At 45.5% G+C, this 72089-nt stretch overlaps 2 protein-coding genes across 3 annotated transcripts; one reads left to right on the top strand and one right to left on the bottom strand.

The window, feature by feature from the left end:
* Positions 1 to 40312: 40312 nt before the first annotated feature.
* Positions 40313 to 42445, bottom strand: LOC123162741 (serine/threonine-protein phosphatase 7 long form homolog). The gene is made up of 4 exons (XM_044580505.1): positions 42336 to 42445; positions 41659 to 41746; positions 40978 to 41580; positions 40313 to 40903 (listed from the first exon to the last, which is right to left on the bottom strand). The coding sequence occupies exons 2-4, from the start codon at positions 41743 to 41745 to the stop codon at positions 40700 to 40702; spliced, it is 894 nt and encodes a 297-aa protein (XP_044436440.1). The 5' UTR covers position 41746; positions 42336 to 42445; the 3' UTR covers positions 40313 to 40699.
* Positions 42446 to 44528: 2083 nt separating this feature from the next.
* Positions 44529 to 46606, top strand: LOC123159954 (heat stress transcription factor B-2b). 2 transcript variants are annotated; one of them, XM_044577766.1, is made up of 2 exons: positions 44529 to 44994; positions 45102 to 46606. In XM_044577766.1, exons 1-2 carry the CDS (start codon positions 44725 to 44727, stop codon positions 45954 to 45956), a joined length of 1125 nt encoding a protein of 374 aa, XP_044433701.1. In that variant the 5' UTR covers positions 44529 to 44724; the 3' UTR covers positions 45957 to 46606. The 2 variants fall into 2 exon arrangements, with proteins under 2 accessions (XP_044433701.1, XP_044433700.1); XM_044577765.1 differs by having other exon boundaries at positions 44755 to 44994; positions 45110 to 46606.
* Positions 46607 to 72089: the final 25483 nt, after the last annotated feature.

Genomic DNA, 72089 nt, shown 5'->3' with positions numbered 1-72089 from the left:
ATTCACCACATGATATGTGTTTTGCTTGGAGCGTCATGTCATTTTATTTTGTTTTTCTTGATGTTTGAATAATATACCAAGATCTAAAATTCTTAAATGTTAGAGAGTCTTCACATAGTTGCACAATTATTCGGCTACTCATTGATCTTCACTTATATCTTTTGGAGTAGTTTGTCGTTTGCTCTAGTGCTTCACTTATATTTTTTTAGAGCATGATGGTGGTTTTATTTTTAAGAAATAGATGAACTCTCATGCTTCACATATATTATTTTGAGAGTCTTTTAGAACAGTACGGTAAATTTCTTTGGTTATAAATTTCGTCATAATATGATGGGCATCCAAGAGGGATACAATAAAAACTTTCATATAAAGTGCATTGAATACTATGAGAAGTTTGATTCTTTATGATTGTTTTGAGATATGAAGATGGTGGTATGAGAGTCATGCTAGTGAGTAGTTGTGAATTTGAGAGATACTTGTGTTGAAGTTTGTTATTCCCGTTATATGCACGTATGGTGAACCGTTATGTGATGAAGTTGGAGCATGATCTATTTATTGATTGCCATCCTTTGTGTGGAGGTCGGGATCGTGCGATGGTTAACTCCTACCAACCCTTACCCTAGGAGCATGCGCGTAGTGCTTGGTTTCGATGACTAATAGATTTTTGCAATAAGTATGTGAGTTCTTTATGACTAATGTTCAGTCCATGGATTATACACACTCTCGCCCTTCCACCATTGGTAGCCTCTCTAGTACCGCGCAACTTTCGCCGATACCATACACCCACCATATACCTTCCTCAAAACAGCCACCATACCTACCTATTATGGCATTTCCATAGCCATTATGCGATATATTGCCATGCAACTTTCCACTGCTCCGTTTATTATGACACGCTTCATCATTGTCATATTGCTTTGCATGATCATGTAGTTGACATCGTATTTGTGGCAAAGCCACCGTTCATAATTCTTTCATACATGTCACTCTTGAATCATTGCACATCCTAGTACACCGCCAGAGGCATTCACATAGAGTCATATTTTGTTCTAAGTATCAAGTTGTAATTCTTGAGTTGTAAGTAAATAAAAGTGTGATGATCTTCATTATTAGAGCATTGTCCCAGTGAGGAAAGGATGATGGTGACTATGATTCTCCCACAAGTCGGGATGAGACTTCGGATGAAAAGAAGAGGCCAAAAAAAGAGAAGGCCCAAAAAATGAGAGACAAAGAGAGAAGGGGCAATGCTACTATCCTTTTACCACACTTGTGCTTCAAAGTAGCACCATGATCTTCATGATAGAGAGTCTCATATGTTGTCACTTTCATATACTAGTGGGAATTTTTCATTATAGAACTTGGCTTGTATATTCCAATGATGGGCTTCCTCAAAATGCCCTAGGTCTTCTTGAGCAAGCAAGGTGGATGCACACCCACTTAGTTTCTTTTTGAGCTTTCATACACTTATAGCTCTAGTGCATCTGTTGCATGGCAATCCCTACTCACTCACATTGTTATCTATTGATGGGCATCACCATAGCCCATTGATACGCCTAGTTGATATGTGTCGGTGTACTAGAGTAGGGGTACCCTAGTATCCCGAACTTGTGCACGGGCAGTTGCAGCACCCTGCGGCAAGGCTTGCCGGGTGACCGCCAAGGTCCTCCGTGGTTCCTTTGGAGCCATTCAAGAACAAAGTATTTAAGGCAAGGAGACAAGGCCCCGGCAAGAGGAGCTTGCCGGGAAGGCCAACCAAGACATTGCAAGGAACTCGCCGCGATGCGCCACGCGTCCCGGCAAGGCCCGGTGAGCGACAAGCTTCCGGACGTGACAAGACAACGGACGCGGCAAGGCGCTTGCCGCGGAAAGCTACCACTCTGTACCCACGCTCCAGCACATCCACCAACGTGTCGCCTTGGGGTCTTTCCAGGCGCGCATGGCAGGAGGTTGTGCAGCCAGCAGTGTGCGGTGGCATGCGACGCTGACAAGATTGCTATCATGGAGAGCGGTGGTGTCCCTGACGGTCCTTTTCTGCACTGTTTGGGCGACGCAGACGGGCATTTAATGCCTTTGTCCCCTGCCATCAGGGTTAGGTAGGATGCACTGTTCGGGTAGTTGTACCAACCACCCCTCTTTTTCCATTTTTACCCTTGTCTACATTGCCACCTGTGGGTAACCCCTTGTGCGTATAAAAGGAGGCCCATGCGCAACGTAGAGGGGGGTTCGGTTCGAAACCAGAAAACACTCACGCTCGGTCTCGTTAGCAGCTCGTGTGTACTGTAGCACTCAGCGCTCCCGAGCAAGAACTCAATACAATCAGACAAGCAGCAGTAGGAGTATTATCTCTCCGGAGAGCTCCGAAGCTGGGTAAACCGCTCGTGTGCTTCGCCTCGATCTACTCTTCGTGCGATCTCCGCCCCCCGCCGAACCGAAAGGGGCCCGGTCCGCCGGCCCCATAGGTGTTCGTGGATCAGCTTCCCCGACATCTTTGGCGCGCCAGGTAGGGGGCGTCGAGTTTGTGTGAACCTGATCCGGCGTGCACACGAGCCAGATCTTCATCTTCTTCATCGACATGCCACCGACGAAGAAGACTTCGGCGGCAGCTGTTCCGTCCACGTCGATCCCACCATCACCGGAGCAATCGGGCGGTGGGGTAGACGCCGGCGGAAGAACGGACATCGACGAGGGAGCTCACGACGCTGCCAGGTCCAAGGACAAGGCTGCGCAGACCTCGGTGTCCGTGCATGTTCCGCGCCCATCTCAGGAGGCGCAGGACCAACAGCGTCATGGTAATCGCAGTACCATACGTTTGTTGGACCAAGATCGAGCTGGTGGATCTCGGGGCGCTCAAGACCAGCATGCACGCCAACGTGCTGGCACGAGCGAGGCATGGTCGCCTGGACGGGATACTGCTCCTTCTAACATAGTTAGGAGTCCGAGCATATCCCGCTCCTCGCATCGTTCGCCACTGCCTCCCACCACTCCAGCAGAAGCTTTGGCGCGAGCTCAACTGCTCCTGGATTACCCTCCAGCGGAAGACAGGGATCTTTGTGCTCAAGCTGACTCAACCATCTGTAACGCCATCAACTGGACAGAGCAAGAAGAGGAAATTGATTTCTGGTGACTATTTTCCGGCAGAGCTCCTCGAAGCCGCCGCCGAAAAGGTCCTCAAAATCAACACCAAGGATGCTGAGGAGCAGCCTGCTCCGGCGAGCCCTAGGGCTTGTTCCGTTGAAGCAGACGCTCCCGACAAGGTTTGCTCCGGCAAGCTTTCCGGGGAACATCAAGCTCCGGCTGAGCCGCAGGTTCTTGCCGTAGGAGCGGATGTTCCCGCAGCAGCAGATGTGCCTTTAGTCCTTGTTGTCGAGCCGCAAGCTCCAGCATGGGCGCAGCAGATTGTCCGTTTCCTTCAGACAGGGGAGCTTCCCGAAGAGCAAGAAGAAGCGGAAAGAGTAGCCCAGCAGTCAAGTATGTACCAGTTTGTTGACAACACACTGTATAGAAGAAGTTTCAACGGTGTGAAATTGAAGTGTATTCACCGGGAAGACGGACAAAAGCTGTTGGCAGAGATAGATGGAGGCATATGTGGTCACCACATTGGCGCAAGAGAACTTGCCGGCAAAGCGTTCCGACAAAGTTTCTTTTGGCCGACAGCCCTCCAGGATGCGACTGCACAAGTAACCAAGTGTGAAGCGTGCCAGTTCCATTCCAAGCAGATACACCAGCCAGCTCAAGCTCTCTAGACAATCCCTTTATCCTGGCCATTTTCGGTCTGGGGGCTCGACATCCTCGGCCCCTTTCCCCGAGCTGTCGGGGGCTTTGAGTACTTGTACGTGCAATCGACAAGTTCACAAAGTGGCCGGAAGTGGAACCAGTGAGGAAGGTGACAGCACAGTCAGCAGTCAAGTTCTTCAGGTCGATTGTTTGCCATTTCGGGATCCCTAACAGGATCATCACCGACAACGGCACGCAATTCACGAGCTGCACCTTCATGCAGTACGTCCAAGATCTTGGCGCCAAGGTCTGCTTCACTATTGTTGCTCATCCGAGAAGCAACGGTCAAGCGGAGAGGGCAAATGCTGAAGTGCTGCGCGGGCTCAAGACCAGGACTTTCGACAGGCTGCGCAAGTGCGAAAAGAACTGGATTGAGGAGCTGCCGGTGGTTCTTAGGTCGATCAGGACGACGCCAAATCGAGCCACTAGCCAGACACCTTTCGCTCTAGTCTATGGAGCAGAGGCAGTTCTCCCCACGAAACTCGTATACGAATCACCTCGAGTGCTCGCTTATGATGAGCTCGAGCAAGAGCAGCTGCGACAATATGACGCGCTGCTCCTTGAGGAGGACCGTCTTCAGGCTGCTGTATGAGCTGCTCGATACCAGCAAGCTTTGCACCGCTACCATAGCCGCAAAGTTAGTGCTAGAAGTCTCGAGGAAGGCGACCTTGTTCTTCGGTGCGTTCAGTCCGCCAAGAATTCCAACAAGTTGACGCCGAAGTGGGAAGGCCCTTACCGGGTGAAACGAGTCACTAGGCCTGGCGCTGTCCGCCTTGAGACCGAAGATGGCATTCCGGTGAGCAACTCCTGGAACATTGAGCATCTTCGTAAGTTTTACCCGTAAGGCGCGGTTGCCGGAACCCGTTCCGGCAACCACCTTTCGTACAAGTCTTGCCGATGTTGCATGTAATCCTTTGTACAAAGCCGGGCGCAGAACCCGTGCATAAGTAAACTTCATGTGCTCCGCACATCTTGTCAATTTCATGCTTTCTACTTTTTTGCATGCGTTATCTGACACTTTGTGCAGCACCTACCCCCGGTAAGCAATAACGAGCCGTAAGGCTCCATATCTTTATTTTCTCTTTTTTCTTTTTCTCAAAAAGAAAAGGAAGGTTCCCTCGCACACAAGTTTGCCGGGGGGAAAGGAGAAGATAATGGTGTGGACCTGGCATCGTTCAAGGAAGTTTCGCCTTACCGGAAAGCAAGCGACAGAAAAGCTAAGTTGCCAAAGTTTGAGCAATCATTTTAAATTTTTAAGTTATCTTCCTCGAACGACCGTACTTTGTATGGAAAACCTGTGCGCGGAGGAACCAACTCGTAGCTAGTTGCACCCTTACTTTGTTTCGAGTCCGCTCAATAACTTAAGTGAGCTGCGACTAGTTGCGACGAGGTTTCTTGTCGGAAGCGGCACCGCCAGCAGGCTGCTGACGTCCCGCACTCAGCGCTCGCGGCTCAGGTGCCTGCGCCGACAAGTTCCCTAAAAGCGTAGGGCAAAAACATACAAAGGAAGGAATCAAGTAAAGGAAATAACATAGCAATCTCTACCCAAAATAGAGTTATATTACAAGATAACTTGTCGCAGCTCTAATAGATTGTTCTTATAACATGACCAGCAGCGACAAGAAAAAGAGAAAACGGGCGACCTAATCTACGCGATCGCCCTCAACCCTCTTGATCTCGCTCACCTGGTCCACAATGGGTGCGACAAGGGCCTTGAGCGCTTCCAGATCAGCATCCGGCGGCAAGGACTTGAGGACGTTGGTGAAGTTGAGGCCTGGGTTGCGGAAGGCCACCTTCATCAGCACCTTTTGAAGAGCCCCCGCGCAGATCTTGCGTGACTCGTCGGCCAGCTGCTTTGGGATCTTCTCCCGGAGTCACTGGAGGGCCGCCGCCACGCCTTTCAAGAACAAGCTAAGCTTGGCGCTGGGTTGGAGGTGCTCGTCGGAGGAGTACCCGAGCTCCTCCATCCCCAACTGCGCCAACTCCCCGTCGATGGCTGCGGCAAGATCCACAAGACCCTCCGTCCAGTGCTCCACGATCTCTCCCACGATGCCGCATTCGACGCGTGCCGTTGGGAGAGGGCGCGGTGGATACGGAGTAAGATACGGCGTAACCCAGGCCGCGCGTGCCCGTGCCCTGTTTTGGGCCTGGCCCAACAGCGCTCGGCACCGTGTGTGGCCCAGGCCCGGGGGCTCCTGTCGGTGTACTAGAGTAGGGGTACCCTAGTATCCCGAACTTGTGCACGGGCAGTTGCAGCACCCCGCGGCAAGGCTTGCCGGGTGACCGCCAAGGTCCTCCGTGGTTCCTTTGGAGCCATTCAAGAACAAAGTATTTAAGCCAAGGAGACAAGGCCCCGGCAAGAGGAGCTTGCCGGGAAGGCCAACCAAGACATTGCAAGGAACTCGCCGCGACGCGCCACGCGTCCCGGCAAGGCCCGGTGAGCGACAAGCTTCCGGACGCGACAAGACAACGGCCGCGGCAAGGCGCTTGCCGCGGCAGGCTACCACTCTGTACCCACGCTCCAGCACATCCACCAACGTGTCGCCTTGGGGTCTTTCCAGGCGCGTGTGGCAGGAGGCTGTGCAGCCAGCGGTGCGCGGTGGCATGCGACGCTGACAAGATTGCTATCGTGGCGAGCGGTGGCGTCCCTGACGGTCCTTTTCTGCACTGTTTGGGCGACGCAGATGGGCATTTAATGCCTTTGTCCCCTACCATCAGGGTTAGGTAGGATGCACTGTTCGGGTAGTTGTACCAACCACCCCTCTTTTTCCATTTTTACCCTTGTCTACGTTGCCACCTGTGGGTAACCCCTTGTGCGTATAAAAGGAGGACCATGCGCAACGTAGAGGGGGGTTCGGTTCGAAACCAGAAAACACTCACGCTCGGTCTCGTTAGCAGCTCGTGTGTACTGTAGCACTCAGCGCTCCCGAGCAAGAACTCAATACAATCAGACAAGCAGCAGTAGGAGTATTATCTCTCCGGAGAGCTCCGAAGCTGGGTAAACCGCTCGTGTGCTTCGCCTCGATCTGCTCTTCGTGCGATCTCCGCCCCCCGCCGAACCGAAAGGGGCCCGGTCCGCCGGCCCCATAGGTGTTCGTGGATCAGCTTCCCCGACAATGTGAGACTATCTTCCTCTTTTTGTCTTCTCCACAACCACCATTCTATTCCACTATAGTGCTATGTCCATGGCTCAAGCTCATGTATTGCGTGAAAGTTGAAAAAGTTTGAGAGTACTAAAGCATGAAACAATTGCTTGGCTGAAATCGGGGTTGTGCATGATTTAAATATTTTGTGTGATGAAGATAGAGGATAGCCACACTATATGATTTTGTAGGGATAGCTTTCTTTGGCCATGTTATTTTGAGAAGACATGATTGCTTTGATAGTATGCTTGAAATGTTATTGTTTTTATGTCAATATTAAAATTTTGTTTTGAATCTTATGGATCTGAATATTCTTGCCACAATAGATAAGATTGCATTGATAAATATGTTAGGTAGCATTCCACATCAAAAATTCTGTTTTTATCATTTACCTACTAAGGACGAGCGGGAATTAAGCTTGAGGATGCTTGATACATCTCCAATGTATCTATAATTTTTTATTGTTCCACGCTATTATATTATCCATCTTGGATGTTTTATATGCATTTATATGCTATTTTATATGAATTTTGGGACTAACCTATTACCTAGAGCCTGATACGTCTCCAATGTATCTATAATTTTTGATTGTTCCATGCTATTATATTACCTATTTTGGATGTTTAGTGGGCTTTACTATACAATTTTATATTAATTTTAGGACTAACCTATTAACCGGAGGCCCAGCCCAAATTGCTGTTTTTGCCTATTTCAGTGTTTCGCAGAAAAGGAATATCAAACGGAGTACAAATGGAATGAAACCTTCGGGAGAGTTATTTTGGAACAAACGCAATCCAGGAAACTTGGAGTGGACGTCAAGAAAGAAACGAGACGGCCACGAGGCATGGAGGCGCGCCCCAGGGGGGTGGGCGCGCCCCCACCCTCGTGGGCCCCTCGTGGCTCCCCTGACCGACTTCCTTCGCCTATATATATCCACATACCCTAAAAACAACTAGGAGCACTATGAAATCCTAGTTCCACCGCCGCAACCTTCTATACTCGTGAGATCCCAACTTGGGGCCTTTTCAGGCGCTCCGCCGGAGGGGGAATCGATCACGGAGGGCTTCTACATCAACCATAGCCTCTCCGATGAAGTGTGAGTAGTTTACTATAGACCTTCGCATCCATAGTTATTAGCTACATGGCTTCTTCTCTCTCTTTGATTCACAATACAAAGTTCTCCTTGATCTTGTTGTAGATCTATTTGATGTAACTCTTTTTGCGGTGTGTTTGTCGAGATCAGATGAATTGTGGGTTTATGATCAAGATGATCTATGAGAAATATTTGAATCTCCTCTGAATTCTTTTATGTATGATTTGTTATCTTTGCAAGTCTCTTCGAATTATCAGTTTGGTTTGGCCTACTAGATTGATCTTTCTTGCAATGGGAGAAGTGATTAGCGTTGGGTTCAATCTTGCGGTGTCCTTTCCAAGTGACAGTAGGGGGAGCAAGGCACGTATTGTATTGTTGCCATCGAGGATAAAAAGATGGGATTTATATCATATTGCTTGAGTTTATCCCTCTACATCATGTCATCTTGCCTAATGTGTTACTCTGTTCTTATGAACTTAATACTCTAGATGCATGCTGGATAGCGGTCTATGTGTGGAGTAATAGTAGTAGATGCAGAATCGTTTCGATCTAGTTGTCGCGGACGTGATGCCTATATACATGATCATGCCTAGATATTCTCATAACTATGCACTTTTCTATCAATTTCTCGACAGTAATTTGTTCACCCACCGTAATACTTATGCTATCTTGAGAGAAGCTACTAGTGAAATCTATGGCCCTTGGGTCTATTTTCCATCATATAAGTTTCTGATCTATTTTATTATGCAATCTTTACTTTCCAATCTATATCATAAAAATACCAAAAATATTTATCTTATTATTATCTCTATCAGATCTCACTTTTGCAAGTGGCCGTGAAGGGACTGACAACCCCTTTATCGCGTTAGTTGCAAGGTTCTTAATTGTTTATATAGGTACGAGGATTTGCGTGTAGCCTCCTACTGGATTGATACCTTGGTTCTCAAAAACTGAGGGAAATACTTACGCTACTTTGCTGCATCATCCCTTCCTCTTCAAGGGAAAACCAACGCAGTGCTTAAGAGGTAGCAAGAAGGATTTCTAGCGTCGTTGTCGGGGAGTCTACGCACAAGTCAAGACATACCAAGTACCCATCACAAACTCTTATCACTCACATTACATTATTTGCCATTTGCCTCTTGTTTTCCTCTCCCCCACTTCACCCTTGCTGTTTTATTCGCCCTCTCTTTCCCGTTCGCCTCTTTTTCGCTTGCTTATTTTGTGCTTGTGTGTTAGATCGTTTATTTCGTCGTCATGGCTAGCTCTGTCTTCATTCCTTCGCCTCCCAATTTTGAAGTCCCCCACTTCAAACAAAGACAAGGAGAAAACTTAAAATATGCTTGGTATAGGATGTTAGAATGCTATCGTAGTTGCAATATAGAAGGAGATTTCAAGATTTTACTTCGCAATTTTTATGTTGGGATAGCCATATCCCATAGACAACTCCTTGATTTTGCCGCCAAAGGGAATTTTATTGAAATTGATCCTACTTTTGCTTATGAAATTATAGAGGGGATAGTAGGAGTACTTCCCCTACAAAAGGGACCACCCCTTACTCAAGAAGGAACCCAAATCTTAGAGAAATTATGTAAATTGCAAAAATCTATTGAACCTCTTAAAAATGTTGGTGGGAATCTCAACCGCGTGAATACTTTGATTACACTTTGCAATAAGCGGTTGGATGCTCTAGATCTAAGGATCTCCGAGCATGAAGGAAAACACAAGGAACCTCCCGGATCCGAGCATAATTCCATTAAAAAGACAAATACCAAAGATGGCAATACTTAGATCTATTCTCGCTTTTATGCCTAGCTAGGGGCGTTCAACGATAGCGCTTGTTGGGAGGCAACCGAATTTTATTTTAGTTCCTTGATTTTTGTTACTTTTTAGTAATAAATAATTCATCTAGCTTCTGTTTAGATGTGGTTTTATGTTTTAATTAGTCTTTGTGCCAAGTAGAACCTATAGGATAACTTACGGTGTTAGTTAATTTGATCTTGCTGAAAAACAGAAACTTTTGCGTGCACGAGAATAATTTTAATAAATCACAAAAACGTTTTTTTCAGTTGATTATTTTTGCAGAATATTAATAGACAAATTTCCTAGGACTTCCTATTTTGGTAGGATTTTTAGGGTTCTATAAGTATTCGAAAGTTACAGATTACTACAGAATGTTCTTTTTTTGACAGATTCTGTTTTTCGTGTGTTGTTTGCTTATTTTGATGAATCTATGGCTAGTATTGGGGGTATGAACCATAGAGCAGTTGGAATACAGTAGGTTTGACACCAATATAAATAAATAATGAGTTCATTACAGCACCTTAAAGTGGTGGTTTGCTTTCTTGCACTAACGGAGCTTACGAGTTTTCTGTTGAGTTTTGTGTTGTGAAGTTTTCAAGTTTTGGGTAAAGATTTGATGGATTATGAAATAAGGAGTGAAAAGAGCCTAAGCTTGGGGATTCCCAAGGCACCCCAAGGTAAAATTCAAGGACAACTAAAAGCCTAAGCTTGGGGATTCCCCGGAAGGCATCCTCTCTTTCGTCTTCGTCTATCGGTAACTTTACTTGAGGCTATATTTTTATTCACCACATGATATGTGTTTTGCTTGGAGCGTATTGTATGATATGAGTCTTTGCTTTTTCCTTTACCACAATCATCCTTGTTGTACACACCTTTTTGGAGAAACACACATGAATCAGAATTTATTAGAATACTCTATGTGCTTCACTTATATCTTTTGAGCTAGATAACTTTGCTCTAGTGCTTCACTTATATCTTTTTAGAGCACGGCGGTGGTTTTATTTTGCAGAAATTATTGATCTCTCATGCTTCACATATATTATTTTGAGAGTCTTTTAGAACAGCATGGTATTTGCTTTGGTTATAAAATTGGTCCTAATATGACGGGCATCCAAGTTGGGTATAATAAAAACTATCATATAGAGTGCATTGATATACTATGAGAAATTTGATACTTGATAATTATTTTGAGATATAAAGGTGGTAATGTTAGAGTCATGCTAGTTGGGTAATTATGAAATTGATAAATACTTGTGTTAAAGTTGGCAAGTCTCGTAGCAATGCACGTATGGTAAAATTTGTGTGACAAATTTGTAGCATGAGGTGCTCTTTGATTGCCTTCCTTATGAGTGGAGGTCGAGATCGCGTGATGGTCAACTCCTACCTACCCTTCCCCTAGGAGCATGCGTAGTAGTACTTTGCTTTGAGGGCTAATAAACTTTTGCAATAAGTATATGAGTTCTTTAGGACTAATGTGAGTCCATGGATTATACGCACTCTTACCCTTCCATCATTGCTAGCCTCTACGGTACCGTGCATTACCCTTTCTCACCTTGAGAGTTGGTACAAACTTCGCCAGTGCATCCAAACCCCGTGATATGATACGCTCTATCACACATAAACCTCCTGATATCTTCCTCAAAACAGCCACCATACCTACCTATTATGGCATTTCCATAGCCATTCCGAGATATATTTCCATGCAACTTTCCACTGTTCCGTTTATTATGACACATTCCATCATTGTCATATTGCTTTTGCATGATCATGTAGTTGACATCGTATTTGTGGCAAAGCCGCCTTTATAATTCTTTCATACATGTCACTCTTGATTCATTGCATATCCCGGTACACCGCCAGAGGCATTCACATAGAGTCATATTTTGTTCTTAGTATCGAGTTGTAATGCTTGAGTTGTAAATAAATAAAAGTGTGATGATCTTTCATTATTAGAGCGTTGTACCAAGTGAGGAAAGGATGATGGAGACTATGATTCCCCCACAAGTCGGGATGAGACTCCGGACTTCTTGAAAAATAAAAGAGGCCAAAGAAGCCCAAACAAAAAGAAGAGGCCAAAGAAGCCCACCAAAAAAAGGAAAAAAATAAGAGAAAAAGAGAGAAGGGACAATGTTACTATCCTTTTTCCACACTTGTGCTTCAAAGTAGCACCATGATCTTCATGATAGAGAGTCTCCTATGTTGTCACTTTCATATACTAGTGGGAATTTTTCATTATAGAACTTGGCTTGTATATTCCAATGATGGGCTTCCTCAAAATGCCCTAGGTCTTCGTGAGCAAGCAAGTTGGATGCACACCCACTTAGTTTCTTTTGTTGAGCTTTCATACATTTATAGCTCTAGTGCATCCATTGCATGGCAATCCCTACTCCTCGCATTGACATCAATTGATGGGCATCTCCATAGCCCGTTGATTAGCCGCGTCAATGTGAGACTTTCTCTTTTTTTTGTCTTCTCCACACAACCTCCATCATCATACTCTACTCCACCCATAGTGCTATATCCATGGCTTACGGTCATGTATTGCGTGAGGGTTGAAAAAAGCTGAAGCGCGTTAAAAAGTATGAACCAATTGATTTGCTGAAACCGGGGTTGTGCATGATGGGAGTATTTTGTGTGACGAAAATGAAGCATGGCCTAACTATATGATTTTGTAGGGATAAGCTTTCTTTGGCTATGTTATTTTGATAACACATGATTACTTTGTTAGTATGCTTGAAGTATTACTATTTTTATGTCAATACTAAACTTTTATCTTGAATCATTTGGATCTGAACATTCATGCCACAATAAATAAAATTACATTGAGAAATATGCTAGGTAGCATTCCACATCAAAAATTATGTTTTTATCATTTACCTACTCGAGGACGAGCAGGAATTAAGCTTGGGGATGCTTGATACGTCTCCAACGTATCTATAATTTTTGATTGTTCCGTGCTATTATATTACCTGTTTTGGATGTTTAATGGGCTTTACTATACACTTTTATATTATTTTTGGGACTAACCTATTAACCGCAGGCCCAGCCCAAATTGTTGTTTTTTGCCTATTTCGGTGTTTCGCAGAAAAGGAATATCAAACGGAGTCCAAACGGAATGAAACCTTCGGGAGAGTTATTTTTGGAACAAACGCAATCCAGGAGACTTTGAGTGGACGTCAAGAAGGAAACGAGGCAGCAATGAGGCATGGAGGCGCGCCCTAGGGGGGTGGGCGCGCCCCCACCCTCGTGGGCCCCTCGCTCCCCTGACCGACTTCCTTCGCCTATATACAAAGTTCTCCTTGATCTTCTTGGAGATCTATTTGATGTAACTCTTTTTGTGGTGTGTTTGTCGAGATCCGATGAATTGTGGGTTTATGATCAAGATTATCTATGAGAAATATTTGAATCTCCTCTGAATTCTTTTATGTATGATTTGTTATCTTTGCAAGTCTCTTCGAATTATCAGTTTGGTTTGGCCTACTAGATTGATCTTTCTTGTAATAGGAGAAGTGCTTAGTTTTGGGTTCAATCTTGCGGTGTCCTTTCCCAGTGACAGCAGGGGCAGCAAGGCACGTGTTGTATTGTTGCCATCGAGGATAAAAAGATGGGGTTTATATCATATTGCTTGAGTTTATCCCTCTACATCATGTCATCTTGCCTAATGTGTTACTCTGTTCTTATGAACTTAATACTCTAGATGCATGCTGGATAGCGGTCGATGTGTGGAGTAATAGTAGTAGATGCAGAATCAATTCGATCTACTTGTCGCGGACGTGATGCCTATATACATGATCATGCCTAGATATTCTCATAACTATGCACTTTTCTATCAAGTTCTCGACAGTAATTTGTTCACCCACCGTAATACTTATGCTATCTTGAGAGAAGCCACTAGTGAAACCTATGGCCTCTGGGTCTATTTTCCATCATATAAGTTTTCGATCTATTTTATTCTGCAACCTTTACTTTCCAATCTATATGATAAAATACCAAAAATATTTATCTTATGATTATCTCTATCAAATCTCACTTTTGCAAGTGGCCGTGCAGGGACTGACAACCCCTTTATCGCGTTGGTTGCAAGGTTCTTAATTGTTTGTGTAGGTACGAGGGATTTGCGTGTAGCCTCTTGGTGGATTGATACCTTGGCTCTCAAAAACTGAGGGAAATACTTACGCTACTTTGCTGCATCACCCTTTCCTCTTGAAGGGAAAACCAACGCAGTGCTCAAGAGGTATCAGAGCCTAGTGCCAGTTTTTCCCCCTTGTTTTTGAGCTTTACAGAAAAGGAATACAAAATGGAGTCCAATTTACCTGCCAATTTTTGTGGATTTTTTATGGACCAAAAGAAGCCCCCGGAGTAAAAGAGTTGGGCTAGAAGAGTCCCGAGCCATCCACGAGGGTGGAGGGCGCGCCCTACCCCCCTGGGGGCGCCCCCTGCCTCGTGGATGACTCGGAGACCCCCCTGGCATGAGACGGACGCCAAAAATTCCTATAAATACATAAACCCCCGAAAAGAAACCTAGATCGGGAGTTCTGCCGCTGCAAGCCTCTATAGTTGTGACGCCCCCGCCTCAATCGTACACTAATCATGCACGCAAATGTGTACGATCAAGATCAGGGACTCACGGGAAGATATCACAACACAACTCTAAAACATAAATAAGTCATACAAGCATCATAATACAAGCCAGGGGCCTCGAGGGCTCGAATATAAGTGCTCGATCATAGACGAGTCAGCGGAAGCAACAATATCTGAGTACAGACATAAGTTAAACAAGTTTGCCTTAAGAAGGATAGCACAAACTGGGATACAGATCGAAAGAGGCGCAGGCCTCCTGCCTGGGATCCTCCTAACTACTCCTGGTCGTCGTCAGCGGGCTCCACGTAGTAGTAGGCACCTCCGGTGTAGTAGGACTCATCGTCGATGGTGGCGTCTGGCTCCTGGACTCCAGCATCTGGTTGCGACAACCAGAAAGAAAGGAAAGGGGGAAAGGGGGGAGAAAGCAACCGTGAGTACTCATCCAAAGTACTCGCAAGCAAGGAGCTACACTACATATGCATGGGTATATGTGTAAAGGGCCATATCGGTGGACTGAACTGCAGAATGCCAGAATAAGAGGGGGATAGCTAATCCTGTCGAAGACTACGCTTCTGGCAGCCTCCGTCTTGCAGCATGTAGAAGAGAGTAGATTGAAGTCCTCCAAGTAGCATCTCCAAGTAGCATCACATAGCATAATCCTACCCGGCGATCCTCTCCTCATCACCCTGTTAGAGAGCGATCACCGGGTTGTATCTGGCACTTGGAAGGGTGTGTTTTATTAAGTATCTGGTTCTAGTTGTCATAAGGTCAAGGTACAACTCCAAGTCGTCCTCTTACCGAAGATCACGGCTATTCGAATAGATTAACTTCCCTGCAGGGGTGCACCACATAACCCAACACGCTCGATCCCATTTGGCCGGACACACTTTCCTGGGTCATGCCCGGCCTCGGAAGATCAACACGTCGCAGCCCCACCTAGGCACAACAGAGAGGTCATCACGCCGGTCTAAATCCTATGCGCACAGGGGTCTGGGCCCATCGCCCATTGCACACCTGCACGTTGCGTACGCGGCCGGTGAGCAGACCTAGCAACCTCCATTACAAAGGAAATTGCGTTAACGCAGTCCAACCCGGCGCACGCCGCTCAGTCGCTGACGTCAAGAAGGCTTCGGCTGATACCACGACGCCGAGTGCCCATAACTCTTCCTGCATAGTTGGTTAGTGCGTATAGGCCAGTAGCCAGACTCAGATCAAATACCAAGATCTCGTTAAGCGTGTTAAGTATCCGCGAACGCCGAACACGGCCAGGCCCACCTGTCTCCTAGGTGGTCTCAACCTGCCATGTTGCTCTGCCACAAACTAACAGTCGGGGGCCATCGGGAACCCAGGCCCACCTCTACCGGGATGAAGCCACCTGTCCTTTCAGCTCCCACATCGGAATCACTTGCGGGTACTCAACGAGCTGACCCGACTTTAGTCACCATCTGTATAGTATGTATGTATGTATAGTATATACCCGTGATCACCTCCCCAGTGATCACGGCCCAATAGTATAGCAAGGCAGACTGACAAGAATGTAGGGCCAATGATGATAAACTAGCATCCTATACTAAGTATTTAGGATTGCAGGTAAGGTATCAACAGATGTAGCAACAATGTCAGGCTATGCATCAGAATAGGATTAACGGAGAGCAGTAACATGCTACACTACTCTAATGCAAGCAGTATAGAGGAGAATAGGCAATATCTGGTGATCAAGGGGGGGGGCTTGCCTGGTTGCTCTGGCAAGAAGGACGAGTCACCAACACCGTAGTCGAACTGGGGGTCGCCGGCAGTCTCGGGGTCTATCGGAAAGAAGTAACGGAGAGGGAACACAATAAATAACAGAGCAATCAAAGCATCACAAAGGGTAACAAGACAATATGCGGTGTTCGGTGTGCCCTAACGCGGTAGTAGGTGATACCGGTGAAGGGGGGAAACATCCGGGAAAGTATCCCCGGTGTTTCGCGTTTTCGGATAGATAAACCGGAGGGGGAAAAGTTGCAAGTTCGATAGGTTAGGGATGTGTGGCGGACGAATGGGATGTGTATCCGGATTCATCTCGTCGTTTTGAGCAACTTTCATGTTGAAAATAATTTAATCCGAGTTACGGATTAAAAGTTATGATTTTCTAAAGATTTTATGAATTTCTGGAATTTAATTAATTATTTAAATTAATTTGAAAAATGGATTAATGACATCAGCATGAGGTCATGCTGACGTCAGCAGTCAACAGAGTTGACTGGTCAACCTGACATGTGGGTCCTGCATGCCATAGGCTAAGTCTAACTAATCAGGTTTAGTTAGGCTAACTAAATGATTAGGTTAATCTAAACAAGATTAATTAAGTTAATTAATTAAGTAATTAATTAATTAATTAATTCAATTATTATTAATTTTATTTTATATATTATTTTTCTTATTATTATTTTTTTGTAAACGTTCTGGGGCAGGGCCCCACATGCCTGTGGCCCCAAGGGGCCTTGCGGGTTTCGGGTGCATGGGCGCACGATTGTCGCCCGAACGGGCGCGGGCGCAACGGGTGCCCAGCACCCGCTCGTTCGGGCGCACCACAGGGGCGGGTGAAGCCGGCAGGTCGCCGGAGCAGGGGGGTTGGTGACCACGGCGGGGCTCGCCGGGCGCCAACCGGGCGGAGGACGGGGATGGCGACGGCGCACGGGACAGGGGCGGACGGAGGGAGGAGCGGGCTGTCGTGGCATCCGCGAGCAGCACCACCAGGGACGCGCGGGGGTGGCGAACAGGGGGCGCGGCCATGGGCGAGCGCTTAGGGGGGCGAGGCATAGGCGCGCGCCCGGGCGCGTGTACAGGGGCACGCGGGCGGGGCGAGGCCACGGTGAGCGCGGGCCGGGGCGCGGTGCCGGTGAGCGCGGGCCGGGGCGCGGTGAGCCAGCGCGGGCCTCCCGCGTGCAGCGGCAGATGTGGCGCGCACGGTGAGCGCGCGCGGCGCGGGGTGCACGCCGAGGCGAGGGAGAGAGAGGAGGCTAGGACCTCACCGGGGGAAGTAGGGATCGTGGCAATGGGCGCGGGGGAGTTCGGAGAGGTTGACGGGGACGACGTGCATAGAAGGGGAAGTCCGGCGGCATCTGGGACGCTTCGGGCGATGGAGTCGGGGTCGAGGCGGCGATGGCGGAGCGGCGCCGGGAGGAAGCAGAGGCCGACCGGGGAGGAGGGGTGGACGGGGCGGCGTCGGGCGGCGTCGGCCTCCTCTGGATCCCGATCCAGATCGGGAGAGAGAAGGGGGGCGTCGTGGGGAGAGTGGGGTGTGGGTGCGGGGAGTGGGTTAGGGTTTGCGGGGTGAGGGGATAAGGAGAGGAAGTGGCCGGCTGGGCCTTTGCCCAGTTGGGCCGGTGGCCGAATGGGCCGGCCAGTTGGGTCGGCTGGCCCGGGGGGGTTCTTTTCCTTTCTTTCTTTCTTTCTTTTCTTTATTTTTCTTTTCTGTTTTATTTCATTTTAAAGTATTTAGGCATTTTCTAAAAATGTGTTCACTTCACCATAATTACCTATGCAATATTTGGCACCCACCGAACATTTTTGTTTTGACTTTTGAAAACTTTGGGTGTTTGTCGCTAATTCATTTTTGAATTTGCAATGTTTTTGAACTACCACTTAATTAGCAATAGTAACATAGATGACATGGCATCATCAGGAGAGTTTTACTATAGTCTAATTATCGGGGCGTCACAATTCTCCTCCACTACAAGAAATCTCGTCCCGAGATTTAAGAGGGGAGTAAGGGGGAAGTTCTGGTTATGGTATTCTAACGGATCTTGTCGAAGGAGTTAATCCCTTTCGTTAATGTCTTCAATTCTTTATTCCAATGCATCATGATAAAGTTGTCGTCCTTTCTTCGGGAACTCCATCGTACCTACAAAAGTATAAGGGGCAGCTCAGCTACGACATAATGCTTTTGAGGGAAACAATCTGGGTTAACCCATGAATGAGTATAAGATTATCTCTCGAGTTGAACATATAAAATACATCAAGAGTAAGGTACGAAGGTACAATAAGAGGTTCCAAGCGGATAGATAGCTGCTCGAAGTCTGAACCAGAGTGAGAAAGGGGTTCAGAGTAGCGAGAGTAAGTATTGCGTCGGATACCAGAATAGAGCACTAGGAAGGTGGCCCATGAATTAAATACAAAGCCAAGCATGGGGAATATCCATTAGAAACAGGGTTGCACATGAGAGTTAGGTTTCAACCTAGTGGAACTGTGGGTTATGGGCCCACCATGTGGGTTAAAAGTAGGAAGGGCGGAGACGTCTTGCGTGATCATGCAAGCAAGGCATGTCAGAGGGTAGCCTATCGATTATGTCGGCAACAACGTCGATGCCAAGGGCGAGGGACAAAGAGAACCATTTTCTTGCTCGTTGAACAAGGCGGACCAATAGGCAAAGTTCTCGTCCATCGGTGGTTACCGTAATGTCATCAACAATAGTAACAGGCTCTTACTGACAGAGTTGTACATCGAGATGTTTGCACAAGCAGGTAATTATTTCTTCTTATATCATATAGATCATAGAAATGTTTAAACAAACCAATGGAAAGGGGAAAATGTCTATCAGAATTAATCAGAACAATGGAAAGAAAAAAATGTATTTAGACACATTTTTCAGGGGTATATCCTTCCCAAGGACAAGCAGAGCATGATATCCATGACAGGATATAACATAGAAAAACCCTTTAGGAATGGGGAGAGAAATTTTATACCATTACCCATACAACGATGTTGGATAATCGATAAAGAAAATTTAGCATTGTGCTTCAAATGTTTTTATTGAAATTCAGAGTACCACAGACATGCTTCGAGATAGCATTGACAAGGTCTTCAAGCAAAGGTCAGACTCTGGATACACGAAGGATCCATCAGGAACAACTTGTAGAATAAGCCTTACAATTTCCTCATGAAGGAATGGATAACCTTGCTAATAAGGAAACTATAATAGCAGGTCATCCGGCCAGGTGTGCTGGACATGCCATCACCTTACCGGGTCATAAAAGACCAGTGTTATAACTCTTGGAAAAATGTTCCAACCATCATATCTGACCGAGATTCAGATCTGATTGGTGCGAGGATACCTCAAACTCACGATGCTTAAGGAGAAAAGGTGTGACACAAATTGACGAGATGACGTCGAAGATTCTCGGGAAATGAACTATGGAAGCGAGTTCCAAAACAAGAGTTCATCATTAAATTAAGAAGAGGATGAGGAGGTGGCCGATTGTCTCAGCGACAATTCATTGAGATTTCCAAAAAGACGGATTTCCACAATTATGTGAACATGGAGATAACATTTGTCAGATCAAATGGTATAATGATGTATGCTCGAGGAAAACATACACAATTAAACATTGGTTGAAAGGTGCACCCAAAATATGGGCTGGGTTGCACAACTAACGTCGGAATGGTGATTCAATAATCAAATGTCTAAGAATTAATGGCCGACCATTAACTTCAAAGCAATAGGGTTGCTAGAAGGGCAGAATCCAAATAGCACCGTTCATCTGTTGGTATCCTGGTTAGAACCAGCACGGGGACCAAGAAAGAATGGTGATGGCGAGAAGCATCGCTGCAACAAGAATTTCTTAAGAGGTGGTGAAATTCTCACAACATCCTCGACATTAGAGACGGTAATACTTCAAGGTAGAACATAAGACAACCTGGATTGCAAGTTGCATCCATAATAGGAATAAGTTTGTAACGGAAGGAAGGCAAGGATGTTGTCGATGGTAACTCAAATTACCAAGGGACGAGGGTGGTACTCATCATCATGAATTCGATTGGTATCCTGGAAGGAGTCAAAATGTTGACGATGACCACGACAAACTTTTCGAGAGATTTCAATAAGATGTAATCAATCAGCGACGACATCAAGTCAAAGGAATGAGGTAGCGGAAGGTTATTGGAACCATGGGTAGGACACAAACTTGAAATCAAGATTGTTGTTCAAGGCGAACTGATAGGACGAGGAAGATCGACGTAAGCTTAGCTCATCATCAAAAAATTTGTGCTTCGGGAAGAAGGACCAGGTAGCACAGTTAGAAGTTTGCACGATAATGATATAGCCGATAAGGCTAGGAATGACTTGAAGGATTATTAAACTCGTAAGCAACAAGAATTACTTAGAGTTATTGAATCAGAGTGCGGAATCGATTCACTTATCGGTGTTCTCGAGTGACTAATAACTCAGAACCTGGGGGGAATCCGAGATCGGTGAGAAGCAATACTAGATGAAGACTCGCAGGAAGCAACATAGTCCTCGAGATACCAGAGGTTAATACTCGAGGAAGATCAAAATAGAGGTTGGGCAAGCGTATTGATCTGCAAAAGGCAAGTACTTTAACTTGTCCGATAAATGGTATTTAAAAGGAGAACATGGCTGGAACAACGATTGCAAATGATCGAACCACGGATACAAGATGAACTTGTAACAAGGGGGTAATTATTTTTACGAGCAGCTTCCATGATAAGTTATACATCGTGTCCATGGGCATGAACGCAAGGTTCAAGGTCGACTCCCACTTCTTCAATGTATAACCTTCCATTCACTTCTCGCTTTGATAAAGGCATTAGTGTTGAAAGTTTTAGCTGGTGAAATACCAGATGAGTATGACTCGTGAAAACTTCCGAATTCACACATATTAAGGAAGGCATAGGTTCAACCCGTCAGGGTATCGTGGAAACATATACCACAAGCTTCAATAGTAAATACCACCAGCTCGAAAATAGAGCATGGTTGAGAAAACAGAGGATACAATTTACCCAAGGCTTTATATATCCGTGGAAAGACTCACAAGGTTATTTGAATATTAAGGACGGTGTCGGATGAAATCCAACAATGGATCGGGCGATCCACAATGGAGCTGGTGTGAGTATTGGTACTCAATCAGAGGAAGAAAGAATGCACGGGCATCATATTATAGAACATCTGAATAATTTGATGCTTAGTTAACAAAGGAATTATGATTTCCAAAACAAAGGATCAGAAGCAGACGCTCTGATCAAGGATGGATAAGTTGGATAGACTAGAGGCGCAATTGACGACAAATAGTTTGGTCGAGAACCAGCTCATGTTCAAAATGATGTCTGAGCCGAAAAGATATTTAGAAGGTTGATCGATGATTGCGTGCATTCGCACACATGTTGAAGCAATAGGATCAAAATGACGGTGTCAAAAGATACTAGTGACAATATTGCTAGTGATATGGAACATCATAATGTAAGCAGACAAGTATTTGTAAGCAATAAGCTGCTAAGGATTTTTTTGAGGATCGAATACATTTCGAAGACTTTGTGAAACACTAGAACAACTGGGGATGAGCTGATACTTGGTAAGTGCGAGAAATTACCCGTAGGGGTAGTTATGGGGCTAGTAACTGCAAGGCAGTAGGCATAAAGTATTTTGGAATATCCGAAGTATCCAGGGTATCTTGTAATAACAAGAACAATTGGAAGTGAAGCTATGGACAACAAGTGTAAGTAGTTATCCATATGGGTTATCGATGGTCGGGAATAACAAAAGCGGTGGGCACAAAGTCTCGAGAGAATATGGAAGAGTATCTCCAAAATACTCTAGTGCAGCTGGCGATCACCTGTAATAAGGGGTTCTCCGGGTGGAACTAGTTATGAGAACCTAGAGTCAGAGTTAGTAAAATCGTTTAACCCAAGTAGAAGAGAGTGCAGAGTCCCAGAGTAAGGTCGAGGAGTAAAAGATCCTAGTACCACCCAAATGGCAACGTGGGCCCGTAAGGCACACAGCCATGTTAGTAAAAAGTTTGCAAATGTCTAGACTCGACTTCGGCCAAGGAGTTGGAAAGGGGGATTCCTACAGGCAGTCGGCTCTGATACCAACTTGTGACGCCCCCGCCTCAATCATACACTAATCATGCACGCAAATGTGTACGATCAAGATCAGGGACTCACGGGAAGATATCACAACACAACTCTAAAAATAAATAAGTCATACAAGCATCATAATACAAGCCAGGGGCCTCGAGGGCTCGAATACAAGTGCTCGATCATAGACGAGTCAGCGGAAGCAACAATATCTGAGTACAGACATAAGTTAAACAAGTTTGCCTTAAGAAGGCTAGCACAAACTGGGATACAGATCGAAAGAGGCGCAGGCCTCCTGCCTGGGATCCTCCTAACTACTCCTGGTCGTCGTCAGCGGGCTGCACGTAGTAGTAGGCACCTCCAGTGTAGTAGGAGTCGTCGTCGACGGTGGCGTCTGGCTCCTGGGCTCCAGCATCTGGTTGCGACAACCAGAAGAAAGGAAAGGGGGAAAAGGGGGAGAAAGCAACCGTGAGTACTCATCCAAAGTACTCGCAAGCAAGGAGCTACACTACATATGCATGGGTATATGTGTAAAGGGCCATATCGGTGGACTGAACTGCAGAATGCCAGAATAAGAGGGGGATAGCTAATCCTGTCGAAGACTACGCTTCTGGCAGCCTCCGTCTTGCAGCATGTAGAAGAGAGTAGATTGAAGTCCTCCAAGTAGCATCGCATAGCATAATCCTACCCGGCGATCCTCCCTCGTCGCCCTGTGGAAAAGCGATCACCGGGTTGTCTGTGGCACTTGGAAGGGTGTGTTTTATTAAGTATCCAGTTCTAGTTGTCATAAGGTCAAGGTACAACTCCAAGTCGTCCTGTTACCGAAGATCACGGCTATTCGAATAGATTAACTTCCCTGCAGGGGTGCACCACATAACCCAACACGCTCGATCCCATTTGGCCGGACACACTTTCCTGGGTCATGCCCGGCCTCGGAAGATCAACACGTCGCAGCCCCACCTAGGCACAACAGAGAGGTCAGCACGCCGGTCTAAACCTATGCGCGCAGGGGTCTGGGCCCATCGCCCATTGCACACCTGCATGTTGCGTACGCGGCCGGTGAGCAGACCTAGCACTCCTTATACAAGGAAGTTGCGTTACGCATCCAACCCGGCGCGCGCCGCTCAGTCGCTGACGTCAAGAAGGCTTCGGCTGATACCACGACGCCGAGTGCCCATAACTGTTCCCGCGTAGTTGGTTAGTGCGTATAGGCCAGTAGCCAGACTCAGATCAAATACCAAGATCTCGTTAAGCGTGTTAAGTATCCGCGAACGCCGAACAGGGCCAGGCCCACCTGTCTCCCTAGGTGGTCTCAACCTGCCCTGTCGCTCCGCCACAAAGTAACAGTCGGGGGCCGTCGGGAACCCAGGCCCACCTCTACCGGGATGGAGCCACCTGTCCTTTCAGCCCCCACATCGGAATCACTTGCGGGTACTCAACGAGCTGACCCGACTTTAGTCACCACTGTATAGTATGTATGTATGTATAGTATATACCCGTGATCACCTCCCCAGTGATCACGGCCCAATAGTATAGCAAGGCAGACTGACAAGAATGTAGGGCCAATGATGATAAACTAGCATCCTATACTAAGTATTTAGGATTGCAGGTAAGGTATCAACAGATGTAGCAACAATGTCAGGCTATGCATCAGAATAGGATTAACGGAAAGCAGTAACATGCTACACTACTCTAATGCAAGCAGTATAGAGGAGAATAGGCGATATCTGGTGATCAAGGGGGGGGCTTGCCTGGTTGCTCTGGCAAGAAGGACGAGTCACCAACACGTAGTCGAACTGGGGGGTCGCCGGCAGTCTCGGGGTCTATCGGAAAGAAGTAACGGAGAGAGAACACAATAAATAACACAGCAATCAAAGCATCACAAAGCGTAACAAGACAATACGCGGTGTTCGTGTGCCCTAACGCGGTAGTAGGTGATACCGGTGAAGGGGGGAAACATCCGGGAAAGTATCCCCGGTGTTTCGCGTTTTCGGATAGATAAACCGGAGGGGGAAAGTTGCGAGTTCGATAGGTTAGGGATGTGTGGCGGACGAACGGGCCGTGTATCCGGATTCGTCTCGTCGTTTTGAGCAACTTTCATGTTGAAAATAATTTAATCCGAGTTACGGATTAAAAGTTATGATTTTCTAAAGATTTTATGAATTTCTGGAATCTAATTAATTATTTAAATTAATTCGAAAAATGGATTAATGACATCAGCATGAGGTCATGCTGAGTCAGCAGTCAACAGAGTTGACTGGTCAACCTAACATGTGGGTCCTGCATGCCATAGGCTAAGACTAACTAATCAGGTTTAGTTAGTCTAACTAAATGATTAGGTTAATCTAAACAAGATTATTTAAGTTAATTAATTAAGTAATTAATTAATTAATTAATTCAATTATTATTAATTTTATTTTATATATTATTTTTCTTATTTTTTTTGTAAACGTTCTGGGGCAGGGCCCCACATGCCTGTGGCCCCAAGGGGCCTTGCGGGTTTCGGGCGCATGGGCGCGCGGTTGTCGCCCGAACGGGCGTGGGCGCAACGGGTGCCCAGCACCCGCTCGTTCGGGCGCACCACAGGGGCGGGGGAGCGGCAGGTCGCCGGAGCAGGGGGTTGGTGACCACGGCGGGGCTCGCCGGGCGCCAACCGGGCGGAGGACGGATGGCGACGGCGCACGGGACAGGGGCGGACGGAGGGAGGAGCGGGCTGCCACGGCATCTGTGAGCAGCACCACCAGGGGCGCGCGGGGTGGCGAACAGGGGGCGCGGCCACGGGCGAGCGCGTAGGGGGGGAGGCATCGGCGCGCGCCCGGGCGCGTGTACAGGGGCACGCCGGGCGGGGCGAGGCCACGGTGAGCGCGGGCCGGGGCGCGTGACGGTGAGCGTGGGCCGGGGCGCGGTGAGCCAGCGCGGGCCTCCCGCGTGCGGCGGCAGATGTGGCGCGCACGGTGAGCGCGCGCGGCGCGGGGTGCACGCCGAGGTGAGGGAGAGAGAGGAGGCCGGGACCTCACCAGGGGAAGTAGGGATCGTGGCAATGGGCGCGGGGGAGTTCGGGGAGGTTGACGGGGACGACGTGCGTAGAAGGGGAAGTCTGGCGGCGTCCGGGACGCTTCGGGCGACGGAGTCGGGGTCGAGGCGGCGATGGCGGGGCGGCGCCGGGAGGAAGCAGAGGCCGGCCGGGGAGGAGGGGTGGACGGGGCAGCGTCGGCCTCCTCTGGATCCCGATCCAGATCAGGAGAGAGGAGGGGGGCGTCGTGGGGAGAGTGGGGTGTGGGTGCGGGGAGTGGGTTAGGGTTTGCGGGGTGAGGGGATAAGGAGAGGAAGTGGCCGGCTGGGCCTTTGCCCAGTTGGGCCGGTGGCCGAATGGGCCGGCCAGTTTGGTCGGCTGGCCCGGGGGGGGTTCTTTTCCTTTCTTTCTTTCTTTCTTTTCTTTATTTTTCTTTTCTGTTTTATTTCATTTTAAAGTATTTAGGCATTTTCTAAAAATGTGTTCACTTCACCATAATTACCTATGCAATATTTGGCACCCCCCGAACATTTTTGTTTTGACTTTTGAAAACTTTGGGTGTTTGTCGCTAATTCATTTTTGAATTTGCAATGTTTTTGAACTACCACTTAATTAGCAACAGTAACATAGATGACATGGCATCATCAGGAGAGTTTTACTATAGTCTAATTATCGAGGCGTCACAATAGCCACCAAATACCAATCGGGACCCTGTTCCAGCACCCTGCCAGAGGGGGGATCCATCACCGGTGGCCATCTTCATCATCCCGACGCTCTCCATGACGAGGAGGGAGTAATTCACCTTCGGGGCCGAGGGTATGAACCAGTAGCTATGTGTTTGATCTCTCTCTCTCTCTCTCTCTCTCTCTCTCTCTCTCTCTCTCTCGTGTTCTTGATTCGGCATGATCTTGACGTATCGCGAGCTATGCTATTATAGTTGGATCATATGATGTTTCTCCCCCTCTATCTTCTTGTAATGATTGAGTTTTCCCTTTGAAGTTATCTTATCGGGTTGAGTCTTTAAGGATTTGAGAACACTTGATGTATGTCTTGCATGTGCTTATCTGTGGTGACAATGGGATATTCACGTGATCTACTTGATGTATGTTTTGGTGACCAACTTGCGGGTTCAGTGACCTTGTGAACTTATGCATAGGGGTTGGCACATGTTTTCGTCTTGACTCTCCGGTAGAAACTTTGGGGCACTCTGTGAAGTTCTTTGTGTTGGTTTGAATAGATGAATCTGAGATTGTGTGATGCATATCGTATATTCATACCCGCAGATACTTGTGGTGACATTGGAGTATCTAGGTGACATTAGGGTTTTGGTTGATGTGTGTCTTAAGGTATTATTTTACTACGAACTCTAGGGCTGTTTGTGACACTTATAGGAATAGCCCAATGGATTGATCAGAAAGAATAGCTTTGAGGTGGTTTCGTACCCTACAATAATCTCTTCGTTTGTTCTCCGCTATTAGTGACTTTGGAGTGACTCTTTGTTGCATGTTGAGGGATTTTTATATGATCTAATTATGTTATCCTTGTTGAGAGAACTTGCACTAGTGAAAGTATGAACCCTAGGCCTTGTTTTGAAGCATTGCAATACCGTTTTCGCTCACTTTTATTACTTGTTACCTTGTTGTTTTTATAATTTCAGATTATAAGAACTTATATCTACCATCCATATTGCACTTGTATCACCATATCTTCGCCGAACTAGTGCACCTATACAATTTACAATTGTATTGGGTGTGTTGGGGACACAAGAGACTCTTTGTTATTTGGTTGCAGGGTTGTTTGAGAGAGACCATCTTCATCCTACGCCTCCCATGGAATTATAAACCTTAGGTCATCCACTTGAGGAAAATTTACTACTGTCCTACAAACTGCTGCACTTGGAGTCTCAACAATGTCTACAAGAAGAAGGTTGCATAGTAGACATCACTACTACATATATTTAGTCTACAGGTGTGGTTGAATTGACAACTCAACTGCTAGTACTTGCAAATATTCTTTGGCTCCCCTTCTGTCGAATCAATAAATTTGGGTCGAATACTCTACCCTCGAAAACTGTTGCGCCCCCTATACTTGTAGGTTATCAGACACCCTCACATGGGCCGATGTATATTTTGGCTTGGTATCAACCCATGAAATATTGGGCACAATTCAGACCCAATCTACTTTCATCCTGTTAAAAGCCCATTGTATTTTTTTGTGGCCAATTAAGACTCGCGGTTACACGGCCTATTATAGGCACGAACCTACTTGGGGCTACTTTTCGTTTAGGCCTGCTAATGGCCCGTGATGATTATGGGCCCCTGAAGCCCAATATGGGCCGATTAATTGTTTCAGCACATATATAGCGAGATGATGGACGCCCATTTCCTTCACTTAATTTTTTATATTGATGACGGGCTAATAATTTTTTGGCCCTTTGGCCCCCGTCGAAGATTATAGTTACTAAGAACAGACCTAGAATATAATATAAAGAAATTATAGCATATTACATCCACAAGGCATTAAACTTCGTCACCAGTGATAATATAGCGCAACTAGACAGCATATTACATACATCGGGCATCAAAGGTCGCCACCAGTGAAAATAAACACGTAAACAAAATAATATACAGAACCGACAACACTTCAACATAGTTCAAGAAATGCTAGCCTGCCTGGGAGATGCTGCGCAAGCATCTCAGCAAGCTGATGAGACTGCGCATGTCCTCCAGCGCTGCTTAGCAATAATGTACACACGTGTGTTCTCTGCAATCTTCCTTAGAGATTGGACTTCGAGCCGGAGCTGAGCTGAACCATGTCTTTCCACTTGAAGTTGAGACTGAAGAAGTCGTACTGATTTAGGCGGTGACTTCATCGAGCTTGTGTCACTGCTATTGGCGAGTATCTTGGCCACTACATCAAGACATGACTTTGGGGTTGTATCACTATCTCAGATGTTTTGCCTTCTTCCCTATAATATATTTTAGGGTTTTTCTCACTATCTCTGTGGCAGTTTTTCCTGGTGTCAAGGATATCACTCTGAAAGAGAAACAAGCAGCCAGATAATAGGTTTTGCAGTTATAAGCATCAATGGTCAGTGTGCTATCAGTTTATCCCATTTCTTATTAGCAAATAAAGAGTCACGTTTAAGAATATCATTAACATAATATGACATTGTTCATATTTAAGACATGACATGAATGACATTGTGGAGGAGTGTGCAGCTTCACCACACCACTGGATTACAAATCAAGAACACAAGCATACATAAAGTGCTAATGAATATCACTAGCTCTACTTAGTTTAGTGTACATGGTATGAACAAGAAACTTGGTTGTACAACTAAAACAGAAGTTGAGAAGGATAAAGTTATGTTTATGAACTTCTTCATAACAAACTTTAAACATGCAATTTGAGCAAACACCAAAAATAAACAGCAGTTGCAGTCCTGCCTATCCAAATATACACAATAAAGTTTGAAGGCTTGAGAAGGACAATTTATGTTAGTAGTTACGACCGGCTCTATAAAGCCCTTGTCCTTGTTGATGGGGCGCAACTCAAGAAGTTTACCACATACTTATCTTCATAAGCACTTCCTTTATTCTGCATTTTATTAAGACAAATATATATGTGATCATATTGGAACAAATGGAGGATATTTAATATAAGATGCAGAGTGATGCTACGTAATCAACTAATTATAAATGTAAGTACAACGATAAAGGAAAAAAGTACTAACAAAGAGCAATACATAGCTAAACTTTTTCAGTAGAATTGGTTTTATTCAACATTTTGGAAAGAATAAATATAGATCTAATAATGTGTAGAAAATGAAGGGTAAGGAAAAATAAGCTGCAAAATGATGGTACATGAACAAGTAGTTGTCAGTATCAGTACTATGATGAAGTACAATAAGTACTTACAAGAACAATGCAGAGCTAAACTTCTTCATAAGCATTGGGTTTATTCTACATTAATGTAAGCATTAGTATAGATATGATAATTTGGAGCGAATAGTGGATAATCAAGTGATGATGCACACTGATGTCACATAATCAACCAGGTATGAATGTAAGTAGAGTGATACAGGACAACAGGTACTAACAAGAGCAAAGCTACAGGCATCATAGTTGGGATATCATGTCGTCCATTTCAAACCGGTATTCTTATTCGCCACCAGGACCCCATCCTCTCTGCTGTCTCCTTTGCTCCTTTCCCCGTCTCATTGGACATTGATCTTGGCAAGCCGGACGCTGACGCCACTACTATCTCCTCGCCTGCCGCAGCAGGACCACCAGCGACCATCATTGTCACCTCTCCCTCCTCCTCGGCAATCCCCTCTCCCTGTCCCATGTCTGCACCGACACTGACAGCCGCAGGTACATCGCTGATGCAGTATGTTCCCGGTGCCTCTTCTGTCTCTTCCTATGCTGCAGCGGTCCAATCAACCACCTCCTTATATCGGTACCACCTCCCCCTCCTCACCATGTCATCCACCCCTTCCCCTTATCCACCAATGCTGACCGCTGCAAGTACGCCACCGGCTACGAGCTGCTCTCAGCGGCGGTGCCGCCACCTGCTGCTCCTTATCCTTCCTTCCGACTTACTATGCATGGCTACTGCCCCTCCTTCACAATCCTTGTCATTCCCACCCGTGCCGCCTTCCAGATATAAATTTTTAATCACCCAAAATGAAATATGTGTGCTCAGGACGAAGTCTCTAGAAACCACTCTTTACATATATCAATTTTTTTGTGACCTAGAGTTCAAATTCGGGCGCCAAGGTCGAGTTATCTAGAAACTACTCTTGTATACCAATATAAAGCAAATGAGCAGGCATATGTGCCCAAAGAAGCAATGAGTTGGTCACAACAATATTCAGATTGAATAGACTTCGCCTTCTGATATCCTTTGTCAAGGACCAAGGTATGGGTGATTCTTCTTACTTGAGCAACTGCATATATGTGATGGTGCTAATGAATGCAACTGTACCAGTTATCATTTTTCTGCAACATTAGCTATTTTAGAAATGAATCACAAGAGCAGCATGAAAATATGAACACACGTGCCATTGTTACCGCTAGGGAGGAATATACCTGAATATCATGAACGCCACACATTCTGTTGAAGTTCTTTAGTATACCAAAAAATTACTAATTATTCCAATATGTCGGATTCATCATGTACTACTATTGGACAATGATAACATTTTTATTTGGCGTAGTTGACATGAAAATTGGAAGTTATGAGTCATCGTATGGTTCTATTCTGGACTGTAATGCAATATTTAGTTTATTACAATCTGAGTTCTTCTATTGAGCTAGATTTTTTTGTTCTATTCTCTTTGACACAAATAATCGATCGATTAGAAGATTAAGCACTGGTACCCTTTCCCTATAATACTATAGGAATAGTTTATTGTGCTTATATTTGCTATGCTAGCCCACTACTATGCTAATATCATTGGTACACAATAAATGATATTAGTTTGATTTTTTATTAATCTATTTGCATAGATTGTTGGCAAACAGATAGCCACATTTTGAGGTACCATATTATACATGCATTCACTACTTGTTTGTTTTTTCATTCTGAATTAGGGATTATTTTCTATGTGCTGCATTACACCTACATGTAAACGTAGACTCGATTGGTTCATGTGCTTTGGATATCCCCTTTCTCCATGTGATTTTTTGAGGAACTAAAAAGTTTCATGTGAAGGAGGCATTGGGCATTGCAACCATTGAACAATAAAATGATTTTTTAGTTCCACCTCCTAGATATGTAGAAAAGATACCAGGTATTGCTTACAATTGAAATCTTGAAGTATTTAATTGCCATTGTTGACCAAATGCGCATTCTTAAACATTGATATTGAAGTAATTAGTTCCACCTTGTAGCTATGTAGAAAAGATACCATGTATTGCTTACAATTGCAATCTTGAAGTAGTTGCTTGAGTTGACCAAATATGCATTTGTACTTAATCTATGCACATAAATACTCAATACTAGCTCCAACTACAACTGGATTTCGGTTCTTACCAAATCACTGATTTTTCTAAATGACGATCAGCAGGTCCAAAAGATACTCCACAAGCTCAGAAATTAGAAGTCTCTGGGAGAAACCCTTGGATTTAGGTGTGAAAGAGAAGAACCGGAAGGTCAGGACAAAGTGGCTGAGTAGATTGAATATTAGTATGAACACTCATTTAGAGATTGGCAAGAGTTTGTACAAAAGATGGGGAAAGTGTTAGAGGCTATACTTGAAGAGGAAATTACTTCTCTCAGTTCGTAGTGTCTTTTTAATATCTTTTGGGTTTCGATTTTTAGTGACATTTTTTGTGCACAGACTTGCATATTAAGGAAACAAACCAAGGGAGAACTATAGCTAAGGCCATTGCAATCATTTTGGAGAGAAATCCACACTTAGGCAAAAGTTCTAGATATACGCCTTGGTCACAGGTATGCATATCTATACTTCCTCTCTAAATGGTATAAGCATGGTTCCCCACATACAACATATGTTTCAGAATCATCTTTATTACTCACCAAAAAAAAAGAATCTTGTACGTTTTGTTTCTTTGCTCTGTACAAAATCTACTCAAAGTGTTGGCCATTGTATTTTTTTTCTTTGTTCTTTGCTCTGTAGAGAATGTACTCGGAATGTTGTCCTTATTTTTTTCCCTTTGCCTAAATATACTACAGGCCCTCTACAGGTTCTTTGTTTTGTTTCCTTTCTCTAAATATACTGCAGGTGCTTGTCTAATGTCCTTTTAGGCGAGAAGGTAAAAGCGATAGCTCAAGTGTTAAGTCAAAACACTTCTGATCTATTCTTGTTTTTTTCTTCTGGACCATTTATAATTGTGTGCTCAGGCTATAGTATATCTATCTATAGTGTGTGTCTACATATATATATATATCCAAATAACATACATACATACATACATGTGTGTATGTTATTTGGATACATTAGCTGCCATTTATCTTCACATTTAAGTCTGATTTGCCTAATGTACTAGAATGAAATGAGCATTAATGGATCCTTGGATAAAAGGTAACAACATATATTGTTTTGTTTTCTGCAATTGTTTCAAAGGAAAGCAACAGTTCTGTTGCAATCATTGACCCCTTGACGTTCTTTAAGCATATCAACTACTCCCTCCATTCCTAGATGTAGGGTGTATAGTTTTTGGCATGGATTTAAAGAACGCACATGGATGGATAATTTCACAAGTTTTGGGCGAGATTACACCTGACTAATTGACATGAGAAAATAGAAGAGATTGCCTAATATAAGAAAATGTAATCAAATCCCTAAAAAAAACTACCCAAACGAGTGGTGCAACGCAATACACCTTATATTTCGGATTTATTCTCAAAAAACTATACACCTTATATCAAGGAATGGAGGGAGTATTTTTTTTGCGCATCAACATATCAATCACTTGGCGGTTCCTTAAACTTGGATTAATTATTGATCAATGCAAAATTAGTGACCACTTGATGGTTTCTTAAGCATATACTCCCTCCGTTTCTAAATATTTGTCTTTCTAGAGATTTCAACAAATGATTACATACGGAGCAAAATGAGTGAATCTACACTCTAAAATATGTCTATATACATCTGTATGTGGTATCCGTTTAAAATTTCTGGAAAAAACAAATATTTAGGAACGAAGGGAGTAGATTAATCACAGATCAAGTTAATTCTAACACTATTGAAAAAAAAAACCCAACACAGTGCATCGCAGTGTTTCCCACAAGGCAGTACTCATTCTTCCCGTTTGAGAAAGTGTAAACCCGTCAAATAGGAAAGTAGTATGACCGCCCGTAACAAATTTTTTTTACAACACGGTCGTGCTATCTTCGTTCTGGTTTATTGGTCTTTTTTATAATTTGTGCCAAATTTTGATCAAATATTTAACTAATAAAATATTAATGCGTGTCAACAAAAATTATATCGTTGAATTCATACTTGAACATAATTTTTAATGCTATATTTTTTAGACATGCATGAACATTTTATTAGTTAAATTTATGATAAAAAATTGGCACAAAATACAATGAGACTAACAAACCAGGACGGGGTAGTAAGTCGTAAAGAGTTTGGGTACGGCCATCCATTTTAAGTGAGGGTGACAAGACAATGGTAATGACACGTGGGGTGGACTCGTACCAGCGAACTAATCAGGAGTAAAGTCTGAAATAAACCTTGAGGATGTAGATATCAACGCAAATGAACCCTAACTTCGAATCCCTGAAATTGGTACCCCGTATTTACGGATCCAAGTCAGTCCTACCCCTGCATCACTAAAATCTGGTTCGGCGTAATAGGAAAGGTGCGATCCCAGCCAGGATTTATTTCTACGTTGACCTACTACGTGGGCTCACATGCATCTTCTTCCTCGGTCTCTTTCTCGCAAGTTCACTCTCCAACCGATCCACTGCACGGTGTGTGGTCGACGGCGTGCCGCCGGTGGGGGACAAAATTACTGTTATGACCTATAAGGCTAACAAAATCCCGATTTGACCTCGTTTCAAAAGAAATTTCGATTCTGACCTTTTTGGGTGACGCCAACATCACTGGCGTCTGGGTTGCGAAGCAGACGCCAGGGTCCCTGGCGTCTGGCCCCTAGCCCGCTCTGCCCGCCTGCCCGTTGACGTGCTGACGTGGCAAAGGGGCCAGACGCCAGGGACCCTGGCGTCTGGCCCTGGTAAGTGGATAACCCACGGGAGAGTGTGTGGGACCCACCCCACACACTTTCCCCAATCCACAACCCGAGCTTGAAGAACACTTGGAGCTCTCACACTCTCTCCTACCCCTCAAGCTCCCCCTCAAATCCTCTCCAAAAGGTACATCCCTTAGGTGGATCTTTCCATCCCTTTGTTGCTCTTGTTAATCTCCCCCAAATCATCCAATTATTTTTTGTTAAATCTTATTATTTTGGTTGCATTTTATACATGTTGGTGGAACCCTAGTTCATGTTTTCTCCCCCTTATGTTAGTGTGAATGGCTTGGTTAACTTTGATAATATAGTGCTATGCATGGTGTGTAGTAGGAATATATGTTAGTTGAGTAGAAAGATTGGGGGTTAGGGTTAGTTAGTGATTAGGGTTAACCAATAATTTAGTGTTGATATGATTTGGATACTTTTGTGTGTTAATTAGTGATATTTTTGTGGACATCACCAATAATTTAGTGTTGATATGATTTGGATATAATAAGATGTATTTGGATAAACACCAATTCTCATTGAAGTCTTAAATGCATTCATGTTATTTTTAGATGGAGAGACTTGTTAATGTTCATTACATTGACAAGGAGGCATTCTTGAGTAACAATGCCGACACGGGTGAGGAACCATTGGTTTTTGATACAAGCCCTAGCTATGAGGATGTTGTTGCAAAAGTGAGACAAGTCTTGAAGTGGATGGACACCAATGTTGATGTTAAGTTAATAGGAAGGTATGATGTTGGAGTTGGAGCCAAATCTCGCTTGAAAAGTATGCCTATCACCTCGGATTTGCATTGGGATGTATACAAGGAAAAAGTATCCCAATCGGAAGACAAGTCACTTGAATTGTTTGCCACCAAGGTTGAATCTCCTCGGTTTACCTTTGATTTGAACCGGCATGTCTCTTCCCCAATGGATGACATGAGCGAGAGGACAATGGTGCCACTTGTTGAGCATAGGATTGTGGTTGATGCCCCCAATGTTTATCCCCCACCACGTCCCTGTGTACCATCTATCAAAGCAAATGAGGTTGAGTTGTATGCCCCCAATGCTTCTAGCCAACCACCAACTAGCCAAGCAAATGAAGTTGAGGTGATTGCTAGTGACGGAGTAATTCAAGAGGATGAAGGTGCTTATGATGACGACGAAGAGCAAGAGGAAGGGTTTCATGGTAATGATGTTGGTGACTTGGATGAGTACATAGCGCAAAAGGACATGGATCGTGACTTGCCTTTTAGGCGTCAATATGCGTATGACTCGGATGACGAGGGTCCAGTTGAACAGTTGGACGAGGATGGATTCACAAAGGAGGAGAACCAAATCCACTTTGAGCTGACGGGCTTACAAAAAAGAACTCACTTGTTTAAAGATCTCAGCCTTGCCTATAAAGCTGTTGTTGACGGTGGAATGAGAATGACGGTGATTGACCCAACACCATGCCCGGATCCAGGAGAACCAAGGGTGGAGAATGAGGACGAGAATGCTTATTTGAACAAAGGAGTGAAGTTTCTGAGCTTGCCTATGCTGAAGTTTTGGTTGGCTGACTATGCGATTCGAAACCATAGGCCATTTTATGTTGAGCACTCCGACATGAAGTTGTGTTACACAGTGGTGTGTGAGCAAGAAGGATGCCCATGGAAGGTTCGTGCAAGAAAGCTTAAAGGAACTGAAGAATGGGTGTTAAAAAGTTGTGTTGCCATTCATAGATGCAAACCTCCATCTAAACGACTTAGAAAGACACACCGTCAACTCACATCTGAGTATCTCGGATACAAATGGATGAAAGACATAGGCTTTGATCCCACTGTGAAAATGAGGTTTCTCATGCGGACGGTGAAAAAACAATTTGGTTATGAAGTCAAGTATGGGAAGGCGTGGAAGGCAAAGGCAAATGCTATTAGGATGTTGTATGGTGGTTATGAAGAAGCATACAACTAGCTCCCAAGGTTGTTGGCCGCCATTGCACATAGGAACCCGGGCATGTTTCATGTGGTCGAGGATCACGAGGGAGTGTTCCACCGTGCCTTCTGGAGTTATGGACAATGTGTGGAGGCGTTTCAGCATTGTCGTCCGGTCTTGTCTATAGATGGCACGTTCTTAACCGGTAGATACAAGGGCACACTAATGGTAGCAATGGCGCACTCATCAAACGACAACGTGTTGCCGTGTGCATTTGCTTTGGTGCCTTCCGAGCACCAAGACAACTGGGAGTGGTTCATGGGTCATGTTAGGCACAACGTGATTGGGGCTAGGGAGGTATGCATCATATCGGACCGGCATCATGGCATACTCAAGGCAATGGACATTATTATTCCAGGATTTCCAAAGCTTCACCACAGATGGTGCATGAGGCATTTCGTGGCCAACTTTTACCGGGCATGTAAGAGCAAGGAGCTCAGCAAAGACCTTACCCATGTATGTGTGGCCTTCACCACCCAAGGTTTCGATGCTCGGTACAACAAACTATTTGCAGCGGTGAACGAAGGGGCAAAAGACTTCTTAACTAGGAATTTAAGTGAGAAGCACAAGTGGGCACGCGCTCATGACGATGGTGGTTGGCGATATGGCGACATGATGAGCAATCTGGTAGAATGTTTCAACAATGTGTTGAAGGGTGCTCGTGCATTGCTGGTGACTGCAATAGTGGAGTACACCTTCTTCAAGCTTAATGAGTACTTTCAGAGGCATTCTGAAGAGACTGCAAAATGGATAGGTGAAAAAAAGGATTATCCGAAAAAGGTTGATGAATGGTTGCAGTTACAAGCAAGCAAGTCTTCACGGCAACAAGTTATCATATTCGATAGAATTGAAATGATCTATCAAATTGATGAGCCAGGTGGCACAACACGAGATGGTAGACAATATGGTGGTGCTGCATTTGAGGTGAAACTAAAGACTCGGTGGTGCCAGTGCGAGAGGCCTAGTAAGTATCATTGGCCATGCTCGCATTTGATAACGGCGGCGAAGGCGAGAAACATACATGTTTGTGATGGAAAAACCGTGTGAATGCAAGAGTTCCATCTGGAAGCTACTAGGTTGACATGGGCGCCAAGATTTCGCCCTTTCTTGGACCAATCACAGTGGCCTGAGTACCATGGCCCTCATATTAGGCCAGACCCTCTTCTGAAGGTGGAGACGAAGGGTAGAAGGAGAACTAAGAGGTTCAGGGGTGATATGGATGACCTGGCTGGATACACTGGCATGAAACAATTTGGTAGCGGTCATTTCATGGAGGCTCCTGACACTATCAACTGTGGGGTGTGCGGTGAAGGGGGACACAACGAGCGGACATGCAAGAATAAGAAAATCAAAAAAAGAAAAACAAGTCGTGGAGGCGGCACCGATGGTGAACAAGGTGGAAGAGGTGACGGTGGTGGTGGTCGAGGAAGCACAAGTGTCAGAGGTGGTAGTGGTGGTCATAGAGGGAGCACAAGTGCTAGAGGTGCTAGTGTTCGTAGAGGGAGTACAAGTGCTAGAGGTGGTGGTCGAGCTAGCACAAGTGCTAGAGGTGGTGGTCGAGCAAGCACAAGTGCTAGTGGTGGTGGTCGAGCTAGCACAAGTGCTAGAGGTGGTGGTCGAGCTTGCACAAATGCTAGAGGTGGTGGTCGAGCAGGCACAAGTGCTAGAGGTGGTGGTGGTCGGAGAGGAAGCACAAGTGCTAGAGGTGGTGGTGGTCGTAGAGGAATGGTTTATAATGGATCGGCCTTCGGTTTTTTGCTTAATCCAGATGGTTGATCTAATAATAATGGTATATTATTTGTTCATACAATTCCTAGCATTTATTCATTTACTGTATTTACGCATTTACTCTATTTATGTCTTGTGCTAACAATTGTTCTTTTTGTAGGCATGGCTTCATCCGGTTCCAGGACGAGGCCGGCGTGCGCGGACCAAGAGGACATGCCGAAGACGTGGATGGAGGCCAGTTTGGACAAGGAGAAGGAGAAGGATGTGCCCACACCAACATGTTGGTGTGCTGATGTTTGCAAGTTGAAGGTGTCCACTGACCGCAACAAGTCATGGACAGAAGGTAGAAGGTTTTTCGTGTGTCCCAACTATGCACATGATCGTCGAAAGCCAACTAACGCATATGACATACCACCGGTATGTTAGGTGTACATACAAAAAACATCAATAAGTTGTCACTCATATGTCTAACAAAAACATGGTTTATATGTAGTCCCCTCCTCCACTTTGCAAGTACTTCACTTGGATAGATCACGAGGTACCAAAATATGTCCAAGAGGACCAACGTCGAGATTGGTTACGGAGGCAGCGCCTATTCGAGGAGTCCTATGCATGGGGATTGGAGCGGGAGCGTCGTGAGAAGGAGGCTAGTGAGCGCAAGAAGCGTGAGCAAGAGAGGGCACGCAAAGAGAAGGAGGCTCGTCAAGAAGAGAGGGCAAGAAAACTTGCAAGGGCTCACAATGCACGAGAGGAGGACGAGGCACGTGACAAGAAGAAAAAGTGGCCCCGTACTACTCAGTAGACAAATGGAAAGGCACCGGCGTCGATGATGAACTGTCTAGACTTTGTTTAATGTATGAACTTGCTATTCGAGACCTTGTGTGGTCATGAACTATTTATGTCATTCGAGACTATTTGAGATTATGTGCAAACTATGTTCGTCATTCGAGACTAGTTAGTATGCTTTGTTCATATTTTTGGTTGAGACTAGCATGCTTTGTTCATATTTAACAGTGTTTGCTACAAGTTGCTAAGCAAAAAACATTAACAAAAGACAGAAGTGTGTGCAAAAACACCAGGTCCACACCCAGACGCCAAGGACCCTGGCGTCTGGCTCGCTTTGCTCGCGCAGGTGACCAGACAAGTTGTCTGGTCTTTCTGATGGACACGCAGACGCCAAGGTCCCTGGCGTCTGCCTCCCACACCCAGATGCTAGGGACCCTGGCGTCTGGCTCGCTTTGCTCACGCAGGTGACCAGACAAGTTGTCTGGTGTGTCTGATGGACACCCAGACGCCAAGGTCCATGGCGTCCGCCTCCCACACCTAGACGCCAGGGACCCTGGCGTCTGGCTTGCTTTGCTCGCGCAGGTGACCAGACAAGCTGTCTGGTGTGTCTGATGGCCATCCAGACGCCAAGGTCCATGGCGTCTGGTGTCCAGAGAGCATTCTTGCAGTTATCTGTCTGATGGATAAGATTCGAGTGGATAAGATTTTTTGGGCCCACCTCTAGCCCTCTCATCCATTCATCTCCACCTCTACCCCTCTCATTTCACTCATATCCACCCACTCTCACCTCTAGCCCTGCCAACGTCACTCCCTCATCTAGCACCCTAACCCCCCCCCCCTCAGATCTCTCATAAATCGGTCCGGTTTCACCGTTGGATCTTCAGGATTTCGAGACTAGAAGGTAAATCAACTCCACCCCCATTTTATGGTTGGTTTAATTTATCATACTTTTGTGAAAACCCTAGTTTGTTTTCCTCGTGGTCTAATGTATCATAGGTTAGCTACTAAGAGATTTGTGTGTTGCAGATGGCTAAGGAAACTCAGTGGGTGCTTAGCCCTGTTGTTCATGTGCAAGGCTTGTCTCCATGTATTGTGCAAGTTAATGAAGTGGACCTCACTTTCGATTGGTTGAAGACTAAATTCATGTTGAAGCAAGGGTTGAAGGAAGAGGATTTTGTGTACTACGTCAGCAGGAGGCAGTCAGATGGCCCCGGGGAAAGAAAATTGGTTGACATAACTAATGATGACAAGATCCAAGAAATGCTGGAAGAATGGAAATGGAAAAGGGTTGTTGACTTGCATTGCTACAGGAAACCGAGTTATATGTGATGTTCATTGTATGTGATGAACTTCTCATTCGAGACTATTTGTGTAATTTGAACTATGTTTGTAATTTGCTATGTCATTCGAGACATTGTATCGTAGACCATTGTGGTCATGAACTATGTTTGTCATTTGCTATTATCATAGACAAACATGGTAATGAACCTTGTGTGTGTGTTCAACTATAGTGGTATGAAAAGACTATGCAATGCTTATGTATGTTTGTTATTCGAGACTACAAGTGAAAAGACAAAACTGACTTATATACAGACGCCAAGGACCCTGGCGTCTGGTACCTACCCTGTGCTGGCTCCCCTGCTTTACCCTGTTTCTGGTGTCAGTCGATAGCCAGACGCCAAGGACCCTGGCGTTTGGTCCCCTGACTTATAGCCAGGTGCCAAGGACCCTGGCGTTTGGTCCCCTGACTTATAGCCAGACGCCAAGGACCCTGGCGTCTGGTGCCTACCCTGTGCATATAAATGAGTAAATGAGTCCTCCTTTTGACAGATTTCATGGCAATCAATGAATTCATAGACATCACAGGAAACAACAATTCACATAAATCACATCATTGAGTAGTACTTTTATGGAAACGACAACAAGTTCATGGAAAGAGACTACACCAAGTTCATCGAAACAAACTAGAACAAGCTCATTGAAACAAACTACAACAAGCTCACTTCTTCCTTCCTTTCTTCACGATATCTGCAAGTGTATGCTCCTCCTCTTCGCTAGCCTCATGCTCCTCCTCTTCGCTAGCCTCCTCTGCCTCCGCATCATTGTTGGACTTATATCTTTGCATTCCCGTAGGCATAAATTGATGAGGATACTTCTCAAAACCTGCTCAGCAGTCAAGGTGTCCAGATCGTTCATATAGCACTTGTATCGCACATGCGAGCTTCCTGTGTAGACTGTCACTTGTTCCCAATAGTAAGCGTAGGGCGCCGATATGGATCATCATCATGCAACCCGTCATGATTAGCCCGTGGGTTTGCCATGAGGGGGTTCTTGAAATCGGGCCGTCCAACCAGGATCCGCTCCCACATCCACACGGATAGGCTCCAAACAAACCCAGACAATGAGGATGTATCTCCCTTCCTCCGACACGCCAAGTCAAGCTGCAATCAAACAAACATGTTAGATATGGAGGCGCATGACAAATGCAAGATAAATGGTTGCAAATATCTCTTACCTGATGATACAAATATGCTAGTGCGGCCGAACCCCAGCTATACTGGGTATCCCAGTTATTGAGTAGCTCCAAGAACATCCAGAGGGCTGAGTTCCCGGTTGCATCTGAGAAGACTACCTTGGTTAGTACATACCAAAGATAGGCCCGCGCGTACTGTTGCACAACCACGTCATTGGCACCCTGAGGGCACGGATTGGTGTCTCCTCTGACTAGTTTTAGCCAAGAATGCATCACTCTCGCGGTATCGGCCTTGCCTTCTTGAGGGTCGTCGGGCTGAATACCAATTAAAATGTCTGTTCGTTCTCGCCAATTAACGATGCTGACCCGACCGGTAACAGCTTGTCCGTCGATAGGAATGCCGCTTATCATAGCCATGTCCTCTAGGGTCATCGTCAGCTCCCCACATGGAAGGTGGAACGAGTGAGTCTCCGGCCTCCAACGATCCACAAGTGCGGTCAACGCCGCGTGGTTCACCGGCGGAGCGCGTCGCTTAAACTGCAACACGAATGGGAGAAGACCCAATCTCCGAATATAAGGCTCGTACCGCGGGTCGTAAGTAAAGCCATCAACGGAATGACCCCTCATGCGCATAGCAACTACATGCTGCAAATAAAGTGATGTTTTGATCAATACAAGAACACAAATGAGAAATAAAGAAATTTGACAAGTCTTGCTTCTTACATTTCCATTCTCAATGGCACGAGCACGATGCTCCTTATCCCACTCATCGATTAATCTGGCATACCAAGGTCCATCATCATCCGCCATCCTACAAAACAAATCACAAACATCTATGAATACATGAACAATATAAAACAATACAATTTTCTTCTCCAAGTTATGCCATATGAACAAACCATTCTTCTCAAACATAACCACATCATTTTCTTCTTCTTCATATGCACACATAATTCTTCTCAAACATACCAACATCATCTCAATCAAATAAATTTGTCAAATAATATGGTGTCACATATGCAAATACATATCATCTAGAGTACCAAATTTCACCATATTTTTTGCAAATATAGTATGCCAACAATAGGATTATCTACACATACACACATCATCTATCAAACCAAATTATCAAACAAGTCTATTTTACATACAAAAATCATGTATTCATCATCCCTCTTAGTTCAAAAAAAACCTATGGACAACATATACACAAAACGGAATTGATTTTGCCTACATGTTCAACTACACATCATCTACTGCCTACCAAATCATCTATCAACTACAAACAATTTCCTAAAACAAAGAAACCATCTACTCATCTAACATCACCTAGTGTTGAATAATGCATCCAACAAGAGAGGGGAAAACCAAAACAAATTGGAGGGAATAGGGAAGAATACCTCAAGGATGCTTGGGGGGTCAGATCCACAAATTTGGGTGGAGGATGGAGTAGATCAAGGAGGGGTTTGGTGTGAGGGAGAAGAGGGGCGAGAGAGAGAAAGCTCTCTGTTCTTCGGCCGCCAGGGAGAGAGGTTGGGGATGAGTGGGCTGGGCCCGTGGGGTTATCCACTTACCAGGGCCAGACGCCAGGGTCCTTGGCGTCTAGCCCCTTTGCCACATCAGCAGGTCAACGGGCAGGCGGGCAGTGCGGGCCAGGGGCCAGAAGCCAGGGATGTTGGCGTCACCCAAAAAGGTCAGAAACGATTTTTTTAAACGAGGTCAAATCGGGATTTTGTTAGCCTTTTAGGTCATAACAGTAATTTTGTCCGCCGGTGGGGCCTGTAGACGAGCACACGGAGTGCGCTGACCCACGGTCGAAGAACACCACAACATCTGGGGTATCGCGCATATGACGTAGAAATTTTTCTCGGCCGTGCTGCTCGTGGAGAAAACCGGTGCGCTCGCGAGCTGGAAAAGCAACACCAACATCCGGCGGTGGCCGTGCGGCCGCATGCAGCAGTGGTACGCCAGGAGAAGCAGCATCCTCGGCTTGTCGCCCTTGCCGTGGCCCTGCACGCCACTGAACAACCCACTGACGCCGCAGTGGTATGCCACGGAGGACCACAAGGGCAAGCGTGGCAGCATGGAGGTGATGGTCGCCATGTGGTACGGCACCCAGGCCGCCGAGGCATTCGGCGAGGCGTGGCACTCCAATGCCTCCGGCGTCACCGGACACGGAACACACGGTCACGGGACATGGGATCTATGAAGTCCAAAGTGCATGCAGTCCTCCCGTCAAGATGAGAGTAACAATTTTCATGTCTCAAACTCTCAATTGAAGAGGATTGTGCTCGCAAGCGAGGTCTCTACAGTCACTAGATTAGTCTGCGTCACCGGCCAGCTCGCCGGCGTGCTAGCCCAGTTGCTCAACCCGGCTTCCCCTCAGTCGTCGAGCCCGACGGCATCGTCCGCTCTGGCAGAGCACGCCGGCTACCTCTACAGTCAGCTTTTTGGCTGCAGATGGCGACGAATACAGCGGGAACGGTGGGGGATGAAGGGTTGCGGCAAGAGCACCCCAAGCAACACCGGGATATCATGGAGGCACACCTCGTGTGGGAGACCGGGCAGCCCTACGATTGCTTCCACAAGGCGCAGAGGAAGCACTCGGTCGTGCAGCCGTGCAGGCATGGGTGCTGCCCTGGTCGACTAGCCAACCAAAGTGTAGCTCCGCCAGTTCGTACGAGAGGGAACGGCGATCAACGCCGGGAGGGAAAAGGGATCGGGAGAGGAGAAGGATAGAAGAAGAAAATAAGAGGAGAGATATTAATATGACTTGTGGACCCATATCACCAGTGAGAGTAGAATATGAACGTGGCCGGGATCATCTTTTTTCCTAGTGCGCCAAACATATTTAGGATTAGGATAAACCGGGATCAAAGAGATCAGAGTACTAACTTCAAGGATTTGAAGGTGAGGATTTGTATCCGGCGGCTTCTACAACCTCAGAGTTTATTTCAGACTTCACTCAACTAATCAGCCAGGGAAAAAAATGTCGGCAAAAAAGCTAAACGACCGATCACACTTAGCACACCGTGCCAAAATATCTTCGCGATACGAGTCATATCTACTCCAGAATCTTCAAAACAATTCCGGGAAGAAAAATCTCGAGTAACTGGGAAATCGAAACAATAGATAATTTCCCAGGTACATTTTTTTACTGCAACGGACGTGATAGGGTAGCTCCGCGGATATTTGTGTACTAGTTTGATCCAACGGTTGCGTAGTGCCGCCCACCACAATACCATCCAACAGCTGGGATCTGCCTCGTGGAGGCGGGCCCAGCTCACACGAAACGTGTCCGGGATTCCTCCGTCCCGCCTTGAACCTTCCAGAATAAGCCATAGCAGGACAAAACTTCAAAAAATCCGCCGAAACTTCTCGCAGTTTCGGAGCCCCACCTACCGTCCCCTTCCCCGTCCCCACACCACCCACACCCCTCCAGATGCCGCTCTCTAGCCACCCGATCAGCCCGAGCGACCCCAATCCAAGGGTTGACGGCCGTCCACCCGCACGGCTCTCGACGCACCGCGCGCGGCCCGCCTGACTTGGCGTTCTCGGCACGAGTGGCGGGCGCGTCGCCCTCGGGTTTATAGCTTCCCCCTCCGCAACTGCCGCTGCCTCCCCTACTCCTCCGTTCCTTCGTCTCGTCGCGTTTCCGTCTCTAACTTCCTTGCTTCTCTCCACGCTACGCTATCCGGAACCTTCCGGAGGGTTGCTTTGCCACCCTCCCTTCCGTTCCGTCCAACGGCATCGTCGGCACAGATCTGCGCTGTCGGCGGCAGCGGCGCCATGGGCGAGCAGGCCGCGGCCGTTTCCTCCGGCGAGACGCCTGCTCCGGCGGAGGTGGGGACAGGGTTGGGGCAGAGGTCGCTGCCCACGCCGTTCCTGAACAAGACGTATCAGCTGGTGGACGACCCGGCGGTCGACGATGTCATCTCGTGGAGCGAGGACGGGTCGGCGTTCATCGTGTGGCGCCCCGCCGAGTTCGCGCGCGACCTCCTCCCCAAGTACTTCAAGCACAATAACTTCTCCAGCTTCGTGCGCCAGCTCAACACCTACGTAAGTGGGTGCTCGTCTTCCATTTCCGCGCAACTTGATCCGGACTAGTAGTACATTTTTGTTGGTGTCGCCGGAATGTCGAGGTGCTCAGGGGCGTGCTGGTGCAGGGATTTAGGAAGATTGTGCCGGACAGGTGGGAGTTCGCCAACGACTGCTTCCGTCGAGGAGAAAAGCGGCTGCTTTGTGACATACATCGGCGAAAGGTGACGCCGACGGTGGCGGCCACCGCCGCGGTCACGGTAGCTGCGGCGGCCGCGATTCCGGTAGCGCTGCCGGTGGCGAAGCGACAGGGCTCGCCGGTGCTTTCCGGCGATGAGCAGGTGCTGTCGTCGAGCTCGTCCCCTGAGCCCCCCTTTCTAAATCAGTACGCGCCGTCCTACTCCGGCTCAGGCGGCGTTGCCTCCGGCGATCTCGGGGAAGAGAACGAGCGGCTGCGGCGGGAGAACTCGCGGCTGACGCGGGAGCTCGGTCAGATGAAGAAGCTTTGCAATAACATTTTCGTCCTCATGTCCAAGTACACCGACGGCCAGCAGCCCGACGCCGCCAACGCGACCTCCGCCGCTGCCGACGTCGGGAATTGCTCTGGTGAGTCGGCAGAGACAACGGCGCTCCCACCTCCGCCGGTGCTCGAGCTCTTGCCTTCCTGCCCAAATGCTCCCACAGCTGCCGATTTGGGCTCGGAGGAAGAGGAGGAGAAGATGAGCGCTAGGCTCTTCGGCGTCTGCATCGGGCGGAAACGAATGCGTCACGACGGCGAGGACCCGACGAGCCGAGGAGCGGCGGCGGAGGTGAAGCCTGAGCCGATGGACGCGCAGCAGCCCTCCGGAATGGACGGTCACACGCCGGAGGTGCAAGCCTGGCCCATTTACCGGCCCAGACCCGTGTACCACCCCCTCCGCGCCTCCGACGGGTCAAACTGCTACAGCGGGAGTGACGACCACAACGGGTCCAACTCCAGGTGAGCTCAGCTTGAAAAAAGAAGAGGATAATAACTCCAGGTGAGCTGGGTTCAGGGTCGTGTACTGGTAGTACCGGAGTAGTTAAGTTAATTAAATGTAGTCTACTAATTCAGCACTAATTAAGTACTTCCTCCTTTCCGGTTTATAGGAGTTATCTCAAAATCTTAGTTTTTTTATTTTATAAGGCTCAATTTGATTGTTTTTCATCACATGTTCAGATTTCAAGGTGCATTAAATCATTGCATGCAAGTATTGAAAGAAAATTGACCAACGCATGTACTTTATGCATGCATGCATTGATAAACATAATTTTTTTTAGAAAAATAAAAACATTAATTAAGTGCTTTTGCAAACTACAAAAAGTATTCCATCACTCACCATCTATCTTGGTTGGTGAGATTTTTCAATTAAACCTTATAAGCGGGAAAGGAGTGAGTAGTAGTAGTAAGTCACATGTACGTAGAGAGAAAAGAAAGCAAATTGTATGTGGAATTCCAGTTTCTCCGTAAGTTTCTCGGCAAGTCCCCAGTATTTTATCATCTCCAAAGTACTATTTCTTCCGTTCTCAAATACTTATTTTTCTAGGCATTTTAAATGGACTCAATATACGGATGCATGTAGATATATTTTAAAGTATAAATTTATTTATTTTATGCCGTATGTAGTCACTTATTGAAATCTTTAAAAAGACAAGTATTTAGAAACGGAGAGAGTAGTTTTTTACATAAAACAAGCCAGAAAAATCAGAGCAGTGATGACAAGTTCGCTGATGTGATCTTCCGTTCAAAATGAGTATATCTTTTTGAGTACTCCCTCTGTAAACTAATATAAAAGTATTTAGATCACTATTTTAATGATTTAAAAGCTTTTATATTAATTTACGAAGGGAGTACTTGACAGCAAGGGAGTACTTGGCAGCATCACCTCGAATAAGATATTTTAGCATGTCCACTCGAGCTGGAGAGTTCCCATGTATGTAATACTTTCTCCGTTTTAAAATAGACGACTCTACTTTATATTATAGTTGATATAAAGTTGAATTATCTATTTTAAAACGAAGAAAGTACAACATGGAACATTAGTGGAACGTACGTGTACTGCTACGTTCCACAATGTAGTGCGTCCGTCGCTTTATTGTGGAACCGAGGAAGCAAAGCTTATTTCTCTCTATGTTCGGACGTGCAGGCTGGGAGCCTTAAATTCACATCGTATACGACGAATAAATGTGATTGCCTGGACTATCCGTCGTGTTATATTTAACACTTGGGCTATACACAACAACCCACCTCATGTAACGTCAAAAAAAAAAACCACTTCATGACGCATTCTTTCCTCTTTTTGCCGGACTCTCCTTTCACTCAATTTTCGCTGTAGCAGTACGTTTTTCGTCGAGCCTTCTTTGAACCAGGGTGACTCGCACCTCATCTTCACCGTGGGTTTACAGTGGCAAAGAATACTACAGGCAGAAAGCGAGAAATACCACTACAATAAGCGCTAAAGTTCCTCTTCCATATTCGACTTTTCCATTAACCACTGTGATTCGCTTGCATGATTAAGTTTTGAGAATTAAATGAGAAGGCCAAATTAAAGCACCATACAAGAGAAGCAAATTATATGATGCAAAAGTTAGATGTATTTTGTTTTAATTATAAAAAACATCATATTGAGTCGATTAACCCCTTTCTTCCACGTAAGCTCGTAAATAATGCAAGAGAGCCATGATGGCTTTTCTTCAATGGCAATCAATTAGTTGAAAGAAAGCCTAAGCAATACCACTCACAACTACCTAAAATGAAACATAAGCTCTATGAAGATACAAAATCTTATATAGAAAGAAAAGAATAAATTATTATTTTTAGAAAATAGACACTCTTAAATAACACCGCGAAAAAACTCTTAAATAGCATGTCCGAACGTGCATAGGACCTCGGACGCCACTACCCGTCGCACCGCGACGTCGCGGTTGCCGTCTCAATCACGATGAACGGTCGAGAAGCTCGGGCACGACTAGATGGAGTGGATGCTGATGCTAGATGTGAGGAGCATCTTCGCCCACGTGCTGACCTAGGGCCACCACCACCACCTACTGCTCTGAGGTGTTACAGTCGCCGCCATCGCTACTCGCTGCTTCGCGATGCCGCTATGGCCGCCACCACCATGACGAATGTCCGAGAAGTTATTCGTCATTTTATTATTGCTGCCAGATTATTTTCAATTCAACAACATCATACTCAAATTTCATATTCTATGGAAAATCATTTAATTTCAAGAAACACAAACTGGTCTAATCGACAACAATTGTTTTACCTCCACACATCAAATTTCATATTCGTCGGCCACCGCCTTCGTGGAAGCTCCTGCGACACATCAATAGCGGAAGGACTCAGTGTGGAGGAGCCGAATCGAGCGGGTGCTGCAGGTCAGACGACTTTAAATCATCGCGCCTCCTTCCCTCCCGATCCTCGAGCTGCCATGGTGTAAACACACGTCACTATCGAGGGCCGGGGTCGCTCGTCGTCGCATCTGTCACGAGGAATGGCCGAGAAGCTCGGGCACGGCTGAATGGACCGGATCTAGACACCAGCTATGAGGACCATCTCCATTCACGCGCTGGCCTGGGACCGCAACCTCCACCTATCGCCCCGAGATGTTGCTGCCACCATCGCCACCCACTGCTTCATGATGCCTCTATGGCCACCGCCACCTTGAGGATTGTTTGACAAGCCATTCTTCATTTTGTTATTGCTCGCCAAATTATTTTTAGTTTAACAAATGTCATACTCAAATTTTATATTCTTTAGAGAAATTTCAAGAAACAAATAGAGGCCTAATCGACAACAATTCTATTACCATTGTCGTGGAATTGTCACGACAGATGCCCAAGCATGAGGACTTAGGTGTGGAGCCATCGCAACGTAGTTTGCTTGAAGGGGTTAAACGGGACAAAGGACACAGAGAGTTTTACCCATGTTCGGCCCCTCTCAATGAGGTAAAGGCCTACTCCTGCTTTAGGTTGTATTGCTTGACTTCGATTACCAGGGAGCGAATACGCTTGACCTAGTTCTCGACTTGTTGTTTCTTGACTTAACCCTCCGTTGGGTCACCCCTTTATATACACATGTTGATGCCCAGCGGCTTACAGAGTCCCGGTCGGCTCATACACAACGTGTCCGGCTCGGTGACCAAACTAAATTTTCCTTAACATACAGGTTAAACATATGGCGGTTTATACCCGTGGGCCTCAAGTCGCCTCCGGGTCTTGGGCCTTCAGTAAGCTTGCTTCATGAACCGACATCTTCAGCATCTTCTTGGGCCTTCTCATTATGAACCGCCAGTGGTATGACCCGACCCCTCCTGGGCAGGTCATACCCAATAGTTATATCCTCAACATTAGGCCCAGGTTCATGTGAACTTGTTCATATTAATCTTTAATACTTGACTTAGAAAAAAAATCCTTCATTGTCAATCCTTGTGAAATCTTATAAGCCGCCATGACGTCAGCTCACAGAATTGTGCTAACCCGCCGTGACGTCATCTCGCATTATTATCGCATGAGGCCCAAAACATCTCGGTATATCTTCACTTTTAATGAACCTCCCGAAAATGGAGGCATCTGTGCTATCACATAATCATTTTCAGCCTCCTTGATTCCCGAGCATGCCATCTATCCACTGCCTTATAAATAGGGACAGGGGTCCTTTTCATTTTTTCCCTTGCCTCCTCGTCTTCATCCTCTTCCTTGCAACGCCACATGCGCCCGAGCTCCGTCGCCGTCGACCTCGCGAACTGCCTCTACCCCGACCGCTGCATCGACCTGAACGCACCAGAGCTCCGCCGCACGCCTCCTTTGTCCAATAGCCCTAGTAAGTTCTCCTTGTTTCTCAAAGCATATCTCCATTAGGGTTTGCTCAAGTTCATCGGAGTCCATCCCCATTCTTCCCCGTTCCTCCTTAGATCATGTAGTTTTAGATCTGAACATGATACCAAACTTGTGCGGTGGCAGTTTAGCACTCGTTTTTCATATCTGAATACCTGCCCTCCATAGGGGATCTCATCTGAGCACATGAACTATCCTGCTGCCGCCAGGTTTAGAATTTTTCTTCATTATCTGAACTGCTGTAGATCCAAAATTATAACACCGATATGTGAAAATTGTTTGTCCAACACTTAGCAATCCTTCACTCATAGATCTGAAAACTGATAGCTGTGTGGGCATCTTAACTGATAAACCATAACCCGCCAGGTACCATTAGTCCCCTCTTAAGCCGCCAATAGATTGCTCTGCATAACCCAACACTATCCTCCGGCTTAACACACTGCATGTTTGTAGTTCTTACCTTTGAACCAATGACCGGCTTAACATCATAATCTTAAACCGGCAATATTTTCTTTTCAGACCTTCATCATCAACAATGACTAAGACCTTCACTTCATGCAACTGGGTAGCATCCCGGGTTACCGAGGAAGACATGAACAATTTTGTTCAGACTGGCGTCTTATCCAAAAAAGATGACGTCCACTGGAGGGTCCTAGGCACTGAAAATCCTCCTGAGCCCAAGGAAGGCGAAGTAATTGTTTTTACTGATCAGATGATCTGGGGGTTTACCCCGCCCGGTTCAAAAATCTTCTGAGACATGCTACACTTTTTTCAGCTTCATCCTCAAGATATTGGGCCCAATTCTGTCTCCAACATCTGCAACTTCCAAGTTTTTTGCGAAGCTTATCTTCAACAAGAGCCCACTGTCGAACTGTTCAGGGAATTCTATTACTTGAACCGACAGACTGAATTCACAGATTGGCCCAGCTTGGAGCTAGGCGGAGTTTCCATTCAGAAGCGGAAAGAAGCCACCTTCCCATATGCCAAGCTGCCCAGTCATCCTAAGGACTAGAACTAGACTTGGTTTTATTGCCAAGATACATCTCCAGAGGGTGAAAATCCCATGCCGGGTTACCGTGAACACCATCTTAGCAACAAACATCCACTCCCAGAGCGGATTAGAACAAAGGAATGGGCCAAATATGCGCCCATTTTTTCAAAGATTAGAGCCTTCATGGCTAACGACTTAACCGGCATCGACCTTGTTCGATGTTAGGTCGCCTGGAGAATTCTGCCCTTAAGCCGCCGCCCCGGCTTAATGTGCGAGTACACTGGTAACTTAAAAGATCCACAGCGCCACTACGAGATCCAATTGACGGATGAAGATATCAATGACGCGACCAAGGCTTTATTGAATGAGAGCTTGGCAGATTGCAGTGATAACCCGCAAGTATACGGGATAGTTGTAGCCTCTTTCGATAAGTAAGAGTGTCGAACCCAATGAGGAGCTAAAGGTAGAACAAATACTCTCTCAAGTCCTATCAGCCACTGATACGACTCTACGCACGCTTGACGTTCGCTTTACCTAGAACAAGTATGAAACTAAAGTACTTTGTAGGTGTGATAGGATAGGCTTGCAAGATAATAAAGAGCACGTAAATATAAACTAGGGGCTGTTTAGATAAAGATGCAATAAAGTAAATATAGCGAGTGTGGAAAAGTGGTGGTAGGAGTTGTGGAAGTGTCCCTAAGCAATTGACTACGTTACTAGACCGATAGCAAGTTTTATGTGGGAGAGGCCACTGCTAGCATGTCATCCCTGACTTGGAATTCTATGCACTTCTGATTGGAACTATTAGCAAGCAGTCCGCAACTACTAACGTTCATTAAGGTAAAACCCAACCATAGCATTAAGATATATTGGTCCCCCTTCAACCCCGTACGCAACAATCCCCTTACTCAAGTTTAAGCTTCTGTCACTCTAGCAACCCACTATAAGCGAATCATGAACGTATTGCAACACCCTACAGCAGGAATCCCTCACGCTTGCGCGACACAGAAGGCACAATAGGACAGCAACATAACCACAAGCAAATTAAACCAATCATAGCAATTCATCAACCACCAATAGGACAATGAAAATCTACTCAGACATCATAGGCTGACAACACATCATTGGAAAATAATATGAAGCATAAAGCACCATGTTCAAGTAGAGGGTACAACGGGTTGCGGGAGAGTGGACTGCTGAATATAGAAGGGGGAAGGTGATGGAGATGTTTGTGAAGATGATGGTGGTGTTGGTGAAGATCGCGGTGATGACGATGGCCCCCGGCGGTGTTCCGGCGCCACCGGAAGCAAGGGGGAGAGAGCCCCCCTTCTTATTCTTCTTCCTTGACCTCCTCCCTAGATGGGAGAAGGGTTTCCCATCTAGTCCTCGTCTCCCATGGCGTGGGAGGGGCGAGAGCCCCTCCGAGATTGGATCTATCTCTCTGTTTCTGCGTTCTGGAATCCTGCCCTGGCACCGTTTCCTTTATATCTGGAGATCCGTAACTCCGATTGGATTGAAACCTTCGCCCAGACCGTTTTCCAAAAATTAGCTTTCTTGCGGCCAAAGAAGGGCATCAACCGCCTTACGGGTGGCCCACGAGATAGGGGGTGCGCCCCCTGGAGTGGTGGCGTGGGCCACTCTCGTGGCCACCTCGAGCATCGTTTCACGTTGATTCTTCCTCCCAAAAATTACAAATATTCCAAAATAATTCTCCGTCCGTTTTTATCTCGTTTGGACTCCGTTTGATATTGGGTTTCCGCAAAACATAAAACATGCAACAAACATGAACTGGCACTGGGCACTGGATCAATATGTTAGTCCCAAAAAATAGCATAAAAAGTTGCCAAAAGTATATGAAAGTTGAATAATATTGGCATGGAACAATCAAAAATTATAGATACGACGGAGACGTATCAGCATCCCCAAGCTTAATTCCTGCTCATCCTCGAGTAGGCAAATGATAAAAAAAGATAGTTTTTGATGTGGAATGCTACCTAGCATAATCTTGATCATATGTCTAATCATGGCATGAATATTAAGACACGAGTGATTCAAAGCAATAGTCTATCATTTGACATAAAAACAATAATACTTCGAGCGTACCAATAAAGCAATCATGTCTTTTCAAAACAACATGGCCAAAGAAAGTTATCCCTACAAAATCATATAGTCTGGCTATTGCTCTATCTTCATCACACAAAGTATTTAATCATGCACAACCCCGATGACAAGCCAAACAATTGTTTCATACTTTAGTAATCTCAAACTTTTTCAACTTTCACGCAATACATGAGCGTGAGCCATGGATATAGCACTATAGGTGGAATAGAAAATGATGGTGGGGGTTATGTGGAGAAGACAAAAAGGGAGAAAGTCTCACATCGACTAGGCGTATCAACGGGCTATGGAGATGCCCATCAATAGATATCAATGTGAGTGAGTAGGGATTGCCATGCAACGGATGCACTAGAGCTATAAGTGTATGAAAGCTCAAACTGAAAACTAAGTGGGTGTGCATCCAACTTGCTTGCTCATGAAGACCTCGGGCATTTGAGGAAGCCCATCATCGGAATATACAAGCCAAGTTCTATAATGAAAATTCCCACTAGTATATGAAAGTGAAAGCATAGGAGACTCTCTCTATGAAGAACATGGTGCTACTCTGAAGCACAAGTGTGGTAAAAGGATAGTAACATTGCCCCTTCTCTCTTTTTCTCTCATTTTCATTTTTTATTTTATTTTTTCTTTTTCTTTTTTCCTTTTTGGTGGGCTTCTTTGGCCTCTTTTTTATTTGGGCTTCTTTGGCCTCTTTTATTTTTCATAAAGTCCGGAGTCTCATCCCGACTTGTGGGGGAATCATAGTCTCCTTCATCCTTTCCTCACTCAGGCAATGCTCTAATAATGATGATCATTACACTTTTATTTACTTACAACTCAATATCTAGAACAAATATATGACTCTATATGAATGCCTCCGGCGGTATACCGGGATGTGCAATGATCTAGCGTAGCAATGACATAAAAAAAAGGACAAGCCATGAAAACATCATGCTAGCTATCTTACGATCATGCAAAGCAATATGACAATGAATGCTCAAATCATGTATATGATGATGATGAAAGTTGCATGGCAATATATCTCGGAATGGCTATGGAAATGCCATGATAGGTAGGTATTGTGGCTGTTTTGAGGAAGATATAAGGAGGCTTATGTGTGATAGAGCGTATCGTATCACGGGGTTTGGATGCACCAGCGAAGTTTGCACCAACTCTCGAGGTGATAAAGGGCAATGCACGGTACCGAAGAGGCTAGCAATGATGGAAGGGTGAGAGTGCGTATAATCCATGGACTCAACATTAGTCATAAAGAACTCATATACTTATTGCAAAAATCTACAAGCCATTGAAAACAAATTACTACGCGCATGCTCCTAGGGGGATAGATTGGTAGGAAAAGACCATCGCTCGTCCCCGACCGCCACTCATAAGGAAGACAGTCAATAAATAAAATTGTGCTCCAACTTCATCACAAAGTGGTTCACCATACGTGCATGCTACGGGAATCACAAACCTCAACACAAGTATTTATACTAATCCACAACCACCCACTAGCATGACTCTAATATCACTACCTTTATATCGCAAAACTATTGCAAGGAATTAAACATATCATATTCAGCGATCTACAAGTTTATGTAGGATTTTATGACTAACCATGTGAATGACCATCCTGCCATCTCTCTAAATAGATATAAGTGAAGCAAGAGAGTTTAATTCTTTCAACAAACGATATGCCCATGCTCTAAGAAATATAAGTGAAGCAAAAGAGCATTCTACAAATGGCAGTTTTCTATGTAAAGGGAAACAGGCAATCCAAACATCAAATGATATAAGTGAAGCACGTGAAGCATTCTATAAAGCCATACTCAAAAGATTTAAGTGAAGTGCAATGAGAATTCTATAAATCAACCAAGGAATATCTCATACCAGCATGGTGCATAAAAGAAAAGTGAAAACTAAATGCAAAAGACGCTCCAAGACTTGCACATAATGCATGAACGAAACGAATTCGAAAACATACCGATACATGTTGAAGAAAGAGGGGATGCCTTCCGGGGCATCCCCAAGCTTAGACGCTTGAGTCTCCTTGAATATTTACTTGGGGTGCCTCGGGCATCCCCAAGCTTGAGCTCTTGCCTCTATTCCTTTTCCTCATATTGAGACATCCTCGATTAGATACTACATCCACACAAAACTTCAACAGAAAACTCGGTAAGATCCGTTAGTATAATAAAGCAAATCACCACTCTAAGTACTGTAGCAAACCAATTCATATTTTGTTTTTGCATTGTGTCTACTGTAACATAACTTTTCCATGGCTTAATCCACTGATATAAATTGATAGATTCATCAAAATAAGCAAACTATGCATCAAAAACAGAATCTGTCAAAAACAGAACAGCCTGTAGCAATCTGAACATACACCATACTTGTGGTACCCCAAAAATTCTATAAAAATTAGGAAAAATAAAAAAGTTTTATAGAAAGACATTTCAAAAGGAATCAGAACCAATTGACGTTCCAGTTAAAAATGTAAAATCGCGCACTACAGCCAAAGTTTCTGTCCTACACCGTACAAACCAACAAGCATTGTAAACACCCTAAAGGAAAACCTTAGCACATTATTTTTATAATACAATGGAATTATACAAGGGGATAATTATTTTTGATGAAAATTTTCTGTAATTAAGATTCACAAAGTTTCCATGAGGATGAACAAAGTTCAAGGAGCTCCCCCACTTCAACAATGCTTGTCTTTCTCACTTTCACTTTCCTTTTTGAAAAGTTTTCTGTTCCCCTCTTTATTTTTTTGTTTTTAAACTATATAAAAGCACTCAACAGAAATAAATGACTCTCTAAAACTTCCGGGTTGTCTCCCTGGTAGTGCTTTCTTTAAAGCCATTAAGCTAGGCATATAGTGCTCAAGTAATGAATCCACCCGGATCCCAAGGTATATCAAAGCCAATTTTAATTAACAATGATTTGTAATTTAGTAGTGAGCACAAAGTAACATATATCATGCAATGACGAAGTCTAACCCTCTTCCTATGCATCGGCATGTCATAAAAGAACAATTCATGCACACATAGTAAAGGCCAATGCACAGTATAAACAGTTTCTTGCAATTCTATCATATTGGAAACATAAAGAGGCAGAGATAGAGTTCCTCTCTCATAATAATTGCAAGTAGGAGCAGCAAGCACATGCATATTACATTCATCAAAATTATCATGTGCAATGGTAAAAGGCTACCCATCAATATAATCCTTAATAAGCACAAACTTCTCTGATATAGTGTAGTTTGGAGAATTCAAAAAGATAATAGGACTATCATGCGTGGGTGCAATAGCAACAATTTCATGTTTAACATAAGGAACTATAGCAAGTTCATCTCCATAAGCATAATTCATATTGGCATCTTGGCCACAAGCATAACAAGCATCATCAAAAAGGGATATTTCGAACAAATTCAAGGGATCATAGCAATCATCATAGCAATCATCCTTCGGTAAGCACGAAGGGGAATTAAATAATGTATGAGTTGGAGGGTTACTCTCATTAGAAGGTGGGCACGGGTAGCTAATCCTCTCTTCCTCCTTTTGTTCTTCGCTCTGCTCATCATCTTTTTCATCCAATGAGCTCACTGTTTCATCAATTTCTTCTTCCATAGCTTCCTGCAAAATATTAGTCTCTTCTTGGACAGCGGAGAAGTCCTCAATATATGGTTTAACATAGGAATTAGAAGCATAATTATCATAACAATATTGAAATATGGCAAAATTTTCAGATTTGTAAAGAGTAGCATCATACTTTTCAATCAAAGAGGCAATCTCATAAGCACCTTCAAAAGCAACAAATTCTTCAATTTGTTGAACATCATAGTAATTGTAAACACCCTTAGCATACGAAGATACGATTCCATTATCACTAAACAAGCATTGATAGGGTAGGTGTTTCTTAGGGTCTTCAGAACAACAAGTAAACTCATATATTTCACATAAATTCCAAGCATAGCATTGCAAACGTTGAATTTGATCCCATAATAGTTTCCCTTTTCCAGATATACGGTGTCGCACAAAACAAGCATGCTGATCTAAAGATTTGCCCTCAACTAAACTAGTGGGGGTTTCAGCACGAGCACAAAGGGATCGAAGATGATCCAAGTAAAAAGCTTCAAGAGTGTGATAGATTTTGAGTGGTTCTTCAACCACTAGTTCAGTAGGTACAACTATTTTTTTTGGTATTTTGCATTTCCCACCCATAGTTAAAGATAGAAAACAACTAAGGACAGCAAATAAAAATTACTTAGTGATAAAACAAACAAGCACACACGAGAATATTCACCCCACGTTATGACTCCATGGCAACGGCGCCAGAAAAAGGTCTTGATAACCCGCAAGTATACGGGATAGTTGTATCCTCTTTCAATAAGTAAGAGTTTCGAAACCAACGAGGAGCTAAAGGTAGAACAAATACTATCTCAAGTCCTATCGGCCACTGATACGACTCTACGCACGCTTGACGTTCGCTTTACCTAGAACAAGTATGAAACTAGAAGTACTTTGTAGGTGTCATAGGATAGGGTTGCAAGATAATAAAGAGCACGTAAATATAAACTAGGGGCTGTTTAGATAAAGATGCAATAAAGTAAATATAGCGATTGTGGAAAAGTGGTGGTAGGAGTTGTGGAAGTGTCCCTAAGCAATCGACTACGTTACTAGACCGATAGCAAGTTTTATGTGGGAGAGGCCACTGCTAGCATGTCATCCCTGGCTTGGAATTCTATGCACTTATGATTGGAACTATTAGCAAGCAGTCCGCAGCTACTAACGTTCATTAAGGTAAAACCCAACCATAGCATTAAGATATATTGGTCCCCCTTCAATCCCGTACGCAACAATCCCCTTACTCGGGTTTAAGCTTCTGTCACTCTAGCAACCCACTATAAGCGAATCATGAACCTATTGCAATACCCTACAGCGGGAATCCCTCACGCTTGCGCGACACAGAGGGCACAATAGGAAAGCAACATAACCATAAGCAAATTAAACCAATCATAGCAATTCATCAACCACCAATAGGACAACGAAAATCTACTCAGACATCATAGGCTGACAACACATCATTGGAAAATAATATGAAGCATAAAGCACCATGTTCAAGTAGAGGGTACAACGGGTTGCAGGAGAGTGGACTGCTGAATATAGAAGAGGGAAGGTGATGGAGATGTTTGTGAAGATGATGGTGGTGTTGGTGAAGATCGCGGTGATGACGATGGCCCCCGACGGCGTTCCGGCGCCACCGGAAGCAAGGGGGAGAGAGCCCCCTTCTTATTCTTCTTCCTTGACCTCCTCCCTAGATGGGAGAAGGGTTTCCCATCTGGTCCTCGTCTCCCATGGCGTGGGAGGGGCGAGAGCCCCTCCGAGATTGGATCTATCTCTCTGTTTCTGCGTTCTGGAATCCTGCCCTGGCACCGTTTCCTTTATATCTGGAGATCCGTAACTCCGATTGGATTGCCTAGACCGTTTTCCAAAAATTACCTTTCTTGCGGCCAAAGAAGGGCAACAACCGCCTTACGGGTGGCCCACGAGATAGGGGGGTGCGCCCCCCTGGAGTGGTGGCGTGGGCCACTCTCGTGGCCACCTCGAGCATCGTTTCACGTTGATTCTTCCTCCCCAAAATTACAAATATTCCAAAATAATTCTCCATCCGTTTTTATCCCGTTTGGACTCCGTTTGATATTGGGTTTCTGCGAAACATAAAACATGCAACAAACATGAACTGGCACTGGGCACTGGATCAATATGTTAGTCCCAAAAAATAGTATAAAAAGTTGCCAAAAGTATATGAAAGTTGAATAATATTGGCATGGAACAACAAAAATTTATAGATACGACGGAGATGTATCATGCAGCAAAGCCGGACTCAATCCTTTCTGCACTCCCAATAAGCCGCCAGTTGTAAGTTTTACATATAATTTTTCAGTTGAATCATGTTTTCATTAACACTACACTCTTATAATCATCTGACTTCCACATGCCGATTCCATTTTTGGAAGAAGATGCTGCAGGACAAGCCGGCCAAGAAGACCCAGACAAAGACCAAGGCTAATAAAAAAGCCTGCCAAGAAGAAGACTGACCCCTCTGAGTTACTTAACTTGGATGACGATGATGAGTCAGAGGTAGAACTTGATTCTCTTGGCTCATTTTTTGTACATCTCATTGACAACGACTATTATCAGGATGACACGGAAGCCAGCCGTGCGGGTGATTAAGAGGTAATTGTTCTTTCCTCCGGCTCAGAACCTTTGCCAAAACAGAAATCTTGACAAGCAAGCCGGAAAGTAAGGTTTTCTCATCCTTTAGCTTATTTGGATCCCAACTTTATTTTGAAGAAGCAACAACATGAAGTTCGCCGCACAACCCGGAATAGCGGAGGCGGGATCCTTTCCTCCGGCTTACCAAACACACCAGCTCCCCGCAAGCGTCGGCCAGAGGTTTCACCAATTTCTGACTTAACTTATCCCAAGGCTGGTCTTTTTTGACAACCTCTTAATCCTTCCGACTCAAATTACTAGGGAACATCTCATTCCTCCTCTGACGACTCAATGGGGACTCACGTCCTAGTCTTCAAGACTGTGCCTGGGTAAGAATGTTAAATCTCTTCTTTCAATCATGTATTCAATTGTTGTGTTAACCTCGTCTTGTGCTTCCTTCATAGAGCTATGGCAAAGCCCAACAAAAAATTGATGGTGACAAAAGCAACTGAAAACCCTTCTGAATCGGAGAAGCAGTTAACAGAAACTTCCCTCCATGCCACTAAGGCCACAGTTGATGAGCCACCACTGGAAGAGCACAACGTCACCATAGATCATATGGACATTGACCTAGCCACCACCAAGCCGCCCAGTCCCATCAAGCCTACTGAAGCAAAGGCTGATGATGTTATCATTATTGGGCTTGGTTATACAGCACCAGGCCAACCCACTGTCTTGTCAAAACACGGTGCCAAAGAAGAAATAGCTGCCGCTAACAAAGGCAACTGGTCAGTAAACTTAGAGAGCTATGCTCACTATAGCGCTCAAGAGATCCACTCTGGGTATCTGAATCGCCTGCACACAAGCCGTGACTTTGAAGACGGCTTACTAAATCTCATGAAGGAACGTTTCGAGGTAAACTTCTAGCCTTCTTCATATAAATATACTTTTATCCGCCACCAAGTGTACTGGATATGATAGAATTGAATGTACTATAGACTTTAGATAGCCTTGTAGATCAAATCAAGTAGCCCCCAAGGACCGGCTTAAACTTTCAAGATAAGTCGGGACTTCAAATAGTAATGCTTCAACTATGCACTTGTAGCCCCCAAGGGCCAGCTTAAACTATCAAGATCAACCGGGTCTCATTACCATAGTTGTCAATAAAATCCAAGTATATAGCCCCCATGAATCGGCTATAGTCACAATAGTGTAGCCGGGTCATCATAAAATGGTCTTCAAAAAAGAGCAATGTGCATTAGCCCCCAAGTGCCAAGTGAAATACTTGTATTGTGCTTGGGTCTTTTAAATAAGATGGTTGTAACACCGTCTGTTGTTTGCATACTACAGGCTGAACTCAATGTGAAAGAATCCCAAGTCGCCGATCTTCAAGAAAATATTAAGTCTCAACAATCCGAAACTTCCAAGGCCAAAGCAGAATCGAGCATTGCCTTGGCAGAGATGGAGAAGTTGAAAAAGGACTTCAAGGCTGACCAGGCAGGTTGGGAGACTAAGAAACAGCTCTGTTGAAGAGAGCAGAAGAAGCAGAAACAACCGTTAAGCCAGTGGCTGAAGAGCTTTCCGGCTTAAAACATCAAATAAATACCATGACAGCTGCCATCTTTGGTAATTAACTTTATCTCAATTTGTTAGCAGCAATGCATTGTAATAATCATTCATCTGGCTTATAGATGTACTTGGTAATGCAAGCTCCAGAATGGCCCATCTTGGTGCAGATATGTGCATGAAGCTGAAAGCCGCCTATACTATGATAGAGCAATTGTATACTGGCGTGCAACGAGCTATCTCTGCAGCTTCTCATAAGAAACAACCACCAACCCTCATCAAAGACACACTGGAAAAGATGTCTGTGCTGCCTCAAAGGGTTGAGGATCTAAAGCGATCAGCCGCTAGAGCCGGTGCAATCACTATGCTAACCCGGGCCAAGGCATGGCAAGCAGATCTTGAACCAGAAGACTTGGCCAATGGCTGCCCCAATGTAAAGGAAGACAGGTCTCCCTACAGTGCTGAGGACTTTGCTGCAATAGCAAGAGAAATGCACCCTTTAGCAAGCAAACTAGCTGAAGACACCGACCTGTCCCATTATTAGGCGGTTTATGATGCTGACAACAAGGTTAAAGCGCCGGTTCATGAATCCCAGGAGCTTATTCCTCCAATTCGTAAGCACACTTTTGCCCCTGATATTGACCCATCAACACTTATTGATGATGAAGCTGTATTCAAAGCTTTCACAGGGATCAATTGGGCCACCTCTGACTTCCAGCCAATGGGTGAAGAGGAAGAAGATGAACCGGTGCAAGATGACCCGAAATCCTCTACCCGCCAAGGTCAAGACCATTAATCCAAAGGACGGCTTAGCATCTGCTAGTTTTACTTTATGCATCAAAACACTTTATTCTTTTGGACCATCCGATGCCTTGCAATGGGCTAGCTTGAAAACAATGATCTGCCATGCCATCGCGCATGTTGATTTGCATAACACTTATGAGCCGTTTGATCTTATCTGATGATCCACTGTTTATGCTCATAATCATTGTCAACTGTGCTGATCATGTTGTCATAAACCCTGCACACAAACAACGAACAAGTGCCTTGGCGGTTTACCCCAAGGCAGGTCATAATACCCCATATGAAAGCCACTGGTGACTGCATCGTCCATAACCAGGGCCGGTTTATCAAAACCTCATATAATCATAACAAAATAAATATCATACATGTGATACTTATGCATATTGCCGGCTTACCATGCCACATGCAGTAAGGGTAACAACCCAGACTCAGAGCGCAGCGCTCTGTGCAATTTATTCATACTGCCAGCTTACAATGCCATAAACAACAAAGGGTAACATCCCTAAAATCTTTAGAGTACAAAACTCAAAACATATGATCATCATACACTGGCGACTTAACATCCAAAGCCAGGCCGGGTTAGCAAAACACCAGATATTTTCAAATATGAATCGTAAAGATCAAGGCAACATGGCCCGAATCAACTTTCAAACATATATAATATGGTACAAGCAGAAATCACCAAAAAAGATTCAAAGTCAATATAAACCAGAAAAACAAGGCATTCAAAGGTTGCCGAGCCTCAACATCAAGTGCTATTCAAGGGCTGCATAGCCACTGAGTTACTCCTTAATTCAAACGTATAAGCCGGGCCTCACATGACCAATCGTTGTTTTAACTTTGACAAGTTCAGGGTCTTTATAAGATTGACTGTCAAGAGTACCGCGAGTCATTCCAGATTACCTGGTTGGAGTGGCAAGCATACAAAGGCAGGATAACCTGGATTTTTGGTGAATGCACCTAGTGTCCATTCCTATTACGAGGGACAAAAAAGCTCTGTTCATTTAACAAGGATCCCCCAAGTAATATTTCGATCCAGTCGTACAAGTTGGACCAGTAGGGTAGTCATAGCTATGCTCAATGAGAAGGAAGCCCCGAAGTAATTTGTAATCAAGGCGTACGAGCCGGATCAAAAGGGTAATCATAGTTATGCTCAATGAGCAGGGAGCCCCCAAGTGACCTTATGAAGTGACAATAAAGACTCAGATTCCCAGAAATGAAATGACAGAGGCCCCGAATTATCAGGGATGTCAGCTTTATTATACTAATCATAATATATACATTGGTAAAAGTATGTACATCACAAGAGCCCGTGGCTCAGGTGTAATAAGGCCGAAGATGAGCAATATTCCACGGCCGACGGGTCTCCTCCTCCGACGTGCGTGAGTCCTTGTGGTCTCGAACATCGAGAAGGTAGTATGACCCATTGTTCATATTTTTGCTGACCACAAAAGGTCCTTCCCAAGGTGGGGATAACTTGTGCATGTCATTTTGATCTTGGATGAGCCGGAGCACCAAATCTCCTTCTTGAAAGGTCCTGGATTTAACCCAGCTGTGATAACGATGCAGATCTTGCTGGTAAATCACCGAACGAGCCGCTGCAAGGCCGCGCTCCTCATCCAAAAGGTCAATAGCATCCTGACGTGTTTTCTCATTATCAGCTTCAACATAAGCCGCACACAGGGCGAGTTGTGACATATGTCACTAGGGAGAACCGCCTCTGCTCCGTAAACCATGAAGAAAGGCGTGTAACCCATAGATCTATTGGGATGGTATTGATACTCAAAAGCACTAAGGGAAATTCTTCCACCCAACAACTCGATGTCCTCTGCAAGGGGACCATAAGCCAGCGTTTGATACCTCTCAAGATTTCTTGATTGTCTCTTTCAGCTTGACCATTAGACTAGGGGTGAGCCACTAACGACACATCAAGTCGGATATGCTCTTGTTGACATAATTCTTTCATTGTACCCTTAGACAGATTAGTACCATTATCAGTAATGATACTATGAGGGTATCCAAAACAAAAGATCACCTTTTTGATGAATTGAACAGTCGTTGCTGCATCACAATTGCTGACCAACTCAACTTGAACCCACTTTGTAAACTTGTCAACAGCTACCAGGAGATGAGTCTTTTTGTCCTTGGACCTTTTAAAAGGCCCAACCATATCCAGCCCCCAGACTGCAAACGCCAAGTAATTGGAATCATCCTTAATTCTTGAGCCGCACATGAGCTCATCTTGAAAATTTCTGACACCCATCACATTTACTGACCAAATCTTTTGCATCGGCATGAGCCGCCAGCCAATAAAACCCATGACAAAAAGCTTTAGCAACTAGAGATTTAGAGCCGGCATGATGGTCGCAATCTCCTTCATGAATCTTCCTTAGAATTTCACGGCCCTCCTCAGGAGAAATGCATCGTTGAAACACCCCTGTAACACTGCATCTGTGTAGCTCACCATTGACAATAGTCATTGACTTAGACCTCCGGGTTATTTGCCTGGCCAAGGTCTCATCCTTAGGTAACTCACCTTGGGTCATATAAGAAAAATATGGAATATTCCAATCTAACATGGAGAGCCGCCACCAATTGTGCCTCCGGGTCAGGAATTGCAAGATCTTCATCCCTAGGCAATTTAACTGATGGTTTCTGCAAAACAACGAGGAGAACATTATGGGGTACCGGCTTACGCTGAGATCCCAGCCGGCTTAAAGCATCAACAGCTTCATTTTTCCTGTGATCAACATGCTCCACTTGATAACCTTTGAAATGACCAGCAATAGTATTAACCTCTCGGCACTAAGCCGCCATGAGTGGATCCTTTGAATCCCAAGTTCCTAACACCTGAGCCACCAAGTCTGAGTCACCAAAACACCTCACCCGGCTTAGATTCATCTCTTTAGCCATCCGAAGACCATGGAGTAAGGCTTCATTCTCAGCTGGACTGTTAGTACATGGGAACATCAACCTTAAAACATAACAAAATTTATCACCTCGCGGGGAAGTCAATATAATTCCAGCCCCCGAGCCTTCCAATTGCCTGGATCCATCAAAATGAATAGTCCAATATGTGCTATCCGGATTATCCTCAGGCATCTGCAATTCCGTCCAGTCATTGATGAAATCTACAAGTGCTTGAGACTTTATAGCCGTCCGAGGCATATACTTCAAGCCATGGGGTCCAAGCTCAATGGCGCACTTAGCTACCCGACCTGTGGCTTCTCTGTTTTGAATAATATCCCCCAAGGGAGCAGAACTAACCACAGTGATGGGATGTCCAAGTAAATATTGTTTAACCTTACGGCTAGCCATGAACACGCCATAAACCAATTTCTGCCAATGTGGGTATCTCTGCTTAGACTCAATGAGCACCTCAGTGACATAATAAACCGGCCTTTGAACCGGTTACTCCTTGCCTGACTCTTTCCTTTCAACCACAACTGCCACACTGACAGCTCTGTTGTTTGCAGCCACATATAAAAGCAAGGGCTCCTTCTCAATAGGAGCTGCAAGAACCGGCGGTCCAGCCAGATGTCTCTTAAGTGCCTCAAACGCCTCATTAGCAGCATAACTCCAGACAAAGTTATCTGTCTTCTTCATCATTTGATACAAAGGGATAGCCTTCTCTCCCAGGCGGCTTATAAACCGGCTCAAAGCTGCAATACGACCCACCAACCCCTGGACGTCATTGATACATGCCGACTTAGCCAAGGAAGTGATAGCCTTGATTTTCTCCAGGTTAGCTTCAATGCCTCTCTCAGAAACTAGGAAACCCAATAGTTTGCCTGCTGGCATGCCAAAGACACACTTGGCAGGGTTAAGCATCATTTTATAGACCTGGAGATTGTCAAATGTCTCTTTCAAATCATCTATCAAAGTCTCTTTCTTCCTGGATTTCACAACAATATCATCCACATAGGCATGAATATTGCGTCCAATCTGGTTATGGAGGAAATTCTGAACACATCGTTGGTAAGTCGCCTTGGCACTCTTGAGCCCAAAGGGCATAGATACATAGCAGAAGGCTCCAAAGGGAGTGATGAAAGCTGTCTTCTCCTGGTCCTTAACTGCCATCTTGATCTGATGATAACCAGAATAAGCATCCAAAAAGCTCAAACTCTCACAACCCACCGTAGCATCAATAATCTGATCAATACGAGGGAGAGCAAAAGGGTCAGCCAGACATGCCTTATTAAGGTCTGTATAATCCACACATATACGCCAAGTGCCGTTTTCTTAAGCACCAGCACCGGGTTAGCTAACCGCTCAGGATGAAAAACTTCAATGATGAATCCAACAACCAAGAGCCGGGCCACCTCTTCACCAATGGCCTTACGCCTCTCTTTATTAAAACAATGGAGAAATTGCTTGACCGACTTAAACTTTGGATCAACATTAAGAGTGTGCTCAGCGAGTTCCCTCAGTACACCTGGCATGTTAGAAGGTTTCCATGCAAAGATGTCCCAGTTCTCATGGATGAACTCGATGAGCGCGCTTTCCTATTTCGGATCCATATTAGCACTAATGTTGAACTGCTTGGATGAGATGCCAGGAAAAAAATCAACCAACTTAGTATGATCTGCGGAATTAAACTTCAGCAAGGGATCATTCTCCATAGTTAGCTTCTTCAAAGGTGTCATATCCGTCGGGTCAACATTATCTTTATAAAACTTTAACTCTTCGGTGGCACAAGCCGACTCAGCATACGCATCATCACCCTCTTCACAATCCAGAGAAATCTTCCTATCACCATGCACTGTGATGGTCCCCTTATGACCCGGCATTTTAAGCTGCAAATAAAGTAACAAGGTCGTGCCATAAATTTGGCATAAGCGAGCCACCCGAATAAAGCGTGATATAGGCTCTTAATCTTGACCACCTCAAAGGTCAGTTTCTTAGCTCTGGAATCACAGTCATCTCCAAAGGCCACCTCCAGGGTTGTCTTGCCCATTGGATACACCGACTTACCAGGCACCACCCCATGGAAAATAGTGGAAGACATCTTGAGATCCTTGTCAGTCAAATTCATACGACAAAAAGTATCATAGTAGAGTATATTGATACTACTGGCCCCATCCATGAGCACCTTTGTAAGCTTATATCCTCCTACCTGAGGAGCAACCACCAAGGCCAATTGACCCAGATTGTCAACCCGGGACACGTGATCCTCGCGGCTCCATATGATAGGCTGCTCAGACCACCTCAAATATCGAGGCACCGTCGGCTCAACTGAGTTCACCACCCGCTTATGGATTTTCTGATCTCGTTTACACAGACTTGTGGTGAACACATGATATTGACCACTATTCAACTGCTTTGAATTGCTTTGATAACCAGACTGTTGTACTGATTCCCTTGGCCAGATTGCTTGCCTTGGCCCTAAAAGCCAGAGCTTTGAACCGCCACCTCCAAAACCAGGTCCGTGAGAGCCGGATCCTAAACCGCCGTGCGGGCCATGATTGTTCTAGAAAATATTAGAGTTTCTATACTCCCTCATGATAAAGCAATCCTTCCACAGATGACTGGCCAGCTTCTCCTAGGTTCCGTGCTTTGGGCAAGGCTGATTCATCATGGCCTCCAGGTTGAACTTTGGCCCCCCAAACCGGGGCATTAGAATTTTCCCCTTACGACGCTGATTACTACTTTGCGTATTGGTGTTAGCCACAAAGTCTAAACCGCCATTGGCTTTGCGCTTACCGTTACCGCCTTGACTCGCCGCATTATGCTGTCCCTTTGCATTGCCACTCTTCTTACCTTTTCCAGCTTTCTCCTCATCAGACTCAGGGTCTTTAGTGCTATCAGAGTCAACATATTTGACGAGAGCTTCCATGAGCTCCTCCATATCATTGCAATTGCGCTTAAGCCGCCCCAATTTCTGCTTAAGGGGAAGGAAACAACAATTCTTTTCCAACATCAGGACTGCTGAACTGGCATTGATACTGTCTGACAAGTGTATAATGGCTGAGATCTGGCGCACCCAATTGATTTTTGACTCGCCATCGCCTTGGACGCAAGAGTCCAAATCCAGAATCGACATAGGTTGCTTGCATGTGTCTTTAATTTTTTTGATAAAACGCGTTTTCAACTCTGCCCATGATCTAATGGAGTTAGCGAGCAGCCCTTTTAACCAAGTACGAGCCGGCCCATCCAACATCATGGTGAAATACTTTGCACATGCAGCATCACTAACATCCAACATCTCCATAGCCATCTCATAGCTTTCAATCCAAGATTCCGGGGATTGATCCGCCATGTAGTTAGGCACCTTACGGGGGCCCTTGAAATCCTTATGCAAGTGCTCATTACGTAGAGCCGGCACTAAACATGGCACAACCAAGGTTCTAGAAGTAACCCCTGTCTCCACAGATGCTGACGGATAAACTGGAGGTTACTGTTGAGCCGCCAACTGAGCTGCCAGCTGAGCCTCACGCCACGCCCTGCCGTGGTCCACCAAAACCTGAGCATCATTACCAGCATGCGGCGGGTCAGGTCTACGAGGCTGATTGCGGTGCCGCTCACTGCTTGATACAGCCAGTTCATCAATGTGTTTGCTATAACTCCGGCTTGGACGCGGGGTCGAGTGAATCTGTTCACGACTGTAGGAATAAGCCGCCTGTTGAGCCACAACCATTTGAAGAAGTTCTCCGGCTCACCGTATTTCCATCAAAGCTGGTGATTCACCTTGAACCGGGAGAGCCACCAATCGGGTAGCCGCGGCTATCATGTTATCCAAAGGATTAGAATAGTGACCCAGGGCGTCGGAACATGCTGAGGAGGGGTCAAATTCAAACATGGGGGGTCTGCAGCACGTGGCTGAACCGGTGCTCCAGCAGTCGGCGCCTCAACGACCCGATCCACCATAAGTGGGCTACTGGTTCCTGCCCCAGGTGTGTTGAAAAGGTTTCTCGCATCGTAAACCAAGGGTAAATGACTCACATGCCTTGTGTTAAAGACAACATTTGATGCATCCCGGTCCAAGCTCAAGTGAAAATTTTCTGCTTGAAGCCGTTCTGCCTCCCTCTCCAAGGCGGCTCGCTCCGTCGCCATCCGGGTGTTCTCAGTGTTTAGATCCTCCTTTGCTTGAGCTATCTCATCTCGCAACTTTGCAACATCCACATTATGTTCCGTTTGGTTCACCGGAGTCACCTCCGCCGTCAACAACGTTGCCAGAGCCTCCAACAGTTCAGATAAAACTTGAGCCGGCGGGCGCACAGGGCCTCCTGCCCCGGCTACCGTAGTAGTCGCTGAACCGGAGATCATTGCTGCCGCAGTTGAAGAATTCTGCCCTGGCTGTGTGCCGGCCATGAATATTGTAACCCGGTTTGGCGGCTCATAGCGGTCCAGAACACTGTCGCCCTCGGAACAGCCCCCAAGCCTACCATCCTACACTTGATACATGGAGTTGGTCTCGCCAGTTGAGGACCCATCGCTTGAATAGATGGCCGTCTCTCCACTACACTCAGATACTCCTTCCAGATCTACTCCTTGAGTAAAGCCAACAAAGACATGCTTCAGGGCAGCTTGAACCTTGGCGGGTCATGCGCGCTGAGCCATCTCGACGATGTCGGCGCAGGTATTTGGCTCAGCTTCCGACTCACCAATCTTGCCTATGAAGACATGAATTCCGCCGAAGGGGACCCAATACCCATACTCGATTGAACTAGCCTCGGGGCCCCATCTTGCATTGTCGATGTAGAGGTTGCCGCGACGACTCTTAGTCATCCAGCCCACAACGTATCCCTTGAGCCCTGTGAAGTTGCCCTTCATGAACTCAAAACCACCATGCGCTAGCCCCATGGTGGGCGCCAACAATCGTGGAATTGTCACGGAAGATGCCCTAGCATGAGGACTTAGGTGTGGAGCCATCGCTATGTAGTTAGCTTGAAGGGGTTAAACGGGACAAAGGACACATAGAGTTTTACCCAAGTTCGGCCCCTCTCAATGAGGTAAAGGCCTACTCCAGCTTTAGGTTGTATTGCTTGGGTTCAACTACCAGGGAGCAAATACGCTTGACCTAGTTCTCGACTTGTTGTCTCTTGCCTTAACCCGCCGCTGGGTCACCCCTTTATATACACAGGTTGATACCCGGCGGCTTACAGTGTCCCGGCTGGCTCATACACAATGTGTTCGGCTCGGTGACCAAACTAAACTTTCCTTAACATACAAGTTAAACATATGGCAGTTTATACCCATAGGCCTCAAGTCGCCTTCGGGTCTTGGGCCTTCAGTAAGCTTGCTTCATGAACTGCCATCTTAAACATCTTCTTGGGCCTTCTCATTATGAACCGCCAATGGTATGACCCGGCCCCTCCTAGGCGGGTCATACCCAATAGTTATATCCCCAACAACCGTCATACATCAAGTTTCATATCCGCCGACCGCCGCTTTCGTGGATGCTCTTGCAACACATCAAAAACAAAAGGACCGAGTGGGGTGTGGGGGCCGAATCGAGTAGGTGCTATAGGGAAGATGGCTTTAAGTCATCGGGGGAGAGCATGAGACCATAGCTTCTCCACCTTGACCATCCCGCCTGATCCTTGAGTTACCGCAGAGTGGGCACATGTCACTATCGGGGGTCAGGGTCGCTCACCATGGCAGAAGAAGCGTGACATCCAGAGGTAGGTGCGCATCCAACTTGATGTAGAAACCCTAGGGTGAGTCGAGCAACGGAGGTGTGACCTCATTTTGTAGGAGGATCCCTATGGAGCGGATCCAGATGCTAGATGTGAGTAGCATCTCTACCCATGGGCTAGCCCAGGGCCACCACCAGTATCTACCGCTTTGACGTGTTGCGGTCGCCGCCATCGCTACCCGCTGCTTTGCGATGCTGCTATGGACAACACAACCTCGAGGAATGTCCGAGAAATTACTCTTCATTTTATTATTGCTTGCGAGATTATTTTACGTTCAATAACCGTCATACTCAAATTTCATAGTCGACGGAAAACCATTTAATTTCAAGAAACATGAACTGTTCTAATTGACAACAATTCTATTACTGTCATACATCAAATTTCATATTCATTTTCTGCCACCTTCGTGGAAGCTCCTATGACACATCAACAACAGAAGGACACAGCGTGGAGGAGCTGAATCAAGTGGGTGCTGCAAGTCACACGAGTTCAAATCGTCTGGGGAGAGCGTGACGCCACAACTCCTCCACCTCCATCTCCACCTTCCCTCCTAGTCCTCGAGGTGCTGCGGTGTAGACACACGTCACTTTTGAGGGTCGGGGTCTCTCACCATGGCGGAAGAAGGGTGATGTCGTAGGTAGGTCATCGCATCTGTCATAAGGAATGGTTGAGAAACTCGGGCACGACTGAATGGAGTAGATACAGACGGCAGCTATGAGGAGCATCTTCGTCCAGCGCTGGCCTAGGGTCGCCGCCTCCACCTACCAGTCCGTGACGTTGCCGCCACCATCACCACCCCCTGCTTCACGATGCCTCTATGTCCGCCACCACCGCGAGGATTGTCCGAGAAGCCATTCTTCATTTTATTATTGCTTGCCAAATTATTTTTAGTTTAACAACCGTCATACTCAAATTTCATATTCTATGGAGAAATTTCAAGAAACAAAAAGAGGTCTAATTGACAACAATTCTATTACCGTCATATATCAAGTTCCATATTCACCGACCGCTGCTTTCGTGGAAGCTCCAGCAACACATCAACAATAGAGGGGCCAAGTGTGGGGGAGCCAAATTGAGCGGGTGCCACAGGGTAGATGACTTTAAATCGTTAAGGGAGAGCGTGACACCACAACTTCTCCGCCTCGACCATCCTGCCTGGTCCTCGAGCTACCGCAGAGCAGGCACACGTCACTCTCGGGGTTCGGGGTCGCTCACCATGGTGGAAGAAGGGTGACATCCAGAGGTAGGTGTGCATCATGGTGTGCATGCAACTTAATATAGAAACCCTAGTCTAGGGGAGAGGAGGACTCGAGCAGCGGAGGACCTCCTTCTGTACGATGATCCCTATGTAGAGGGAAATCAACCTTTGAAGAAACACGGAGAGAAAAGAGAGGCTTGTGTGGTGCAGGGTGAATCAGGAATAAAAAATTAGTTAAATCGGTGGAAGGGGGACGATAAAATATTAGTAGGGTATCCCTTCGATCAGTGGGAGTCGTGGATACCAACAAGGACTACTACAGATTTCCATTTAATAATAAATTGCTCTTTAATAATAAATAGAGAGATTCTAGACATGTGGTTGATTCCTTTCCACAAATGTTGACTTGTGTTATCAAACATCAATCCCTTTTCATTTGTTTTTTAAAGATTGATTAGAGATCATCGTTATTGATTCTTTTCCATAACGATGTTACTAAATATACCTAAGAACGATCTGCATGATTTGTGTAGATTTGTCAGATAAAAACTAGATTAAGTAGATTAGTGGGCTAAAAACCAACTTAAATAAATTGATGCGGTAGAAAAAATCAACGGTGCGACACTAGTAACTCACCATGGCATGTAGGTTTGTGCCGATTCTAATAGTATGCGAGTACAAAATATTAGGTTGGTCATAGAAAAAATGAATCAGAAGTAAAGGAAACCAAAAAACGAAACTTA

This window comes from Triticum aestivum, chromosome 7B (assembly GCF_018294505.1).
Source record: "Triticum aestivum cultivar Chinese Spring chromosome 7B, IWGSC CS RefSeq v2.1, whole genome shotgun sequence".
Classification (NCBI taxonomy): domain Eukaryota; kingdom Viridiplantae; phylum Streptophyta; class Magnoliopsida; order Poales; family Poaceae; genus Triticum; species Triticum aestivum.
Note: the sequence above shows the minus strand (reverse complement) of the source record. Positions and strands in the feature narration are given on the sequence as shown.

What these genes read in the sequence shown, in the direction of transcription:
- LOC123162741 (XM_044580505.1), bottom strand. Translation starts at nt 41,745, where the DNA reads ATGGCGGATGATGATGGACCTTGGTATGCCAGATTAATCGATGAGTGG. An exon ending in GTGCCATTGAGAATGGAAAT is followed by an intron (nt 41,581 to 41,658) that starts GTAAGAAGCAAG and finishes CTTTATTTGCAG; the next exon opens with CATGTAGTTGCTATGCGCAT. An exon ending in TAGCATATTTGTATCATCAG is followed by an intron (nt 40,904 to 40,977) that starts GTAAGAGATATT and finishes GTTTGATTGCAG; the next exon opens with CTTGACTTGGCGTGTCGGAG.
- LOC123159954 (XM_044577766.1), top strand. Translation starts at nt 44,725, where the DNA reads ATGGGCGAGCAGGCCGCGGCCGTTTCCTCCGGCGAGACGCCTGCTCCG. An exon ending in TGCGCCAGCTCAACACCTAC is followed by an intron (nt 44,995 to 45,101) that starts GTAAGTGGGTGC and finishes GTGCTGGTGCAG; the next exon opens with GGATTTAGGAAGATTGTGCC.